Genomic DNA, 71146 nt, shown 5'->3' on the forward strand with positions numbered 1-71146 from the left:
TCATATGAGTGAAAAATTCTCAAGTGAGACTTTAGACAATATGAACTGGATATCAATGGCAAACTAGCAACTCAACTTTAAGACAATCGAAATTATTTCAACTCCATCGTCATCTTCCTATATTTATGTAGCAACATTCCATTTTCACCTGCATAATGGAGTTCATATCTCTCAAATGATTCGATACGCAAGAGCTTGCTTTGCGTATGATCAGTTTTTAAATCGAGGCAGGCTGCTGACAAACACATTTATGTTACATAGGGTTTCAATAGTCTTGTTTAAAGTCAGCATTTCGCAAATTCTTTGGTTATTATAATGATCTAGTTTGCCCATATAACCTATAACTGGGCAATTGCTGTTTGACGTGTTTCATACCGATTGATAGGCCGCACACTGATTTTGACTACGGATAATTTCTTTTACCTGATCAAGATATTGGGCTCCTCCTAGGCATCTGACCCCACCTCTGGTTTGTCCAGGTATCTGTGTTTGTCCAACTCTATATTTTGTATTCCTTGTGGAGTTAATGAGATTGATCAATTATCGTTATATTCCCCTTTCATACAATCAATCAATCCTATTGAAGTTGAAAGGTTTTGAATCGTATCCCGACAGCAACAAAAAATGTCAGTTCTTTCTCTCTTCCGTAGGAAATGTATTCTACTGAAGTCTGTTTATTGAGAAATATTCACTTCTAATTGCAATCATTTTGAAACAGACAATTCAATGCATGAAAGGTTAAGATAACGAACAGTGACCAATCTTATAACTCCTATAAGCAATACAAAATAGATAGTTGGGAAAACACGGACCTCTGGACACACCAGAGGTGGGATCTGGTGCATTTCTTCTCTTTTAACTTTCTCGGGTGGATGGTTGAATCCACATCATTCTGAAATGAGCACTGTATTGATACCCTGTCGTTGGATTGCGGTTTTAAAAGAAAAGAAGAAAACGATCTATGGATAAGTTGCCCATAACACAGCTTTCAAGAAAAATATATTCAAAGTACATTACCTTCCGACTTCTACATTGATGTCTTAATATTCAATATATGGTGTGAATTTGTATCTCCGTCAGCGTGGTTTCATCTGACAAAGCTGTCAAATGGACGAAATAGGGCTCACGGCGGGTGTGACCGGTCGACAGGGGAAGCTTACTCCTCTTAGGCACCTGATCCCACCTCTGGTGTGTCCAGGGGTCCATGTTTGCCCGACTTTCTATTTTGTATTGCTTTTAGGAGTTATGAGATTGATCATTGTTTGTTATCTTCACCTTTCATCATTAAAAGTAGATTGTTCAAGTTGATACCAGTGAGAAAGGCTTTGCCAATTAACCGGCAAATAATATTCGATTAAATCTAACAAACAGTCTTCTAAATAAACCATTTACATACACTATTCAAATAGGTGACGACAGTATTGAATATACTACAATTTGCTGTTGACATCGCAAAGGGCATGGAGTATTTATGTACCCATAGAGTAGTGCATCGGGATCTAGCGGCACGAAACTGCATGTAAGTCAGGCTGTTATTAGTTTGGAAATTTGTGTTCGAAAATTAAAATACATCATCATTTTTAATTTCATTTTCATTTATAAGGCTTGATGAAAATAAAACTGTGTTAGTGGCTGATTTCGGCTTGTCACGAGACATTTACGAGAAAGATTACTACGTCATCGGTAACAAGAAAAGCAGGTTACCAGTGAAATGGATGGCCCCGGAAAGTCTGGAAAAAGGAATATACAACGCTCAATCAGATGTGGTAAGCATTTAAACAAGAATGCTATTGATTTTACAGAAGTGTTGGTGTCCTTTGGGTTGTCCTTGGAGATATCAAACATTTGTCATATGTACTGTCGTCAAATAACCAGCTTTGGTACAGAAATGAAAAGTCATATACCCACATTAAAGAACGCCATGATTAAAATAGAATTATCATTATTGTTTGGACATCATGTGCTCCATCTCCAAACGTTCTGTCAAAAACCTGTGATTTATTGATCACTAGGGATTCACTCATTAGTAATCTCACTGGACGTAGTTTCCTTCCCGAAACTTGGGAACGTTTCCAATTGTAAATATTTATACGTTGTCTAGGTAATTAAATGAATCTTTCTGGAGATTTATGTCGGGGGGGGGGGGGGGGCACTAAGAGGTCACTGAATAATAGAATGCACATGTCTCACTTCAATAATTGTACCGATAGTAATCAACCCTATAAGCCGTTCTATTCCCAACATCATTTCATGAGGGCAAGAAATCTAGAAAAGCATTACAATCATACCAACAACCCAATGTTAAGTACCACTTTTAGTAGACAATGAGAAAATAACAAGAGGAAGACATTGGACACTACTGACTCGAAGTAATAAAAAAATCAGAGTGTTCCACATTTGCGTCGTACTTATATTTTATTAAACATACTAGATGTTAACGGCAAAATACAAACTCCACTTTATGACAAACGGGATAACTTCAACTTCTTTATCGTCAGCTTTCCAACATTTATGTAGCAATATTCCATATCACCCACATATAGTGTTAATGTCTCTCAACTGATTCGATACGCAATAGCTTGTTCTGTGTATAATTTGTTGTTAAATCGAAACAGCCCACTGCCAAACAAGTTCATGTAACAGGTATACAGTCTTGTTTAAATTCGGTATTTTACAAATTCTATGGTCGTTACACAATGTAGTTTGCCATTACACCCCCCCCCCCCAACCCCCCAACCCCAACCCCACCCCCACCCCCCATTTGGTCAAATGTTGTCTGAAGTGTTTCATGTCGATTGTTGGACTGTTTTTAAACAATAAATTGAACTTTGGATTACACAAAGTACCTGATCAAGAAATAGGGCTCACGGAGGGTGTGATCTATCGAACAGGAACTGCAGTATATAGGAGACGGTTACTTCCCCTAGGCACCTTATCCCACTTCTGCTATGTAAAGGGGTTCGTGTTTGTCCAATCCTTGATTTTGTCTTCCTTATAAGAGTTATGGGATTGATCACAGTTCGTTATCTTCACCTCTCATTTAAGGAATTTCTATCTATATAACGACTACATGAAGTACGTATCGGTCGCTGTAGTAAAGTTGTAATGGGGGGATCGCTTCGCAGCCAGGAGCCCAGGATGCGGTACTCAATCCAGGCGCTGCCTAGTGATTATTCCTTGAATAAGTATCCGACATTAGAATATCAAGGGTCTTTAAGGCATTACCTTTAAAATGAGGATCCCGAGAAAAGATAAAGAAACCTTCGTCGTAATCGCTATGTGTGGGCCAAAATTTGTAGCACTTCACCTATATTCTAATGAGGTCTTTATGAATGAAGAGTTATTCAATTCAACAACAAACAACAGAAACAATACATGTTTATAAAAGTATGATAGAATGAGAAAAATACACAAACGTTTATATGCCATTCTCTATAATCTTGCTTGTGAAATACTTTCTTTAACTCATAGATCAGTATTTTCCTTCAGTGTTACAATATCTATCTATTAAAGTGGTCTTTTGGTGTTGTGATGTGGGAGCTGATGACCAGAGGAAGCAAGCCGTATCCAGGAGTTGAAGGATGGGAGATGCTCAGATTTTTAAAATCGAATCACAGGTTAACTCAGCCTCATCATTGTCCAGATCTTTTGTAAGTATTATGCGTATGTACTTACATCAAGCAAAACTGAAGAAGACTGAAATTTACAACAGTTTGATGTTATTACATTATGTCCTATGATCTACTGTTGCTCATATAAAATGATAAATTAAGTAACTTTACACACAATACACGTGAATACACCTCTTTCATTTATAATTCATATTAAACAAGAATACATTACAGGAGGAAAATCACCTAGAAGAACTGTTTAGTATCGATATAAGATATGCAGCTAAAAGAAAGAAATGGAAAACACTGGTATAGGATTTTTGTTGTTGACAATTTAGATACGATCTTACGCATGCGCACTGAATTGTGTCTTCCATAGGTATTCTTTAATGGTACAATGCTGGAATCTCGATCCCGAACAGAGGACTACAATTTCTTATCTTGTTCTGATTCTATCCCAGCTGGCTACCAGATCTCCTGAACACGAGGGTTACATGGAAACCTCTTCATGTACATATGAGTCTCTGCAAAATAGTTATGTGAATGTTGAAATAGATGTCGAGTACAGCTCTTTACAGGAAGACGCCACATCTGAAGAGACCTAACTGCTCACTGTAAACAGATGACCTGGATAATCTTATTATATCTTTATTTTGATATTATTCTTATATTAAGTATCTAGGTGTAATCTTATGATTGTATTGAATATGTGCTTAAACTTCATGTAGGCGAGTGATGCAGGCCCGTGGAACATACTATCGTTTATTAGTCATAATTGTTTAAAAATGGAATGGTGCAATAACATATAAATTCATACATGCATTGGAATCAATAACATAAAGGTCATCATTTATTTAACCTTTTTTATGAGTAAACTTCACGATGATCCCACACAAACAATAGATGATACATCCCAGGACCCACTGGCGGATTTAGAGGGGGGCGTGCCCCCCCCCCCCCTTAAAATTTTCAAAGTTTAGGTTACAAATCACTGCGTAATATAAAAAGAGGAGAAATCAATTCATATTTATAATAATTGATTCTAAAAGGTGAATATCAAAATGCATAAAGTCCCTAACTCCGTATTTTACATCAGTAGGAGAAATATTAAGCATTATATCTTGCTCTAATATTGTACACACATAAATGGAATAATTGTATAGAGATTCCGAGTTGATTATATTTTTTTCATTAGAAATACTAGTATGCGTTTATTGAGAATTGTTTATATATACCTTGGTTTATTTTTATTTTTTTGCAGCCCCTTCCTCCCCAAAATCATGCATTAAATTTTATTGCCTATCATAATTTTAAAAAAAAATATATATATTTCTTATTTCAAAAACGAGAAACATTTTTTGAGGCAAAAGTCGTAACATGTGATGAAAAGGTGTAAGGGCGGATCCAGAATTGACCTCCCTTTTTGCGGACCAAAAAAAATTCAGTTATTCAATTCTAACGAGACTTTGCGTCAAATGATATGACAGGTGGATACTTGAATGTAATAGCATCATTCAAATTTATCAACACCAGTATATCATTTAATTCCACGATGAATAAGACGAAACTGATATATATTTACGATATTTTCGTCAGATACAAGTATCACTTAAAATTCTTAAAAAGTATATATAGCATAAAAGTTTTGTTAAAGAAGCAGACAATTCTAAAGTTAAAAAGAAGTGCCTGGAAATGCTCAGAATGCAGGGTGTTTCACTATTTACCGCAGAACCCAGACCCCTGACCTATTGGGAGTAACCTTCAAATCAGCTTTTGTTTTAAGATTTAAAATCAGGTTTGAGTAGAGGGATAAGAATGACTAAAACGTGAGAACACAAGTAGTAAAAACGAAAGCATTTTCATGTATAAACTGTCTCAAGATCTCCCTAAAATATTATGTACACAAGCAAAAAAGGTGTAAATGGGTGGGGTTGGAGATTGTGAAAAGTAGCTAAAAGATTGATCAAGTGCTACATCCTTTCTTTCACAAATTCCTAGATCCGCATATGAGGTGTGTGTAGGAGGGATTCAATTACAAGAAATACAAATAGATGGACTCAAATCCCAGCTCAATGACGAGCAAATAAGTTTGACTAGGAAGTCTACTGATGATAAATTTTGCCTCATTTTAGTAGTGTTGATAAAGGTGTGTTATATGGTTAAATTTTACTCTTAAAATCACTAAAATCCAGGAGCTTCCGGGGGCTTCGCACCCTGGACCACCACCAGGGCTTTCCCTGGACCCAATGGGGGCCTTAGGGCGCTCCCAGACCCCCTGCCTCTGAAAAAAATTTGACGCCCTCCCACCAAAATTACTAAATCCGCCCCTGGTACCTGTATCACCTGTGGCGATTTTGACAGTTTTGTTATTAAAAATGAATACGACACAACGCCATAATGGCCATAATTGGTCACGTCACCATTTAGTATATATTCGATTGAAAGTCATAATGAGAAGAAGATAGGGAGGAGAACGGATTATTATGTAAATTATTATACTTGTATTCTAATACGATACTGGACTTGTTACCTGCTGAGTTTTTGTTGGCATAAAACTCTAGAAGTGAAATAACTTGTAAAACACAACGCAGTGTTTAGACTTTGTTAGTCTTATAAATAAAACCAAGTAAAAGGGTTACATCGGTACTACATTTTTTTCAGGATTTAGTATCACTGCATGCTAATATGGAATGTCGGTGTTCACGTCAATTAATACTTGTATGGTGTCTTCCTTCTGTCCCTGTCTCGTATTCTACTTGAAAGTTACTCCTCCTAGGCGCCTGATTCCACCTCTGGTATATCCAGGGGTCCGTGTTTGCCCAACTCAGTGTTTTGTATTGCTCATAGGAGTTATGAGATTGATCGCTGTTCGTTATCTTCGCCTTTCATGTTCAAAATTTGATCTTGTAGAATCTTGTTTATTTCTGTCAATTTGTCTGATGATTTCTACTGTAAAATCGACTTGCGAGACATGAATACAAATATTTATATTTCTGTACTATTTGAAAACTCTCCATTTCATTTTAAATGTACATAACGTGTATATCCTAAACATAACGTTTTTGCTTATTTATATAGTTATTTTATATTATGTATTAATAAAACCTATGGATTTTTTTAGCCATTCTGTAATGTGTATTTATAAACTCTAACTAGAACAATGTCGAAATACACGTCATGTATTTGCAACTACATTTCAATACAGTGACAGAAGTAATGATATATGGTAGATACTTACATAGAATAGACGTAACGTAGGTACATGTAGTAATTGCTCCTTCTAAAGGTGAGACTCATGGGTCCTTTAGACATGACCTTGAAACGGAGGTCCCGTGTGTGACGGCAGGCGTTGGCACGTTACAGAGCCCGCACTGCTCTGGCCGTAAGCAATAAGCGTATGTCTGAATCTGTGATACTTCACCTACAACTGGTGACGTCTCAATATCGGTAAAAAAATTTCGACCGGATATAAAGCAAAAAAAAAAAAAAAAGGGGGGGGGGGCAGAATAGAAATAGATTTGAAATAAAAGACATGAAAGGTTTTCCTTTCTATATCTATATTTCTGTACTACTTGAAAAATGTCCATTTCATTTTAAATTTACATAATGTGTATATCCTAAACATGACGTAAACCTATATAGATATTTTAAAAAAAAGGGGGGGGGGCAGAATAGAAATGGATTTGAAATAAAAGACGTGAAAGGTTTTCCTTATTTGAAGTCCTTGTTCTAATATACGATAACTCCTTTAACTGATTTCATGACATATTTTTGTTGTTGTAAAACTTCAATCAATCGCATTGAAAGTCGAAAAAAAGTGAAAATCACGTGTCTATCAGATATGACCTTAAAAGGGGAAGTCTCATATTACCTGACTTGTCGTAAGAGGCGACTAAATGGGGCGGTCCTTCGGATGGGACCGCAAAAACTGAGGTTCCGTGTCACAGTAAGTGTGTCACGATAAAGATCCCTCCCTGCTCAAAGGCCGTATAAGCGCCGAGCATAGGCATAAATTTTGCAGCCCTTCACCGTCAGTGGTGACATCTCCATGAGTGAAAATTATAGAGTGGGACGTTAAAACAACATACTATCAATCTATAAAAGTGAACAATTCAAAACAGAGCACATGCAGTGTGATATTAATATTTCTTCTTTGTGAAACGGTCTTTGTTCATTTTTCATATTTTACCATATGTGAAAAATTATTGGGTTTACTCACAGACAGCGGGGGACGTCATCGTCACAGTTGCATACCTAACAACTGATATGTGTGTATTTTCGAGGTAATTAAAGACAATATTGTACTATGTACTTTACACAAATGACAGTATAATCATACCAAATGATTATCCCGCTTTCGATTTTGTGTTCTTTATAGGATTTGAGATTTAACAGTGAACGCTATCTTCGCCTATTTTTCCCCTTTGAAAACATCTGCAATATATTACGTGAACTCATCGATTTAATCTATCGAAAATGCAGGTTAAGATGTTTGGTGTATTGCTCGTTTTATCATCAATTGTTTTGTGAATGAAACGGCACGGAAACAATGATTTACAAAGCTGCTGGATTAAGACCACGTGTCTGTCATTGTGATCAAAGGTCCCCTTTACAATCAATAAACTTATATATAGACATAGGAATTAATTCTGACAATCTTTGGGTTTAGGGAATCAATACCTCCTTTCATTTACTGGAATCAAGAGTGGATTAACATAGGCAGATTGGTTATTTCAGTAAAAGGAAAACGAAATAAATGGCAATACCATTTTTCAGAATCCAACCTCAATCGACCTGATTTCTTTTTTTACCTCCATTGTATTGTATTCTGATTGCAGGTCATTCTAACAACGGTTTAGTCTATTTATGAGACGTATCACTGTTCGTAGTCTTGATTTTTTTTCATAGTTAACAGCATGTTATAGGTCCGAAAAATCTTAACAACGTTGTCAACAGTGTCAGTATCTGTAACTACGATTGTAACGGTAACCACGCTGTACACAATGTCATATAACGGTAATCACACTGTACACAGTGTCATACAACGGTAACCACACTGTACACAGTGTCATATAACGGTAACCACGCTGTACACAATGTCAAATAACGGTAACCACGCTGTACACAATGTCATATAACGGTAACCACACTGTACACAATGTCATATAACGGTAACCACGCTGTATACAATGTCAAATAACGGTAACCACGCTGTACACAATGTCAAATAACGGTAACCACACTGTACACAGTGTCATATAACGGTAACCACACTGTACACAGTGTCAAATAACGGTAATCACACTGTACACAGTGTCAAATAACGGTAATCACGCTGTACACAATGTCAAATAACGGTAATCACGCTGTACACAGTGTCAAATAACGGTAATCACACTGTACACAGTGTCAAATAACGGTAACCACACTGTACACAATGTCAAATAACAGTAACCCCGCTGTACACAATGTCAAATAACGGTAACCACACTGTACACAATGTCAAATAACGGTAACCCCGCTGTACACAATGTCATATAACAGTAACCACACTGTACACAATGTCAAATAACGGTAACCACACTGTACACAATGTCAAATAACGGTAACCCCGCTGTACACAATGTCATATAACAGTAACCCCGCTGTACACAATGTCAAATAACGGTAACACGCTGTACACAATGTCATATAACGGTAACCACACTGTACACAGTGTCATATAACAGTACCCACACTGTACACAATGTCAAATAACGGTAACCCCACTGTACACAGTGTCATATAACGGTAACCACACTGTACACAATGTCAAATAACGGTAACCACGCTGTACACAATGTCAAATAACGGTAACATGCTGTACACAATGTCAAATAACGGTAATCACACTGTACATAATGTCAAATAACGGTAACCACACTGTACACAATGTCATATAACGATAACCACACTGTACACAGTGTCAAATAACGGTAATCACGCTGTACACAATGTCAAATAACGGTAACCACACTGTACACAATGTCATATAACGATAACCACACTGTACACAGTGTCAAATAACGGTAATCACGCTGTACACAATGTCAAATAACGGTAACCACACTGTACACAGTGTCATATAACGGTAACCACACTGTACACAATGTCAAATAACGGTAATCACGCTGTACACAATGTCATATAACGATAACCACACTGTACACAGTGTCAAATAACGTTAATCACGCTGTACACAATGTCAAATAACGGTAACCACACTGTACACAGTGTCATATAACGGTAACCACACTGTACACAGTGTCAAATAACGGTAATCACGCTGTACACAGTGTCAAATAACGGTAATCACACTGTACACAGTGTCAAATAACGGTAACCACACTGTACACAATGTCAAATAACAGTAACCCCGCTGTACACAATGTCAAATAACGGTAACCACACTGTACACAATGTCAAATAACGGTAACCCCGCTGTACACAATGTCATATAACAGTAACCACACTGTACACAATGTCAAATAACGGTAACCACACTGTACACAATGTCAAATAACGGTAATCACGCTGTACACAATGTCATATAACAGTAACCCCGCTGTACACAATGTCAAATAACGGTAACACGCTGTACACAATGTCATATAACGGTAACCACACTGTACACAGTGTCATATAACAGTACCCACACGGTACACAATGTCAAATAACGGTAACCCCACTGTACACAGTGTCATATAACGGTAACCACACTGTACACAATGTCAAATAACGGTAATCACGCTGTACACAATGTCAAATAACGGTAACCCCGCTGTACACAATGTCATATAACGGTAACCACACTGTACACAATGTCATATAACGGTAACCACACTGTACACAGTGTCATATAACGGTAACCACACTGTACACAATGTCAAATAACGGTAATCACGCTGTACACAATGTCAAATAACGGTAATCACACTGTACACAATGTCAAATAACGGTAACCCCGCTGTACACAGTGTCATATAACGGTAACCACACTGTACACAATGTCAAATAACGGTAACCACACTGTACACAGTGTCATATAACGGTAACCACACTGTACACAATGTCAAATAACGGTAATCACGCTATACACAATGTCAAATAACAGTAACCACACTGTACACAATGTCAAATAACGGTAATCACACTGTACACAATGTCATATAACGGTAACCACACTGTACACAGTGTCATATAACAGTAACCCCGCTGTACACAGTGTCATATAACGGTAACCACACTGTACACAATGTCAAATAACGGTAACCACACTGTACACAGTGTCATATAACGGTAACCACACTGTACACAGTGTCATATAACAGTAACCCCGCTGTACACAGTGTCATATAACGGTAACCACACTGTACACAATGTCAAATAACGGTAATCACACTGTACACAATGTCAAATAACGGTAACCCCGCTGTACACAATGTCATATAACGGTAACCACACTGTACACAGTGTCAAATAACGGTAATCACACTGTACACAGTGTCAAGTAACGGTAACCACACTGTACACAATGTCAAATAACAGTAACCCCGCTGTACACAATGTCAAATAACGGTAACCACACTGTACACAATGTCAAATAACGGTAACCCCGCTGTACACAATGTCATATAACAGTAACCACACTGTACACAGTGTCAAATAACGGTAACCACACTGTACACAATGTCAAATAACAGAAACCCCGCTGTACACAGTGTCAAATAACAGTAACCACACTGTACACTGTCAAATAACGGTAACCACACTGTACACAATGTCAAATAACGGTAATCACACTGTACACAATGTCAAATAATGGTAACCACACTGTACACAGTGTCATATAACAGTAACCCCGCTGTATACAGTGTCAAATAACGGTAACCACGCTGTACACAGTGTCATATAACGGTAACCACACTGTACACAATGTCAAATAACGGTAACCACACTGTACACAATGTCAAATAACGGTAACCACACTGTACACAGTGTCATATAACGGTAACCACACTGTACACAATGTCAAATAACGGTAATCACACTGTACACAATGTCAAATAACGGTAACCCCGCTGTACACAATGTCATATAACGGTAACCACACTGTACACAGTGTCAAATAACGGTAATCACACTGTACACAGTGTCAAGTAACGGTAACCACACTGTACACAATGTCAAATAACAGTAACCCCGCTGTACACAATGTCAAATAACGGTAACCACACTGTACACAATGTCAAATAACGGTAACCCCGCTGTACACAATGTCATATAACAGTAACCACACTGTACACAGTGTCAAATAACGGTAACCACACTGTACACAATGTCAAATAACAGTAACCCCGCTGTACACAGTGTCAAATAACAGTAACCACACTGTACACTGTCAAATAACGGTAACCACACTGTACACAATGTCAAATAACGGTAATCACACTGTACACAATGTCAAATAATGGTAACCACACTGTACACAGTGTCATATAACAGTAACCCCGCTGTATACAGTGTCAAATAACGGTAACCACGCTGTACACAGTGTCATATAACGGTAACCACACTGTACACAATGTCAAATAACGGTAATCACACTGTACACAATGTCAAATAACGGTAACCCCGCTGTACACAATGTCATATAACGGTAACCACACTGTACACAGTGTCAAATAACGGTAATCACACTGTACACAGTGTCAAGTAACGGTAACCACACTGTACACAATGTCAAATAACAGTAACCCCGCTGTACACAATGTCAAATAACGGTAACCACACTGTACACAATGTCATATAACGATAACCACACTGTACACAGTGTCAAATAACGGTAATCACGCTGTACACAATGTCAAATAACGGTAACCACACTGTACACAGTGTCATATAACGGTAACCACACTGTACACAATGTCAAATAACGGTAATCACGCTGTACACAATGTCATATAACGATAACCACACTATACACAGTGTCAAATAACGTTAATCACGCTGTACACAATGTCAAATAACGGTAACCACACTGTACACAGTGTCATATAACGGTAACCACACTGTACACAGTGTCAAATAACGGTAATCACGCTGTACACAGTGTCAAATAACGGTAATCACACTGTACACAGTGTCAAATAACGGTAACCACACTGTACACAATGTCAAATAACAGTAACCCCGCTGTACACAATGTCAAATAACGGTAACCACACTGTACACAATGTCAAATAACAGTAACCCCGCTGTACACAATGTCAAATAACGGTAACCACACTGTACACAATGTCAAATAACGGTAACCCCGCTGTACACAATGTCATATAACAGTAACCACACTGTACACAGTGTCAAATAACGGTAACCACACTGTACACAATGTCAAATAACAGTAACCCCGCTGTACACAGTGTCAAATAACAGTAACCACACTGTACACTGTCAAATAACGGTAACCACACTGTACACAATGTCAAATAACGGTAATCACACTGTACACAATGTCAAATAACGGTAACCACACTGTACACAATGTCAAATAACGGTAACCCCGCTGTACACAATGTCATATAATAGTAACCACACTGTACACAATGTCAAATAACGGTAACCACACTGTACACAATGTCAAATAACGGTAACCACACTGTACACAATGTCAAATAACGGTAACCACACTGTACACAATGTCAAATAACGGTAACCACACTGTACACAATGTCAAATAACGGTAACCACACTGTACACAATGTCATATAATAGTAACCACACTGTACACAATGTCAAATAACGGTAATCACGCTGTACACAATGTCAAATAACAGTAACCACACTGTACACAGTGTCAAATAACAGTAACCCCGCTGTACATAATGTCATATAACGGTAACCACGCTGTGTCAAATAACGGTAACCACACTGTACACAGTGTCAAATAACAGTAACCCCGCTGTACATAATGTCAAATAACGGTAACTGCACTGTAGTATTGGTGGTCTAGGTAACGATAATTACCCTATGATCTGTAGTCACGTAATTCTAAGTACGTTGTGGTCTAGGTAACGATATTTACCTTATGGTCTGTAGTCACGTAATTCTAAGTACGTTCGGGTTTAGGTAAAGATATTTACCTTATGGTCTGTAGTCACGTAATCCTAAGTACGTTGTGGTCTAAGTAACGATATTTACCTTATGATCTGTAGTTACGTAATTCTATGTACGTTGTGGTCTAGGTAACGATATCTATCTTGTCATCTGTAGTCACGTAATTCTAAGTACATTGTGGTCTAGGTAACGATATTTACCATATGGTCTGTAGTCATGTAATCCTAAGTACGTTGTGGTCTAAGTAACGATATTTACCTTATGATCTGTAGTTACGTAATTCTAAGTACGTTGTGGTCTAGTTAACAATATTTATCTTGTCATCTGTAGTTACGTAATCCTAAGTACGTTGTGGTCTAAGTAACGATACTTACCTTATGATCTGTAGTTATGTAATTCTAAGTACGTTGTGGTCTAGGTAACGTATTTACCTTATGATCTGTAGTTACGTAATTCTAAGTACGTTGTGGCCTAAGTAGCGATATTTACCTTATGAACTGTAGTTACGTAATTCTAAGTTCGTTGTGGTATAGGTAACGATATTTACCTTATGATCTATAGTTATATAATCCTAAGAACGTTGTGGTCTAGGTAACGGTAATTACTTTATAATCTGTAGTCACGTAATTCTAAGTACGTTGTGGTCTAGGTAACGATGTTTACCTTATGGTCTATAGTTACGTATCCTAAGTACGTTGTGGTCTAGGTAACGAGAATTATCTTATGATCTGTAGTTCCGTAATTCTAAGTACGTTGTTGTCAATAATCGGTAATGCTACTCAAGTCGTATTATTTTGCCTCGAATTAGAATGGTGTTCTCTCATTGGATAAAATACATCACGTGATTGCCGTTTAAATGTCTAAAAGAGGGCGAGTAACAAAATTTAGATGGCAATATGGCTTCCGGGACGTCTTTTTAGTTTAAGCAATATCTATTCAATGCATTTATGACAACATGTAATGACAAAATAGAAATAACAGCAGAGATTGGAAAGCAAGCCATACATTGTCTTTTTTAATTGAACATCTTTCTTATACATATTCAAATATGAGAAATATTGGTCCTCGACAAAAGAAAACATCTACATGTATCTGCTTTGTTACTGGTTGTCTTATGAAATTTGGCGGATTTTAAAATCCACAAAAGGCGCGTTCTCGCCTTCTATGGACTTTTTAACAACCCGACTCTCTGTAGAAAATCCTAATAAGTAACGGTTTGTAGTCGGGGAACTATAACTGGGTTGTACAGTTGCTTGCAGTCAAGCTGTAGTCTATAGTCAGGTAGTTTTAACGACGCTCTAGTTACACAACTTCACTTACGTTGTGGATTGTAATTAGGTCACTACATCGGAGTCTGTGAATAGGTATCCAAGCCTAGTTTACAGTGCAGTAATGGTTACATTGTTGTAACATTTAGTCAGCTACTTCCCATTATGAGGCAGTTCTTAGTCAGGTAAGTTTAACTACTTTGTGATCTATAGTGAGGTAACTTTTGTTGTGATCTGTAGTGAAGTAACTTTTGTTGTTATCTGTAGTGAAGTAACTTTTGTAGTTATCTGTAGTTCTGTCTGTACATGTAACGATGATACGTCCTCGTGAATCAAATTGGGTTTTTTATACTTAAAAAAAAGAGAAAATTCATTTAATCGCCAAAAACGAAAAACAATACATTATTTCTCGGGGTTTTTTTTGTTTTTTTTTTTAGCTTGTTCTTCTCTGTGATCCTTTTTTTTTTTTTTTTTTTTTTTTTTTTTACAGTTTCCTTTATACATATAGATTTCATTTGCAACATCGTGTCCTTTTTTTCAGTTTGAAGGTTGTCGTTTATATATACCATTTGTTTATCTGTAAATCTTTTCATATTTTTTTTATTTTTTTTTTTTTTTTTTACATCTTCCCATGAAAAATACATGTACATGTAGGACCATTAGGGAAATTCGTTCAAATTTACTCCAACGAAGGGAGAAGACTATCTAAAAAAAATCCGAAGATCAAATTTTGTTTAGAGAGTAATGTGACAAATCACCATAGATACAGTGTATAAAAGCCCACGCCAAGGCCGGGCAGCACACAGGATATGATTGATTAATTAGATATTGTTTAACGTCCCTCTCGATAATCTTTCACTGATATGGAGACGTCCACATGGTGTGAAAGTAGAACAATATATGTTAGATATAATTTGTTAGAGGTTTTCGTTTTAAGATATATGATTATCACTAATGAAGAGTACATTTAGAATTTAGTTTGGTTTTTTTTTCATTAGGGGGTGATTGTTGTTGTTAATTTTATCCTGAATACCCGGGATGATATAGGGTTGCCATACGTTTATTCGTCTTCTCCCTTAGATTTACTGTGCTAGACAAGCCAACACAAGTTGTATAAATAGCATCCATGAGCAGTGAAGATTCAAGTCTATTTAGAGCAGCCATGGTTCACTGCATTATTTAGAAATCTTCTTCTCAGGTACGACAAGTCTACTATTTGTCAAATCATTATGCAAGTGTAATTCAAGCATCGTCAGGTAGACTAGGCTCTGAGCAAAACGACAATGAAGGTTTCACGTTTTACCAAGGAATTCTGAATATTTTTTCCAAGAACCATTTGTCTACAAATTGTCACCATAACATGCAAGAATCCTCGCCTATCGTATTTTCAAACTCGCTGATACATTTAAAAGTTAATAGGAGAGCGTAGCCATCATTCACGTGAACTCTTTTTCTATAGGAAGATACAGAGAACTCTTCTTAATTCGAAAGGGTTCAGAATGTCAATTAAAATTAATATTTTAGCATAATAAGGTACATCGCCACGCTCTGTACTGTGTACAGCCATCATTCACGTGAACTCTTTTTCTATAGGAAGATAAAGGGAACTCTGCTTAATTCCAAAGGGTTCAGAATGTCAATTAAAATTAATCTTTTAGCATAATAAGGTACATCACCACGCTCTGTACTGTGTACAGCCATCATTCACGTGAACTCTTTTTCTATAGGAAGATAAAGGGAACTCTGCTTAATTCCAAAGGGTTCAGAATGTCAATTAAAATTAATCTTTTAGCATAATAAGGTACATCGCCACGCTCTGTACTGTGTACAGCCATCATTCACGTGAACTCTTTTTCTATAGGAAGATAAAGGGAACTCTGCTTAATTCCAAAGGGTTCAGAATGTCAATTAAAATTAATCTTTTAGCATAATAAGGTACATCGCCACGCTCTGTACTGTGTACAGCCATCATTCACGTGAACTCTTTTTCTATAGGAAGATAAAGGGAACTCTGCTTAATTCCAAAGGGTTCAGAATGTCAATTAAAATTAATCTTTTAGCATAATAAGGTACATCGCCACGCTCTGTACTGTGTACAGCCATCATTCACGTGAACTCTTTTTCTATAGGAAGATAAAGGGAACTCTGCTTAATTCCAAAGGGTTCAGAATGTCAATTAAAATTAATCTTTTAGCATAATAAGGTACATCGCCATGCTCTGTACTGTGTACAGCCATCATTCACGTGAACTCTTTTTCTATAGGAAGATAAAGGGAACTCTTCTTAATTCCAAAGGGTTCAGAATGTCAATTAAAATTAATCTTTTAGCATAATAAGGTACATCGCCACGCTCTGTACTGTGTACAGCCATAATTCACGTGAACTCTTTTTCTATAGGAAGATAAAGGGAACTCTACTTAATTCCAAAGGGTTCAGAATGTCAATTAAAATTAATCTTTTAGCATAATAAGGTACATCGCCACGCTCTGTACTGTGTACAGCCACAATTCACGTGAACCCTTTTAGGAAAGTAAAGGGAAAACATGTTTTTATCATGTACACTTTTCTTGATTCCAAAGGGTTCGGAGTGTCAATTAAAATGAATCTTTTGCCATAATAAGGTACATCATCATACTGTGTGCTGCTTATGTGGAAATTTTTGTCCAGCGTTATTTTCACCTATACTGATAGGATAATGTGATCGCCTAGTTCTATATATCCTAAAAGGTCTGGGTTAGAATAGGTCCTCAGTACACCTTACTTGTAAGAGGCGACTAAATGGGGCGGTCCTGACGATTAGACCGTGAAACGCGAGGTCCCGTGTGACAGCAGGTGGGATCTATCGCCATAAACGCCAAACATATGCCTAAATGTTGCAGCCCTTCACAGGCAATGGTGACAACTCCATTCGAGTGAAAACTACTCGAACAATTTACAACAAACCAACCTAAAAGCTATTTGGGGGTATTTTGCGTTGTTTGATATTTTCTACTTTACAGTAATAATAGAGATATATCTGCCCGGTTTTAAATTCAATCATTTGTAGGAGGGGTGATGTGGTCACATATAAAAACAAGTCGGACAAAATACCGGAACATGTTTATGTAGATATAAACCATCGGACCCTGGCTTGGCTTCCATGTCCATAAACGGCGTGTTCTTATTTCAAATTATTTTTATAATTCTTTTTTGTTAATTTTATTATTTGAATAATTGTCATTCTTTACATATACAATGTATTTTAGCAATTGGAATAACTTTTCACCTTCAGAATTGTTTTAATATATGCATGTAATACAGTGAGGAATCTCCGGTACGGTATAAATTTCAGTACTCTGAGTAGAGTTATTCGCCATTCATTTGGTATATATCATTTACTGTAACCGATTTCAAAAATGCATATCATATTTCAACATCTTACGAGTACATTGCATGTAATTCTAAATTATATTGCAAGGAGATATTTTATAAACCTACATGTATAGCGGTGACAAATAACTAAACAGAATAACATTGCATCGTGAGAAGATAAAGAATTGCATATTGTCTCATCGTAGCGTTAACTCGTGGTTTCTCGGTAAATCTGATCTAGCTCTAAGATTAAAACATGCATCGAAATCTTGCTTTTATTTGAGTAGGCTGATAAACAGCACATAATGAGCGTAGACATTTGGTTAAAAGCAGACTTTTTACGCCGCCGTAATCGGAAATTCGGGGGCATATGGTTTTTGGACTGTCTCTCTGTCCGTCCGTAAAAACTTTAACCTTGGCCATAACGTTTGAAAAATTAGTGCTAGGGCTTTCATATTTCACATTTGTACATGTAGTCTTTGTGATCATGGTACCAAAATCATTGGGCCCATGGTTCGACCTAATTTTGAAACGTTTAACCAAGTTTACAACTTTTGAATAGTTAGTGATATTTTCATATCTCGCATGTGTATTCCTTGTGACAAGACCTTCCTAGAATTGCTTCACGGTCAAACAGGGTGGGGGGGGGGGGGGGGGCATCAATATTACACAAATACATTTGATATTTATTCTTTTAAGGGATATTTTAGACATATGTAAAGTTCTTATTCCTTTATTGTAGAGAGATGTATGGTATTAACCGCAATAGGCCTGTAATCTACAGGCGTATAATTTTACATTTTGATGAAGTCGTTCACGAGTTGACATTAATTTACTTTTATCCGGTAGATTTAGTGGTAGTCAATTCTACGTGCCCTTGCTGAATTTTCTAAGCCTTTTATCGAAAAAAAAAAAAAGCGAGAACAAGGAACAGCGATCAATCTCGTAAATCACGTGTTACCTAAGATAGGGTTAGTACTTCTTATTTACAAACGTGTATCCCATTCGGCTCTTAAATTGCATAATGGTTAATAATCGCTTGAAAACAGTAGTTTGGTAAAAAAAAAAAAAAAAAAAAAAAAAAAAAGAAGAAGAATTTTTAAGCAAATACCAATTTACAAACGTACATGTATATTCGAAAAGCTCAACGGTATTAATCTGGTCAATCAAGTAGAAAAATAAAAATGTAAAAAAAAAACCAAAAAAAAAAAAACCCGATGATAAACTTCACAAATCAGTTTGATTTAATGCAGGATTATTTTGGGAGATGTCTTCTAATTTTTCTCCAATATATCTGCGAACTCTCCTTCGATCTTTGAAATTTTTGCATATTGATAAACTTTGAAGATAAAAAGATTGAAGAATTAATAAAAATATATCACTGACACGTTCTCCTATAGAATCCGACAACTATAGTGAAAACGGGATTTTACGTCTTCAATTTTCACCTGGGGTTGATTACAATTTGTCTAAGCCACTAAATCGGGAAAAATACTGTCAACTTATTGAAGGGATGTCCATCTATATATTCTGTGTGAATTTTAGACAGAAATTAATTCTAGAGAAATCTTAAATAGACTGAGGTAATGTCAAGTAGATTTCATTGATTTGCAGGGAAGATTATTTTCCCATGTCTTTATCTTCCTTGAAGGCTAAAACCTCTCACATGATTTGGACATATTTCATTGAGTGTTCCCTTCACAGCGATTTTACCAATTATGAACAATTGTCAATAATTCACCGACAACAATTTTTGTCCTGTCTATCATTAAGGGCAGGTTTGCCTGATTTATCTAACGCTGTACATAACTCTGTCTCTTGGGATTATTGTAGCGATAAGACCTTTTGTATTCAACATCATATACATGTACTTGATTTGACAATATTTAAATTTGAAAAGATTCCATAAGGTAAGAAAGATATGTCTTGTAATGAAAGAATGAATTCATTACAAGTTTTAGATTTCGTTTTTAATTCTTAAGTATCACACATAAATCAGATATTTTAAAGATTATAAGTGTTAAGATAAATTTAATTAGATTTGATAAAGAAACTATAGATGATGGGGTCCTACTTGTCCATCAAATTCGACGTTCGTGCGGTAGCTTCAAATTTGGCGTATTTTCCGTACGAATTCAGAGGCAACATAAATGTTATTCTTAATTTGATCAAGATGACGTAAAACCGGAAGTACAGAATCATAAAATTGACGATTTCTTGTCATATTTTGTATTTTGACATGAAATGATTATTTTCCACGTAGTTGTTCATCTAAAAAAAAAACAAAAAAAAAAAAAACAAAAAAAAAAACAACAAAAAAAAAAAAAAAAAAAAACACCCGCAAAAACGCCGAGTGCAGGCTTCTTGTAACTCTGGATTTTTGGTCCGAAGCTCTTGAAAGGAAAATTAGCATATATATGTAACTACAGTTTACAACATATATGTATTGATAAAACTTGTTGTGGTATCTTTATAATATATGCATTGTAAGTATGCCCGTATATAACGCAAATAGACACTATTCTTTAAATGGAATGCATGTAAATAGTCTTTGAAAGCTTAAAGGGGCATTATCTGTAATTTTGTCACCAAAAATTGAATTCAATGAAAATTGCTCTACATGATATAATTCAATAATATCTCCAGTATTCAATTATTTCAAACACTTTCTAACCTTAAAACAGGCACATGAATAAGTGATTGTGGTGATTAAATACTTATGGTCTGACAAGACAATAATTCTTCATTATATATTTCTTTACACAAAAAGCGGCTATCTTAAGTAGTTTTATTGAGAATAAATGGTTGCCATCACTTTTACAGCTACATGTAATACCGTTTTAAATTTTGTAGAGCCCAGATTGGCTGTAATCTTATTTTCAATTATTCAGAGTAAAGACATTCATAAACATTTACATATAGATGGTTGGTTGTATATTGTTTAACTTCCCACTCCAGCATTTTTCACTCACATGGAGACGTCACCATCGCCGGGGAAGGGCTGTAAAATTTAGGTCTTTGCTCGGTGCTTACGGCCTTTGAGTAGGGAGGGATCTTAATCGTGGCACACCTGTTGTGAGGGCATTCATTCAATATATCTGTATTTGAATATGAAAATAACAGATAATATTCATTGTCAAAAAAGTAGGGACAAGCCCCCTTCCCCTCCTAATTCTACGCGCCTTATTTTGAATTTAAATTTTCTTTAGATGAAAATATGGGCCGACCTTGCCCACAGCTTCAACTTAGTTTTATTTCTGCTGTTAAAAAATCACAGAAAAGCTCCACAGAAAACCCAGCGTTTATCGTCTGAACGACTTCGGTCACATATCTACGGAAGCCTATTTAGGACATATCAAAAATATTTTTGAATTTGAAATAATGAATTCCAGAATTCGTTATTACAGATTTTATTTTGTTATTTCAGACTTTTAAATTCGTTCCAACGGATTAAATTTGTTATAACAAATTTGTTGAATTTGTTATAACAAATTTCAAAATTTGTTTTCACAAATTAAATTTGAAAACACGAATTTTAGAAATGGTGATATCGAATTGTCAAATTGGATATAACAATTTAGAAAATCGTTGATATCAAATTATCAATTATTCGTGATAGCGAATTGCAGAATTAGTAAAAATAGATTAAATTCATTATATCGAATTTTGATGCATTAAAACAAAATAATTTCAATTTGTTAAAACGAGTAGTTAATAAAATGTAGTAGCATGAAAATATCGCAAGATCAGGCACCTGATTACACCTCTGGTATAGTCAGGGGTTCGTGTTTGCCCAACTTTGAATTTTGTATTCCTTATAGGAGTTACGAGATTGATCATTGTTCGTTATATTCACCTTTTCATCAGTACAAGGTTTTAAGATTTGTTGTAACGAATTATGCAATTTGATATAACGAATTTCGGGATTCGTTATTTCAAATTGAATTCGTTATTTCAAATTTTGAAATCCGTTATTACGAAGTTTACAAATTCGTTATAACGAATTTAATCCGTTAAAACGAATTTTATTGTTTGAAATAACCAATTAAAATCGAAATAACGAATTCCGTAAATTTGACAATTTCATATATTAACCATTTCTAAAACTCGTGTTTTTAAATCTAATTCGTTAAAACGAATTTTGAAATTTGTTAAAACAAATTCACCAAATTCTGAAATTCGTTATTTCAAATCAGAAATCTATATTTGGTATGTCCTAAATGGGCTTCCGTAAATTTGACAATTTCATATATTAACCATTTCTAAAACTCGTGTTTTTAAACAAATTAAATCTGCAATAACGAATATTCAGGAATTTTTTGTTTCAAATTCAAAAATAATCGTGCTTCCGTATTTCTTGAAATATGTTTAAGAAATAAATCTTAGATTTGAAAATACCTATAGATGACAATATGAGCTGTGACGCTGCGACGCAAGCGCACATCCGGACACACGTAAGCGTTAGCGCTTACATATATATATATATATATATATAATGACAAGTATGCCGGCGTCAAGTGTTACAGTGTTGCATCTCATACTCTCGCGTATTTTCAAAATTTAAAATGTAATCATTTTTTATATCTATATTCTACGTTTTGTCCTAATTCCCAGCCGTTCAAATAGACATACAATATTTATCGATATTATCCAACATATTGTTCACATTTGCTTCGCATTCTTGAAGAAAAAATGACTATCATTACAAATGTTAGAGATATCCAAGGCAACAACATTGGAAATGTAAATATGTGTGCATAACGTGCCCGCTCTATCTTTCTCCAAAGGAAAATAGTATAAATACGAGCATTTTGTCGAGTATTATTTTGAAACTTCAGTAAATACCTTTTATTTATGGTCATCTATATTCATATTGGGATAACTTTTTGTACCACTGGTTCATCATACTGCATACATTGCCATTTGATGTACAAGTGAAAAATATTCATTTTAGATACATGTATACTGTACAATTCTTATTCTAGTCTGGTTGACCCCCCCCCCCCCTTTTTTTTCCCCTATGTACATCTTGTTGCAATGCCATTATGGTGCAGGGGGTCAGATTGGATTATAATTTACCTAAGATGTGTAATACTCTTTATTTAAGTCCCCCTTTTTCTGACCCCTATTTTTGTACTTGTTAATCATATTTTACTACTTTTCGTCATTTACTTCAATAAATGACATTTTTTCACTTCTACATGGTGTTGTTTGCCTGCTTTTAACAAAAAAAAAAAAAAAAAAACAAGTTCAGTCGCTTGGCAGGAGAACTAAGGAACATAAAAAATATTCATTTCACAGTGGAACAGGAGTAGCAGGAGAACAACAATTGATTATTTGTGTACATGTAACAACCCCCCCCCCCCCCCCCCCCCCGTTCTAGGTTCCAAGATGAGAAACTAGACTACTATGATAAAACAAATGTGGCAGGGTGTTTGTAAAATCTCCTACAAATTGTATCATGAAACTTCACACAGATTTGTCTATTAAAATTACAAGGGCCTATTAACCTTCTTAATTTACTTCTAATAAAACCAACAAATGAAAGAGTATTGTGGTCTCTAGTTACTTCTTTCACCAATATTTATTGTTTTTTTTATCTAAATATCACATTATGAATTTTCGTATTTTTTTCTGATTCGATAAATGAAAATATTGATTACTTAAAAAACATGAAGTATCCTAAGTGGCCTCGACAGATTTTTCTTGCCCAGACTGATTTTTCTACCGCCGTAAAATGGCTGATATATTGCCAAATTCGCGTAAAACCATAAACAATCCATCAACCGATTTTTCTTCTACAAAATTAAACTACAAAGGTAATGAAAAGCAATTTCAATAATGAATTCTTCCTCATTACAATGGAATGCCTGAACAGTTGTTATGAATACGCTAGACAAGACATACCAACATGCATTAGATACTGGGTCTCGCTAGACGCCTTGGTGAGATGCTTCGTTTGATATTTTTATCTTGGAGTGCATGAAGTGGTTTTTTATTTATCTATCCTATTGTTCTTAACCTGATTTTATCAAAATATTTTCATGTGATCAATACTTTTAAAATCCTTAGAGTGGCGTGCATTTCGGAATTACTCTGCTCTGTGGTTCAAAACAACTCTAATACCGGAACACAATGTGCTGCTAAACTTATGAAATCACAAAAACATGAGCAATATATGACAAATCTATTTTATAATTTATACAATCAGGGGTAATTTATATTCATTCATACCTGAATAACAAATAACAAGACAGAAGTTTTGCCTAGAACATCAGTCCATAATAAATAACAATTTAGGAATATCACCTTCTTTACTGTATCCTATTGAAAATTACAATCAGAAAATCAACGTGTTTTAATTAAAATGACTTACAAATATGTATGTATTTTGTTTTTGTCTTATAGATCAAAACAGAAAATAATACATCTGTTTTGCCCATGACTTCATTACGAAACTTCACGCTTAATCGAAGCCATCATTGGCATTTAGTTGACAGTCACCCGATATCAAATCCGACATCCAAAATGAGTACGGGTATATCCAGGTCAAAGGAGACAGGATACTATCAACGGCACGTTAAAACAAAGTCTTTTACAACTTGGACGACAGGAAGAACTTCAACAACCAGCCTCTCGCCCACACTGCTTTTGACCATGATTTTCATTGCAATCGCAAATTTATCTTCCGTGCACACGTCCACTACTTCAGGGGCAAGTAACTCTACTGTGCCGACGCCTACTACTTCAGGGGGAACTAACCCTTTTGTGCAGGCATCCACTACTTCAGGGGGAAGTAATTCTACTGTGCCGATGCTCACTACTTCAGGGGGAACTAATCCTTCTGTGCAGACATCCACTACTCCAGGGGGAACTAACTCTACTGTGCCGACGCCCACTACTTCAGGGGGAAGTAAATTTACTCTGCCGACGCCCACTACTTCAGGGGGAAGTAACTCTACTGTGCAGACGTCCACTACTTCAGGGGGAACTAACCCTTCTGTGCAGACATCCACTACTTCATGGGGAAGTAACTCTACTGTGCCGACGCCCACTACTTCAGGGGGAAGTAACTCTACTGTGCCGACGCTCACTACTTCAGGGGGAACTAATCCTTCTGTGCAGACATCCACTACTTCAGGGGGAACTAATCCTTCTGTGCAGACATCCACTACTCCAAGGGGAACTAACTCTACTGTGCCGACGCCCACTACTTCAGGGGGAAGTAAATTTACTCTGCCGACGCCCACTACTTCAGGGGGAAGTAACTCTACTGTGCAGACGTCCACTACTTCAGGGGGAACTAACCCTTCTGTGCAGACATCCACTACTTCATGGGGAACTAACTCTACTGTGCCGACGCCCACTACTCCAGGGGGAAGTAACTCTACTGTGCAGACGCCCACTACTCCAGGGGGAACTAACTCTTCTGTGCAAACGTCCACTACTTCAAGGGGAACTAACTCTGCAGCAAATACTACTATTGCTTCAATATCGAGTTCTCCAAGTCTCGTATCGTCTACTTCACCAGCATATGGAAATACAAGTTATGGTAGCCATCAAACGAATGGCTCCACTATCATGATATCTACCTGCAAAAGGCCAAATATAAATGGAGGAATAGCATTGTCTTCTGATGCCGGGAGAACTGTCGTCATTTCCTGTTTTTCGGGATTTAGTCTTCAAGGAACCAATACCCTACATTGTGTGGATGGATCATGGAACGCCCCGATCCCAACCTGCTCGAAAGAAAGTTTTTCGAAATCGGATGTCCATAACCAAATCAAATTCAACAACAATGAAAGTAAAGCTTTACAGTTCATTATAATTTAGTATTACTTATCCGATAGTAGGTATACTAATATTAGTTTTAATTTCGTGGTGCTAAAAGTTCACGGTTTTTCATATTGGTCTAATTGCGGTGGTTTTATTTTCGCGGAATTCAAATTTTATTGATTGCTGGTAGCTATTCAAAACGTATTGTGTCACACTTGCAAAATGATTGCGGTTGTTTTAATTTCGCGGAAAAATTCCCGATCGCGAACATAGCGAAATTAAAGCTATCGCAATCATTTCCCCATTTACAGTATTTCAATTTTGCTTACAATGCTCATGAAAGACATTTTCCAGTATAAATACCATAGCTGCCGTACCTACGGATCTGTAGCTCTCTGGGAAAATATTGGGACAGACGAGAGGCCTATTTATACCCACCCCTTATACCTTTGATAACCTGTAATTTACGGCGCAGGAAATTTTGCGCATGGTTGAGACCTTATATTGCTGAATACTTGTACATGTATTGCCGTCTTAACCATTTAATTTAAAAAAGTCCTTACACATTTTCTCACGAAACTTGTGATCAAAAACTTCCAAACATTCATTAAAGCTCCATGCGATCCGAAAACTCACAGTTTCAAATGATTTCGTTTGGTGTAAGCTAGCAGCGATACCTATGGGTAGAGAATGAAAGTAACACAAGTTTTACCCCCGCCCAACGTCTCTAACGCACATGTATGTATTTACACATAATACAGTATATGTTTGTACTTACAATAGGGAGTGTGGTATATATGAAACAACGATAATTTATGGTTTTATTAAGTCAAGAAGTTAAATATTTTGTGCTTGATTTATTATTATTAACTGACAGAGAGTGAGTGGCCACAGCACTCCAATCCTGAATGGGCGAGAGCTTCTGGCAATTTATTTCTAATTTAACTACTGGTATCTATTATTGAGATTAATAATGAGATGACATTTTGATTCCATTCAAACATACGTTGTCTGTTAGCCTTTAGCTATTTCATATATTACGAAAAAATCTGTTAATTCCTCTCACTAGGGTCACAAACTTCACCTTAGGTTTCACTGGGTTCTGTTTCAATCGGTTTTATTTCCACTGCATCTTTTCGGGTTCAACATTAATTCCCAGGATACCGGTACATGTACGTGTACAAACTTTCACTTTACATAAATCGATCCCAAATGAGGCAAACTTTTTATACACATCGGACTCGTTCGCTCTAAAATTTGATGTGATACATATATATTAAAGTAAGCGTAGAACAAAAATCAAATTCAAATTCTGTTATCTTAAAAATATCTAGTTCGATTGAAAATTATTTTTTGTTTTTCAATGTTGTTTACGGGAATGGGGTGAGGGGAAGGATGTGTGTGTAACAACCTCTAATTAATTGTGTACGACAACCTCTAATTCACTGGATAGGGTAAAAAAAAAAATCGTTTGTTAATGGAGCCAGGATAAGGGAATAGAAAGGTTATATAACAGTCTTTTTCAGTATATTGTATTTTATTTCCTTTTATTGTGAAACAACACACTGCCACAATATGTGGCGGTGGGGTGTTGCAGAAAATTACAAAGCCGAGAAAAGGGAAGGTACATGTACCCACAGGCGCTTGTTTAATATTTTTCATAAGTTTAACATGTAAACACATAATTATTTTAAAATGCATATGCATAAGTGTGAAGTATATGAAACAGTGGATTCTTTGGAGTTCTCTCTGTAATGTCTGCTTCCCTTGTTCATAATGAGTTTTCAATTTTACATAATTTTGACCATCTCATAACATTACATACAATATTTCCGTTTTCCGATCCGTTCCGCGTTTTAGTAACACCCAAATTATTTGTCCAAATGTCTGATGGGTCGCGATAGCTCAATAGTAGAGCGTTCGCTTCGTGAACAGGAGTCGCGAGTTCGAATCCATCATGCCATGACCGCGTTAAATAGTGATTGTTCCATCACCAAATAGGGAAATCACGTGTCTTTTGGATGTCATGACAGGTGTTGGCACGATAAAGAACCATCGCTGTTACGGCCCTGGGCGCTACATATAGGTCTAAAATTGTGGTACTTCATCTACAGCTGGTGACGTCTCAATATGAGTGCAAAATTAGCAAACGAACTTAAGGTATTCAATGTATAATGAACATATCTCATATCTAATAAATGGATGGTGGAATATTCGTAATCATGGTATAATTTTGAAGGGTTCATCAAATAAAAATAATCCACCATAGGAATTTTCAAAATTTTGTTTATTGCTTGATTTATTTCACCTAGAATTTAACATTGAAGCATATGGGGGAAAAGCATGTTTTATTACAATATTTTAAAAAAAAATTATATTTTCATACTAATCTCTTGGTAGAAAGTTACATACACTTTCTTTTTATGAAAATATGAAATAAAATTAATCATTGACCACACACAGTTTTAGAAAATTAGATTTTTCTTATTTTTTACAAAGGGCAGACAACTCTTCCAAAAAGTCTTAAGTGCAAAAAGGCCAGCTTCCAATCATTTACCAGTCATGTGAATTTCATCTGCTTCACTTTCATCATTATTTAACAATAAACTTTTATGTTGATCTAAATCCTTCAAAATTGTTCATTATCCTTTCATTATACATGGACTACCTTAAAACAAAGAAATAAACAATTACCCAAATGTCTTCAATTTATCGTGCGTTTGTTATTGTCGAATAAACCATAAACAACAGTCACATGAAAAGATCGTCTGAGCTTTCAACTTGAGCGAGATAAAAAGGTCTATTCATACTAGTTTTTTCATCCCGTCTGAAACTTTTAACCAATTATGTCAGATATGAAGTCAGACCGAAATCATGTTGAATCAATGTTTCATCTCAGCTACCCCATGAACAAAAATAAAGGTATTCGAAGTCATTCAGAGACATATTGAGTTCACACAAGTTTATGAAATGGGGTAACCTTCCTTCTGACCACTGCACAGTTGTCCACTCTAAAAAGACAGAGTAGATGACCAGATCTTCAAAGGGGAATTCGTGATCTTAGCAAGAGAGGTGTAAATTTTCAAAATAGTCACTAGTATTGTTGATTTTAGAAATCTTGTTTAATGACATAGCAATGAGACAACAACGGATGACGTCAGCATTCCGCTGAATATTTTATCATATTGTATTGCATAAATTATAGACAACTTTTGAAATAAAGATTTTTGGAGACAATCCATAGTTAGTCAAAACTCAGTAACAGAAAAACTTGATGATATTTCGAATTTTCAGCCCCGTCATGGTTCCTCTGGACACTGTGTGCTGTTTTCGGACTCATTGGGTTGTTGATCCTTTGCTGTGCTCTGTATTTCTGTTTGCGCATGTGTGGGTATGTATGAGATTTATAATGATATCTTCAACATCTAGGACCCACAATAAAATTTACCATTATATTTGGTACTATATGTATCAGATGCAGCATGTTGACGTTTTTCTACATCAATTTTGAAAATTAGACCCGATGGTCTATCAACTAGAGTACTAACGTATTTCATTTCATATTCACGTTCATTACATTACCAAACACAGGCGTTAACTGTAAACTAAACTCTCTCCATATGTATGTAATGCTATTCCATCACTACATATATATGGTACATATGTCTCCTAATGTAAAACTTATACGGTACCAATTTTGATGCACCAGATGCGCATTTCGACAAATAATGTCTCTTCAGTGATGCTCAACCGAAATGTTTGAAATCCTAACTGATTCGATAAACGAGAACATGTTCTGCGTGTGATCAATGTTTTTTTAATTGAGACAGGCTACTGTCAAAGTGATCTCAACATTTTCGTTTAAAATCAGCATTTACAAATTCAACCTGCCATCAGGTTGAGTGTCTTTAGATGTGTTTCATACCAATTTTCAGGCCGTTCTATGCATACTGATTTTAATTCAGGAGTACTCCGTTTTACCGATTACGATATAGGGCTCACGGCTGGTGTGACCGGCCACTATATTTACAAATTAATGTACTCCTCCTAGGCACCTGATCCCATCTCTGCTGTGTCCAGAGGGGCGTGTTTGCTGTACCCTCTCCATATATTTTTTTTCATTCACCTAGGTTGTTTTAAAAATTGTAGTCACCATGCTATTTCTTATTCAAATCTACAAATCAACGAAATATATTTTCTCTCATATCTACGTATGTAAGATACAGATATTCTATGAAAGAAAGGTATGTAAGATATTTCTTTCTCTCATATCTACGTATGTAAGATACAGATATTCTATGAAAGAAAGGTATGTAAGATATTTCTATCTTTCATATCACGTGACGTTTATCTTACATATCCCGTGACGTCATAATCAATACACAACTATAGCTTGCAACTTACCTCGCCTCGATTGACAAACACTAGCGTCTGCAAAGCTCTTGTACAAAAAAATGACAGATTGTAATGTCCCTGATAATGTCCAGGTGTATGTGACCAGACACAAAATTACACATTCCTTGAACAATTACTGCACACTCAACAACAGTCACAAATTCCTCATACACCTAGATGTCATCCGGTGCATTATGCCAGTTCACAGAAACCCAGCCCACACGGTCTATTAGTTCTAGGCCTACCTCCACATTCACTCTGTCAACGTCTACTGTCCGTGTCTCAGGTGAAATAAGTGCCTTCAATGTCCATGAGACTCGAGTCCTTGCACGCGTGGAAAACGAAAGTCTAGCCATGCCCATATTCACCAACAAAAACTACTTGGAATCTTTCTTCACACACTCGTCATTAAATAACTGCTCAAGAGCAATATCAATGCTCCTCTAAGAAAAAAAAAACGTGCAGTTGTGGATTAATATTCTGATTAGTTCTGTCTCATATTCTGATTAGGTCTGTCAAAATGTTTCGCGCTGATGGACTGTCGAGTTACGTCACGCATCACCCTGATTATTGATTTATTCGAAGAGGAATAACTCTAATACAATTCACTTATACACTCGTCGGCCGATTTTTGTCTGCAACGTAGTTGCCAAAATGAAGGTCGTAGAATTCGATTCTGGTGTTATTTTTAATGTACAGCGAAAAATTAATTAATTGGAAAATTCTCAAAATGGCGTCGCTAGGCACAAGGAAAACGGAAAACTCTAGAAATATGAGAGAAAAATACTCTCTTATGAGTTGCCATGAAATATAAAGGTGATTCCACCCTCGGGGTTGCAAAAAAGCGGTAAAACCCTCGGCAAAGCCTCGGGTTTCACAGCTTTTTTTGCAACCCTCGGGTGGAATCACCTTATATTTCATGGCTACTCATAAGAGAGTCTTATAATCATGCACATGCGTCTAGCTTAATGGTGAACATGAATAAAATTGCCAGGGCCCAATTGCTCAAAAGTTAGTTAAGTATAACTGACATTTAACGTCTAGTTAATTAACTCTATACGAATGTAAAATTAATGACAATTTTTAAACTGTTAATTTAAAAGTTAACTAACCTTCGTGCAACTGCGTCCTGTACAATAATCTCGTGGGGATCCGGGTTAGAATAGGTCCTCAGTACCCCTTGCTTGTCGTAGAAGGCGACTAAATGGGGCGGTCCTTTGGATGAAACCGCAAAAACTGAGGTCCCGTGTCACAGCAGGTGTGGCACGATAAAGATCCCTCCCTGCTCAAAGGCCATAAGCGGCGAGCATAGACCGAAATTTTGCAGCCCTTCACTGGCAGTGGTGACGTCTCCATATGAGTGAAATATTCTCGAGAGGGACGTTAAACAATATAAAATCAATCAATCCTGTACAATAAACAAATAGTACAATCAATACACAATTAATTATATGAAAACATATTGATGAATAACAATAGACAATTGAAAAAATAGCTCAAATGGTATTCTCGGTAGTATTTATACACCTCTGGTGTACCCAGGGGTCCGTGTTTGCCCAACTCTCTATTTTGCATTACATATGTATATATATAGAGAGAGAAATTATGAGATTTATTACTGTTCTTTATCTTCACCTTTCATTGGACACTGTTATCTTCACTTTTTTATGTAAAAACAAATGCATGTATATCTAAATTTCTGAGATGAAATGTATAATGCTCTTGAGGTATCAGACTCAAAATATCAAGCCGTAATATGTGTTTCCATAGGTGCACACCAAAACCAATTTTGGGCCAAGTTCATCCATCGGAATCCCCAAGTAGACACGTCTTTTGTGCGTGTTGTCAGCAAAGAGTTGTTTATGAGTCAGGACAGGTAATGTAATGTAAATTTTCAACTTGCGTGTATATATCTCTACTGATTCGATACTTTATGACAAACGAGATGATTTCAGGTTTTCCATCGTCAACTTCCCATATTTATTTAGTAATATTTCATTATCACCTGTATATGGTGTGTATATATCTCAACTGATTCGATACAAGCTTGTTCTGAGTATGATAAGTTTTTATACGCCCGTCTTTAGACGGGATGTATTATGGTACAGCGATGCCTGTCCGTTTGGGGTTTTCCGTTTCTAATTACTAATTTCTAATTTAAACTAAGACACCTTTCTTAAATATTGAATGTTATTCTGATAAACATGTTAAAATACACATATATGTCGTAAATAGTACAAACTACACATTGCTTGCTCAAAACTAAAAATAAACATCGACAAAGCCAAAGTTTATGATATTTTCATCCCCTAATTTTGCAGACACCACATCATATTGACCCTGGAGATAGTGGCAGGCACCAATCCTCACATCGGACCGGAAGTCCCGACACAAATAGAAAGCTGGTAATTAAATTTAAAAAGAAACAAAGAGCGAAGGATGTGTTGACATGGTTACCACATAGATCTCCTGTCCGGAACATCAACACCAGTACAAAGTGAATGTCGGACACTGTTAATGATAAAAACATTGTTTTAGTATATCTTTTTTTTAAATTTCTTTTATCTTTTTGCCAGTGTTTCAATTATAGTTTATCCACGTATGTTTCAAATTACATTTATATGTCATCTGCGAAATATAATACAACATTATATTGTCACAATAAGTTTATTCATGTGACATAATCCAGACATTAGCCCGTGCATGTACCGATATAAGGTGATTACTATGAATTTGGAAGTAAAAACCTCAGAAAATGAACTGAGTAAAAATAGAAATTAGTACATGCATTACAATAAATGACATGTTTTCTTGTCATTTTTATCTAAAACTGAAAGTAGTATACTGGGTGTCTCCATATAAATGAAATAATTTTGAAATTTTATGAAGACCTACATGTATATTGTATCTTCAAATTATTGAACATATTCCTAAACGAATAAAAGATGGGTTACATTCGATGAGAAATAAGTCAAATTTCGTATTGACATAGACCCATCTTCAATAGAATTTGACCCTCTCTTTAATTGATTTAAAGGTAATCTGAATTGTAATAGATTGGAAATATTGTCAAATATTTGAGAATATTGAGTTTAGAAATATTTTGTTTTGTAATATTTTAACTTATTTTTCATTAATTAGACCATTCTTCAAATAATTGAACATAAATATACAGCTGTACTAGAAAGCAATTAAAGACAAATTTTGTTCAATAAAAGATCGTTTCAATTAATGTATAATCTCAAGATGGTTCAATCAAATAGTATAAATTGAATTAGGTACATGTATGTCCAATTCAATTACAGATATGTTCAAAGAGTGGAAAATTAAAGATGGATTTATTTCATTCATAAATAGATCCAACATTCAAATCTTTTGTTATAAAATATAAATACATAATTATCTTTAAATTAACTCGATCTGCCAAGTGATAGTGACACACAGGCTCTCAATGGTATTGTATTGCATCTTGTTTAATTTCTCTCTCGAGAAGTTTTCACTCACACGTCACCAATACCGGTGAAGGGCCTCGAATTTAGGCCTACGCTCGGCGCTTACGGCCATTGAGCAGTGGGGTTTCTTTAGCGTGCCACACCTACTGTGACACGGGACATCTGTTTTTAAGGTCATCTCCGATGACCCGTGACATTCACACCTGATGCCGAGCGTTTGGCGGTGGAACTGTCACTACCTGTTTTAACGACTTAGATTTGTCGCGGCCGGGATTCGAACCCCGACCTTCCGCATGCGGGACGAACGCTCTACCTTTAGATCACCGCGGCGGTCACAGGCTCTCGATGTTTTAAACATGAATGATAATATTAATAATAAATCAAAAACATTAATTAATAAATGTACAGTGACAATATAACCGAAATACAGAGGAGAAAAATGTTTTGCATTCATAATTCATTGTATCAGTGTAACACTGCACTGTGATGCAGGTTTGGAATGAAGGGGGGGGGGACTTTTTTTTTAATACTAACATGCATGTTTTTCCTTAAAATAACACAAATTACAGCCAATACTCAAACACAAAATCTCTAAGTCCTTAATATTAAACTTCCCATTTAGGACTATTAAACTATTTTTTTTTTTTTTTTTTTTTTTATATATATTCATTTATTTCCCAGAGCCTACTCTATAACAATTTTAAAATAACTAACTAATATAATAGGGCAGCTGCCAGGGATGGGACCCTGACCAAGCTCCCTCAATATATAACAAATTTTTTTACTAAAGTACATATTAACTAATTTAGATGTACATTCATTGAATACATAAATTTCATTGCATGTCAGAGTAATATTGTCATAGTTGACATTTAAATATATAGGTTATACAGTATTCATATTGTATGATGATCAATGTAACAATGAGTTAGTAGATTACAACAGTGGATAATGTTAGATATAATAAAGCTAGGGATTTTCTTAAAACATAATACCACTCATGCTGCCTCAGGGTCCACACACACACGAACTAGAGTTCAGAGATGACCCTAGGGCAGCCTAGCCGGGAGACCATTTTCTCCCAGTAGAGGTGTATTTATATCATACGTAAAACTACATTTACATAATTAAATACATGCTGTACGTGAACATATCGATTACAAATAAATACAGACATATGAATAGTAAGAAATATATGTATATTAATTAAAAGTATGTTACAATACTGATAATGTCTCACACATTGATTTAATTTTATTAAAGTTTATCCGAAATTCCTAATATAATGTCTATATAATTCGAGTTATGAGTGTTACATTTTTTAAGTACTTTATGCCATGTTAGCAATTCATATTTTATATGTTCTTGTGTTTCATTTTTGCTATTGAGTCTACATAACATTTTGAATTTGTATATACGATAAGCAATGAAAGAAATTAAAATATTAAGAATTGATATTTTGTCATTTGTTTCCTGATAGAAGCCAATAACAATATGTTTCCAGCTAATTTCAAATTTTAATGAGGAACTTATCAAATTCCAAAAATCTTTGACATTTGAACAATCAAATATTAAATGTTTACAATTTTCTTTTTCATTTGGACATGAGTTGCATTTACTTAAGAATAAATTATTGCTGAGCAAGTTGTTAAGAAGTTTATAGTTGAACTCTGCAACCTTTTTATCAAAAATATTTGCAATTTTATGTCTATATATTTTTACCCATGATGATTTACACTGAATATGAAATTCTCTTTCATAGAATGACTGATAAATAGGTGTACGTGATTTTTTATTGCATAAAATTTTGTAAAATATTTTTGAAATACCTTTGCTTAAGTCTAATAGTTTGTTACCGTACTGAAAGCGAGGGATTATTGGAGAGTTTGTGATAAATGGAACAATTGAAAGATCATATTTGTTTATAAATTCTCTAAAGACTGAATATAAAATCTTATATTGGCAAATCCAATTACTTTTGTATTTTAAATTATCAAGAAACCATTTAGCAGGTTTTAGACCACTTGAGTCACATATATCTTTGAAGGGGGGAAACTTGATATTCTTCCATCGTGAATCTATGACTCAATAAACATGCAGTATGCTGAATGTACTAACATATTCCACAATAATTTTATTCCAATATCATCAATGGAAGATGTTTGTTCCAAATGACTTTGACAAATTTTGACCAATTTATAATATTAAATGTCAACAGCCATGAAAGTAAAAGATTGTTTAATATTCAACAATCCAGCACATCTACATGTACATAAACACCCGGAATCCGTCAGTTTACCTGAGTCAGTTCCCTCTAGATTTTATTTGTTTGTCCAAGCGTTACTGTACCATTATCAACGTGCAGTAAATCAAGGCCAAAGTAAACAAAATACAATTCCAAACACAAAATTCATTGTTCGGGCATTGTATTACCACTGTCTGACCCACACTGCCTGATAGGAATATCGCCAATTCGCCTTTTAATGTCCACTCGCAGTTAATAATCCGCGGTGAACTTTAAATTTTCTATTCAACCTTTCAAAAGGCACTGAACTTCAGTGCTTTTTCAGTCTGAAGGATGGGGCTTGTTGTTATTGTTGTGGATATTTAAAATATTGTGACGTGGACAGGACACCTATCCATGATTTAAAGGAAAATGGAAAGTACAAATTACACTATTTCTCAGAAGGTTCAGTCGTCATAAATCCTGAACATTTATAGCTGTTTTTCAAAAACATACGACAATATTGGTCTACTTGTACCGGCCTGCTGATGGCGTCCGTGGCTGTGATTGCTGGGGTGCTGGTCGGACTTATACTGGCTTTGATTGCATTAACAATACTTCTGTATTGTTTGTGTCTTAGAAGGTTAGTAATAGTAACATTCTGTAACAGCTTAAGGTTTTATACGTCGACATGGATATTGTTTTCCACAGACGAGGAGAGACATTCTTTCTACATGTTTATGTACAGAACAGCATTAGTAATATTTAAGCTGGTGGAATGAAGATGAATTATACTGATAGAAATTTAAAATCGTGATTTGTCCATATGTATATTGCATTGCACACTGAAAGCAATAAGAAACAGCAACAACTTGACATCTTTTCACGATTATGATTTGCAATATACAGGTATCACCCAGGGGAAGTCTATGATTTTTTCATTACTATTTTGCAGAAAAGATGAAAAGGACGATGGAAGCAGAGTACAGCATCAATCCGAAAGTGAATATTTTGTAAGTTTTCTGTAAAAGTTGACATCGCACGCATTGTCACCAGTCTCCTTTTGAATTCGTGTTTTGTGATGGTTGATTGAATATATATATATATATATATATATATATATATATATATATATATATATATATATATTATAACGCACACAAAAAACCTAACAATCACTTATAATCCAAAGTTGGAACGAGGCCAAGTAAATAAAATTATAAAATGCACTAATAATAACCAAAGAACAAACAATATGAAATTCCATAAAATTATATGTTTTGACAATTATCGCAAGTTATTTTGCAGAAACATTTAGGGGAAATGCTCTGTCGTTGAATTCAACTTTTGTAAAAATGTTATATGTATCTGTAATTGATAATGACAGGGAAAGCAGACAAATTTCCTATATCGATTGCAACAGGAAAACTTTTGAATGCATTTGTGGTACGCGTCTACTTAAATATAGAATTCATTTTGCTTTCTTTTTTTCTCTCTTGATTTTCAACATGAACTATTTTAATTCTCTTATTTTTGATAATGCATTCATTTATAGGAGGCTGTCGACTTCGCGAAGATCAGGAAAAACAACATGCAAGGAGATGAACATATCCGAAATCTGAATCCTTCGTCAGAAACTCAAACATCTGTAACACCTAAAGACACGACAGCAAGTCATGTTGAATATTATAACTTTATACAAAGGAACACAGACAGCTCAGTGACAGTTGATGACACTAAAACAAACAGTGGTGTAAGTATAAAAGAAGAGAAATGTTCCCAATACCAAAGTGATTGTGGGTATGTAAACAACACTCTTGTAAATAATACCGAAGATGTCAAGAGTGATACATGCGATAAGCGAACAACACAAATACAAAAAACAATTGGACATGTCGACGACTGTAAGCATGTGATAGATAGTGGAACAGAACGAAAGAACCAGGAACAACATCGCACGAATTCGCCGGAAGCTGATACTTACTTTATTTTGGAGAATACTACTTCCGCTTCCGCCATGAACGAAAAAGACATTTCCCAGACAGACACGTGTGTGAACGGTGTCAGCATTGTGCAAACACTCTATAGAGATGGTAAAGTACCCATGTCAGACAACGTAGACAATGTTTATCTCAACCAGAGAAAACATACATTTGATGATCAAAAACTGGGAGAGAAGGGGAGTGATGATACGTATTTTGTTTTAGAGAAATCTTAAGTGACAAGCCGAAATGAATTTGTTGAACTATATAGTCCTGAAATAAGTGCATGTGGATACTTTAGAAATAGGCAGGCTCGGAATGAGAATTTTTATTGTTTATTTTGAATTTTAAAAAATGTGTCCTTTTATTTTGAAAGGAAATAGGATTTATTTTGGTAACCAATAGCTTGAAACGTTTCACCACTGACTTCAGTCAATATTGATTTGTCTGTCCGACAGTTCTGATGATGCCTTATAATATCGCCTTACTTACCGGTTACCAAGTATCTCTCTACATTCCCAGCTTTCCAAACCATCACGTGTTTAATTCCGTATTCACAATTAATAAAATACATGTATTTATGGCCTTTTGGCTAAAATGTTACCTTCAAAATGATGTCCAGGTCAAATATTATCAGGAAGAAAGTTATGCGCCCAGTTCTTTTCCTTGTGATTTTTTTCCCTCTCAATTAGAATCAATTTTCTTTTGCAATAGATGTAATCTTACTCCTAAAAATATGAGTATGAACACATATCTAAGAGCTCGTCAACTTCGAATATTTGTGTAGCAATATTCCATTATCACCTGCATATGGTGTTTATATTTCTCAACTGATTCGATACACAAGAGCTTGTTCTGCGTATGGTCAGTTTTTAAATCGAGGCAAGATACTGACAAACAAGTTAATGGTACAGGGGTTTCAACAGTCTCAATTGAAGTCAGCATTTCGCAAATTCTATGGTCATTATAACGATCTAGTTCGTTGATACATCCTATCGTTGAGTCAAATGCTGTCTGACGTGTTTCATACTTATTGTTAGGCCGTTCTTGGCAAACTGATTTTGACTACGGATAACCCCGTTTACCTGATCAGGATATAGGGCTCACGGCGGGTGTGACCGGTCGACAGGGGATGCTTACTCCCCCTAGGCACCTGATCCCACCTCTGATGGGTCCGTGCTTGCCCAACTACCTATTTTGTATTCCTTATAGGAGTTATGCGATTGATCACTGTTCGTTATCTTCGCCTTTCAGCTAAGGAAGTAACGTAGTAGTTCCATGATACGGTATTTTCGTTATGTATTTGAATTGAGGTCGGTGTGAAATATAAAATGGCCATCAATTGTTCATTTCAGTTCTAGATATTTTCGGATTAGACAGTACAAAACACTTTCTAATAATGTATTTGAATATTTCAAAACGCGAATTTCTGTTTATTCGGAAAAGGTGTTATTGCATATAACTGCACAATGTTTAGGGGCGAGATCAAAAGTTCAATGTCTGGCAAAAAACTAAATTCACATAGTTTTCATCAAGAACCCCCCACTCCCCCTTAAAACTGGATATGATGGGTGTTGAAACTAATCGATTAACAAGTACATCGTTAAAATATACGAGTATAAAACACTTGTTTATTCAAAATAAAAGTGTATATTAAAACTATTAAAGGTTAGTTAAAATGTAATATTATTATGTGGTTTTTAAAAGCCATTTATCTTTTTTATTTTTCCACTAGAGTGTAATCGGTGTCGGGTTTAGCCTCCCCTAACTATTTGAATTTAGATTTTTTACCCGATATCCATCTTTTGATCTCGCCCCTTATGTGTGTGTGTTACGTGACATATGATATTGACTGTGTGTTACGTTACATATGATTATTGACTTACGTGACATGTGATTATTGACTGTGTGTTACGTTACATAGAATATATTGACTGTGTGTTACTTGACATAGGATTAATGACTGTGTGTTACGTGACATAAGATTATTGACTGTGTATTAGGTGACATAGGATTATTGACTGTGTGTTACGTGACATAGGATTATTGACTGTGTGTTAAGTGACATAGGATTGTTGACTGTGTGTTACGTGACATAGGATTATTGACTGTGTATTAGGTGACATAGGATTATTGGGTGTGTGTTACGTGACATAGGATTATTGACTGTGTGTTACGTTACATAGAATATATTGACTGTGTGTTACGTGACATAGGATTATTGACTGTGTGTTACGTGACAAGGATTATTTACTGTGTGTTACGTGACATAGAAGATATTGACTGTGTGTTACGTGACATAGGATTATTGACTGTGTATTAGGTGACATAGGATTATTGACTGTGTGTTACGTGACATAGGATTATTGACTGTGTTACGTGACATAGGATTATTGACTGTGTGCTACGTGACATAGGATTATTGACTGTGTGTTACGTGATATGAAAGGCCTATGCCAAAGGAGCAAAATGTTACAGCACGGACAAAATTTGTATGAGAAGCGGAAGAAGAATTCACACAAAAACAGCATGTCTCCCTTCTGGGAAGGAGAGACATAATAAGAGTAAAACATCAAAAGTTTATGAAATGCTGATAGAATCCTCCCGCTTTTTATTAATCATCTAAACACAAAACCGTTTTATACTGATACTCTAGGGGTTTTTATTCTAGTTTTCTTAACCGAGGATACTAGCAGAATTTTACGTGTACGTTAGTTTATAACCTTTCATTTGGTGTATACAAATGATCTACATGTAAAAACAAGCGGCATAGCGTTATGCTTTTGCAGTGTTATTAAGGTTTATGATAGAGGAAAATAAAACAAACATGCTGTACCAATTATTTTTCGTTGAACAAAAATGTCAATGAATAAAATCAAATTACCTTCATAATATCGAGCAATTCTCAGTGTTTTCATATTATATGCCATGGTATATGTCCATATTTTGTCGATTTCTACATGTTTTTTTTTACCTGTTTCATCGTGAATGGATGTATATTTATGACGTAAACAGTTTGCTTTGATATTGATCAGACACAAATTACATGACAATCAAAGAACACTTCGTATTACATTCTTTCTTAGTAGCTGCTTGTTTTATTTTATGTATGAACAAAACTTACAAGAAAATAAAATCTGAATCAAATTCATATACATTTGTGATATACTTTATACTTTTACATATTTCAATTTTGTTGTCACATGGTTTTTTGGATTTTATACTAGCGAAGACTTCTATTCCCGCCTTGGGTATATTATAAGATATAACCTGACCTAGATCAGTTTACGCTTTATAATCGGCAAAGTGAGTACAAATTATTAATTGAAAGTTACACTAAATGTGCATTTTATTGCAATGTACATGGGAATTCATTTTGCCGTGTACGGATTTTTGTCAAGCAATGCAACGAGGAAAACCAGTTCAATGGATTCAATATTCTTGTTTAGCGAGAGACTATTTTTCTCACATTATCACCAGTGTGAGATCGACTTTACCTATGTGAGACAGCCATGTGATCATATATCTTCTATGATTTACGTTACATGGTGAAGATTTACGTTACATGGTGAAGTAAAATATTTTGCACTGTTTTCTTCAAATTTCAATGTAGTATAGGTTTCTGTTGGACAACATTGGGTTTTTTAGTTTACAGTTATAGTGTAATCCATTTTCAGGTATGCTCTTTCTGCCCATCTACTTAGATTTTGCATTGAAGTTCAAATGAGGATTTTGATAATTTAGAATTTTCTCGAAGCTCCTAAATTTATGCACTAAACTGTAGGTAAAATGTGAGAAAAATAATCCTTCATTATTTACTCGTGAGTGATAGGAAAATACCACTTCTGGAACTAGATTCGCTGTCTAGGACTCGGCAAAGCCTCGTCCTAGACTGCGAATCTTGTCTCCTCGGTGGAATTTCTCTATCCCACACTCGTACTGACGAAGCATTCTATTAATCTTTCATTCTTGTGAAAAAAGCCTTTTTCTTTTTCTATTTCTTCCCTAGATCCCAGGTTTCTTTTCTGTTTTTCTGTCTCTGTCATTCTCTTCCTTTCTTTCCTCTTCATGCTTTCTTTGATTTTACGTGCGTCGCTCTCCATTACAGCCTCAATGGAGGACAATTCGGTCTCATACTTTTCCAATACTTGTTTCAACTTTTCCTTCTCCTCCCCTGTGCTATCTCCTAGAGCCTTTTTTAATTCTTTGATCTTTTGTTCAAGCATCTGCCAATGCACCTTATCTCGCTGATGCTTCTTTTTCAGCTCGTCAATCTGCGATTGTGTTGCATTAAACCTTTCCTTTTCATTTGCAGAGTTTTCGGCCATTTTGTTTTCAATTGCTTTGACGTCTTTTTCTCGTTCTTTTGTGTCCTCTTTTGTTAGTAAAATCTTTTCTACAAAACACATTGATCAAACATGAATATCCTATACGAAAGGCTTGAAACATTTGCTACAATTTTTCTTACGGTCATATGTTGGTGCGGGCGAGTGTCACATGGCTCTTTGTTCATGAAGTTGGCAACGTGAAATGCATTCTGATGTCATTTGAGATTACCACGTGTTTATATTGTGCAAATAGTTTGTAACGATACATAACTAAATATACGAGGAACAAGTAAATTTTGTTCCGCCAAATAATATAAACCATGGGCCAGTAATGGGATATTTAATTGTGTTTAAAACTGAAGCATGGTATTGAAGAATTTCGAATTTTGAAAAGGCAGTTAGAGTTTAAAATATTTTTGTTACGCAATCCTTTATGTTTTTAGGCTTTTATACAGGAGAAAGTTCACTTGTAGTGAAAAGGTTACCTGTAGGTGTCCAATAAATTGACAATTGTTGTCCATTATTTTTAAGAATGGACAGATACTGTCCGTTCTTAAAAATAATGGACAGTAATTGTCAACTTATTGGACAGTGCCAGGTAAACTCAATAACTTATTGGACGTCTACAGGTAGGCTGAAAATAAGAGAAAGACAATATGTTTGTGAAAGAGATACAAATTTAATTTTAAATTCCTTACAAGTAAGAATTAACACAGATATCGGAAAAATCACTGAAACACTTAAAACGATATTTCCCCTTAGAAGAATTCTCTGCTTCAACTTTAAGATTCACAATTTTTAAAATTCAATTGGCCATTATAATATCGCATCAAAACTTTTTGAAAGACATATTTCCATACTGTATTTGAATTTCGCTGGATTCAGAGGCATATTCCAAAACTTCTTCACAACGCTTTTTCATATTTTCTTAATTAGCATGTCCTAATTCTGAATTATTATTTTCGCTTTCATGAATATTTCATTTCACGAGATGGGCGTATTGAGTTCTTTACGCTGGCGTTATTATTTCCTCATCCAAATACTTGAAAACACAATGCTTTTCAAATCAAAATTGGAGATGTAGCAAAAGATGGTCTTTCCACAGTAAATGTAGAATGCAAATAAAAAACATTGAAAGCTGCATGGATACCAAGGTGACTAAATTCAAAGGGAATCTTGTTTGAAATTTTCAATAATTATTGGTAAAAACTTTATGTTGATATAGTTATCTGTTAAAATGTTAAACCAAAGATGAAATGTCAGGATGACAAACAGTGATCAATTTCATACTCCAATATAAGTAATACAAAATAGAGAGCTTGGCAAACACGGACCCATAAGTCTTTGATGAACAGGTCTGTTGAGATTCCCATGGACACTAATTGCGCTTCTTTGTTAGCTAGCCTGTTTTCATATTCTTATAAAGCAGAGTTTATTCAAAAGCTTCTAAATGAGAAGAAAAAATTGTTGTGGCCTTCAGTTCGACATTTAGATATATCGACGACGTTTTGTCTATTAACAATGATAAATTTCATTCATATGTATATATCATCGATGTAGTATCTGTTAACAATGATCATTTTAATTCATATGTTGATTCGAGATATCCCTTTGAACTTGAGATAAAAGACACCACATAGTCCTCTATATCTGCTTCGTACTTAGATATTTTATTGAAAATGAATATTAACGACTAACTATATAGCTAATAACTCGATGTTATGACAAACGGGATGATTTCAGCTTCTCCATCGACAACTTCCCATATTTATGTAGTAATATGCCATTATCACCTGCATATGGTGCTGATATCTCTCAACTGATTCTATTCGCAAGAGATTGTTTTGTGTATGATATTTTTTTTAATCAAGGCATGCAACTGACAAACAAGTTGATGGTCGAGGGGTTTTAACAGTCTCGTTTAAAGTCAGCGTTTCGCAAATTCTTTGGTGGTTAAAATAATCTGGTTTGTCAATACAACCAAGCATGCCGTTTGACGTGTTTCATACCGATTTTTATTCCCTTTTTTGGCACACTGACCTTAATTTACGGATAACCCCGTTTACTTGGTCAAGACATAGTGCTCACAGCGGATGTGACCGGTCGATAGGGGATGCCTACTCCCCCTAGGCACCTGATCCCACATCTGATATGCCCAATGGTCCGTATTTGTCCAACACTTTATTTTTTGTATTTCTTATAAAAGTTATGGGATTGATCACTCTTCGGTATCTTCACCTTTCATATTGATTGTTATGTAATTTATGAAAAACACATGCATTTCTTGAATAATAGGGTTACTGCATTAATGCCTTTCATATGTGGGGATCACCTACTTTGAAACATGGATTTTGTTAACACTCATTATTAGGAAAATTTTAATGACCTGGTTTTAAGCTGCAATTCACAATGTACATTTCTCTAATGATGCACAAATTTACTAATTTTGTTGATTCTAGGACTCAAATCTACATTATCCTAAAACGGGTGATCATCATTAGAGGTCACAGTAACTTTGTTTTAGAGTGCGACATACATTCAACTAAAGATGCATTAAGCGACCACGTTTCGTGATTCTAGATAAAAATAGTGTCCAGTTACGATTCGGGCAGGATTTTGCAATAGTTGGCCATATCCTCTTAATCAATGGTCACAGTGACATAAAATCAAACTGGGAACCACCCTCTACCCAAGATGTATCAGGTGACACAGATTGATGATGATATGTAAGGTATTAAGCCAGACAGACAGACGGGCATAATCGCTAAATCATGATATATACGTCCCGTTTTGTACGTGTATCTAATAAGGAATGGAACACTTCGAAATTCATATTTCGAAATATCATGCTATATTTTGCTGACGATAGAAATTGTAATGTCCTATTTCAACATGTTTTAGATTGGTAAATGAATATAAATTAGATTTATGTTTCAACATAAGCTGCATGCAATGTAAACACGGCAAAACCAGTTATTTTTACCATTCAGGATCTCTGTAAATTCCTCTCTCCATTGTTCGGCCATTGCTAGATAAAGTGACCGATTTCCTGCTTCACGCACACGGACACGTAGCCAATTGCAATAACTATACATTATTACATGATATGCAATCTACCGGGCATATTACATGCACGTTTGAAAGAAAAGGGTGGTATGAACGATTCGTTAAATGAATTTACAAATAATGTAAAATACAATGTGAAATGCTAAAATATCATTAAAATGGGGTAGGTGTGAAATGTGCGAAGCGATTTCTCAGTCAGGATTTGCTGATAAATCGTCCCCAACAAATGGCCAGATTGAAACTTTCTCTTGCTATAGGGAAGCTGTTCCATCGAATTTCCAAAATGAAAATTAATAGTTCTGGTTAATCATTATTGGAAACAAATTAACTTCTAACGATATTCAGTTGGGTCCTTTTTGCTTTTCTCAAATCATCAACATCAAACTGATATATAAATTTGGAAAACTACACTCAATGACCCTAATATATTGAGGAATTTTTTTTTCAGAACCCCCCCCCACCAAACCAAACCATACAGAATATTCCGGACGGTGTGGATTCATGTGACAAAGACACATGAACTTAAATGTTCTGTATCTAAATATATTTATAAGAATATAAATTATAGAATATGAAGACATTTTGCAAAACAAAATAATTATACATAAAATTTCATACTGTAAAAAATTAACTTACCTTTCAACTATGCCTATCAAACTGTGCTCTTGTAGTTTAGGAAGTGTACATGTATATAGCAAGTCGTAAATACGTCATACTGAAACTTCTTCGATTTTGGAAATATTGAATACCTGGAGAAAACACAATTCATTTATTTCTGTCCCAATGAATTACAAAAGAATCGCGCTGTTTATTGAATGCTGATAGCAACCAGTATTTCTATTATCAACAGTTTTAGTTTCGCTTTCGCAAATCAAGGATCTTTTATTCTCTAGACCAAAGCATACATCAATTAAATTCAAAATGAATACACCATACAAATTATTATCTGAAGTTACAGAGTCGTTGCAGAAGCAGGTGATTTGAAGATCAAAGTCAATTTATATAAGTATACCATGCAATTTCAACTCTTTTGTGTTCGAATCTATGTTGTGCAACCAAAATCAATAATATTTTGATAATTCATATCAAATCATAATTACAATTCCCATTGCATATTTTTTTCTAACAAACAGTGATCAATTTCATAACTCCTATACGCAATACAAAATAGAGAGTTTGGCAAACACGGACCACTGGACATACCAGAGCTGGAATCAGTTACCTAAGGAGTAATCATCCCCTGTCGACCGGTCACACCCACCGTGAGTCCTATATCTTGATCAGGTAAACGTAGTTATTCGTAATTAAAATCAGTGTACCAAGAACGGCCTAACAATCGGTAGGAAACAAGTCAGACAGCATTTGACTCAATGAAAGGTTGTATTGGCAAACTAGGTCGTTATAACGACCATAGAATTTGCGAAATGCTGACTTTAAACGAAACTGTTAAAACCCTTGCAACATCAACTTGATTGTCAGTAGCCTGCCTCGATTTAAAACTGATGATACGCAGAACAAGCTCTTGGGTATCGAATCAGTTGAGAGTTATAATCATCATAAGCAGTTGATAATGAAATATTGCTATATAAATACAGGAAGTTGACAATGGAGAAGCTGAAATCACCGCATTTGTAACAAAGATGAGTTGATCGTTGTCCGTTAATATTTATTCTCAATACAATATTTAAGCATGAAGAGGTTGACAACTCTGTGGTGTCTTTTATTTCGAGTTCAAAGGGATATATCGAATCTACAAATAAATGAAAATTATTATTGTTAATAGATAAATGTCGCATTGAAGGCCACAGCAAGAAATGTCCTTATTCTCACGTAGAAGGTTTTGAATAAATTTTGATTCACAAAAATATAAAAACAGGTCAGTTAGCAAAGGAGCAGAATTGGTACCTATGGGAATTCCAACAGATTCTTGGAAGACCTGATCACCAAAGACTACGAAGATGTTCCTGACCCCAGTTAGGTGACGATGGTGTTCCCGGTCCATCAGCAAATTAAAACGCAAGCCATTGGTAGAGCTTTGATTAATTTGCCAAACATTAATTCTTGAACGACCAAATTTTCGATTTTATAATCATAAATGAACAAAATTATGGCGAGACGTGTATAACTCAGTTGAAAAAATGAACTGAAGAAAAGATATGAAAAATTGTCTGGAAGGAAAACAGAATTAGTTGAAAGGTAATGCAATATTCTTCTATAGATGCATGTTTGCTTTAATTTCAACATATATGTAATTTACATAACAAAAATATTGATTAAACTACATGTATCTTTGCTTATAGCATTTTAAAAATGTAATCAGACTGAGATGTCCTTAATGTATAAATAACACCCACATCCTTTATACCTTGTTTGTGAGCTCATGGATATTCTTTGAGATTAGAAGCTTATTACAGAAAAAGTTATTTTGGAAAAGAGGAGCTACTAGAGCCGGTTTTTTTAAAGAATGTCCCAGAGATCAATACATATGCCGACATGCACAGTGGGGTTAAGGTGTCCCGAGTTAAAACAAAAATCTGAAAATTTCGTTCGTGCAATTCACACTCTCTGACGTCACAATATAAAAGTACGTCACGACGTACAGGTCTACAGTTGTATCGGGGGAAATGTCACCTACTTCTATACTGAATGCATTTGAGGAAGAGTGAGAATGAGTAACCTTGTTGGGTATAGGTCAACGTTTAGTATTTTCATACGAGAAACATAGAGTCAAACATTTTCGCTAGACAAAAGTGTATCATACGCGAGAGTTGTCACTTGTGAATAGCGCATTAGAAATACTCAGCTAGCGGAGAAGGCGAGAGGATACCTTCTAATATATCTTTCTCTAACCCTAAAAATGGGAATCTCATTTTATCATATTTTCACACTCGCCGTTACTTACGCTGGTGGTGGATGAACATAGTGAAACTATCATTAAACAACAATTATCCATGTATGATATGAACCCTTTTTCGTGTCATAGAAGTTAATTACACGGGAAAATGAAAGGTATTGCTAAATGAAATGCAAATTAGGTTAATCATGCAATATCTTACTTTTGTATTCCTTATAGAAATTATGAGGTTCATCACTGTTTGTTATCTTCACCTTTTCATATACATGTATTTGTCAAATTAAAAGAATTTCTAAATCATGTTGATGGAATATTGTGTAAGGCTACATTTGATGTGGCAAACCAATCTCTCACCAGAGGGCGTATTACGCTGCGCTACAACACCTCTGTCAACGTCTGAATGTCAAGATTCTTGGCAAAACTTATTTTTACCTATTTCATTATAAAGTATGATTTTACAAGTTTTAGTGTTAAGCTTAAAACCTTACAGTAAGTTCACAAAAACAACGAATTCCATGATTATTCTAGTATTATTGGATGAATGAATATTTATATAAAATCTTTTAATTCGCTCAGGTGTCTCATATTTACCAGCTTCTGCGTTTATAAAATTCAGACAAGTGTTTGATTTGCTTAGATATGATCATTACAGTTTGATATACTAAGTTAGTTTTAGTACGTTTTGATATGATTTTTAGACGTTGACAGAGGTATTAGTGGAGCATAGCGGGAACGATAACTCTGGGTAGAGATTGGTGGCAAACATACACAGGGTCGTGTACAGTTTATATAAATTCATTTCATAGAAAACGCTGTAACAATCGAATACTTTTATCCTTGAAAAAGTAATGACAAAGAATTTCTAAAGAATATAACTGTTTTCCCAGTTGCGTTATTACAAAAGAATAATGTTGTTTATTGAATGTCAATAGCAATCGATATCGTGTCAGCAAACAGTTTATATCAGTTTCAGTTTCGCTTTCACAATAGAAGGCCGTGTTCAAGTTCATTTATTCACTAGACAAAGGATACAGATACAAAATAAATACACAATACAATTTCTTGTCTGAATTTACAAAGTCGTTGCAGAAGTAGAAGAGTTGAATCTGAAAGTCATTAGACAATAACGAGCGTTTATATGATGAGCCACCACAAAACTAGGCTTACGGAGTTTTTTTTAAAGAGTTTAACATTTTTGATAGAATTGATATCAACAAATAAAAGTATGAAATATTTCAGTGAAACTCCTTATAATACAGCTCAGTTATGGCATTGCAAAGATGACACCTTCCTTTTTGAAAATTGCATTACGTTATGCAACGTTACGTGTATAATATTCTAATAATGATTTCTTTCTTTTATGAATTCAAGAACGGAAAATATAAGACCGGTACATATTCAATTTTAAAAATACATTCCTTATATACATGACAACAAATAACAGACATGGATATGGATATGTAGGTCCTAGTGTATGTGTTATCCAGTGTAAAGCATTTCTATTAAATTTGCAATCTTGAAACGACAACTTGAAGCCAATTTCCATTTTCTGCCTACATAAACACAAATTGATAAACTTAGCTTCCTTAAATACATCAACCCCTCCAATTAAACAATACACGTACACAGAAAAAATGAAATATCCAGTTGAACTCATTGACATTTCACCTTCTGTAATATTGTAAACCAAAATAAATAATGAAATACTGTGAAATCATTAGAATTCGTGGTGGCTCAATTTTCGTGGAATTCGTGGGTACCCCTCACCCACGAATTCACATTCTCAACAAATAAAGACAACTATACATCTCAGAGTTATCTTTCTTTCAAATATATAAATCCACTAAATTACGTCCCCACGAACCCGTAAAAATTCAGCAATCCACGAAAATTGGCCCCCACGAATTTAAATGATTCTACAGTACATAGATAATAATAATAAAAATAAAATAGTAATAATAAATGAACAAGCTATACTTGCCTGATCAGTAATAATGTAATATCCTTTGTTCAGATTCTATACTCAGGAAACATTTGCTTTGTACATTTGCTCAGCTCCTTACATCCAAGTAAACTCACTGAAATGACATCAACGTCCACACATGTACACAAATACACACAAATCATCCAACACGCAAATATACAGCAATCCGCCCTGTCGTCAGCTTACCGCGTCCTTAAAATCCCCGCCAACCAACTCTCTCACACGTCCCCGTTTCGGATCCTACAAAAATGCTACTTTATCAAAGTACAATGACCACCATCATGCATTAAAACACAAATAATCAACATTGAAACCATTCAAATCCCATTATTTCATTGCTTTGAATCATCTAGTATTTTAACCCTGCCTTCGTATATATTTTGTTCACTAAACGTCATACCAGGTCAAAGGATCAAAGTATAGATCTAGAAGGATAAAAGCGAAATGGCGTACGACAATGGTTAATCAACAACTTTTATTACATTTGTTTGAGCATGTAGTTCAATAAAAATTAGACTTGTAAAAAAAATACACACTGAAGAAACTACGACGAGTTGCAGAAAACATGGATAATAAGGTTTCATTTTATCTATGTAATTTGAGGTTGTGAAGTATATCATATATGTTGTTTCTGCTAGCAACTTTCATTTGCGATAATCTATACCGATTACAGTCACTTGTCCTTTACAATTATCCCAATGCGAAGTGATATCCCGTCTGTTTCATTGACAATGCACTTTCTCTTTAGAAAGAGTAAAGAAGTTCCATTTATCAACAGCCCCCCCCCCCTCCCCTCTCTCTTTTTCTTTCTACTACGGTAGGCAGTCGAAACGGTATGTAGTGAAAATGTAAGTTTAAACGACGAATTCAGTCATGTTTTGAAAGATGACCCCATTGATTTGGCACAGTATATTGAGGTTTGGCTTTAAGTACATATTTTATTTTAATTGCTCTATGCCTAGTTGTCAAATTACTGAGTCAACTTCTTCATCCCCTTTTGGAACTGAGGATGCAACGACGTAGCCAAATCACACTGTGCTTTTTTTGGTAGTTATACTAATTATGGGATCCAGCGATTTAAAAGGGGGTGGTGTTCCAGAAATCCAGAAATGAATCGATGAAAATAAATACACTTGTATCATTCAGTGCTAGTTAATCTCTTATTTAACTTGTACATCAAAAACAATTGCGAACAAATATTAGCAGTAAAATGTTTAAAAAATACAAAGATGTCCCAGAGAGGGGGGATTCAATCCCGGAATCCCCCTCTGGATCCGCCTATTGGACGGATAGTATATTTAAAAGCAAACTCTTACGTGCAGGTATTACTCTCATATAAGAACATCTAGTTTTGATAATATTCCAGTCATCAACGATTCCTGTAACAACCCAGAAAAGCAACTATTATCTTTTGTTGAAAACTTTGTAAACGATGATGAGGCTTTGTATTTTTATACCGAGCTAGACACTTATGTTATATTTGTTTTACCTTACAATCTCTTGGGCCTGCAGCATATTGCCTTAATTACGTATTTTTTTCAAGTTCAGGGGATATCGATTCCAAATCAGTATTTTATTATTCTCATGAAATTACGGCGATACACTCCAAATTTGAACTCACGAAATCTTTAAACATTTCTGAAAATTCTGTGAAAAATGTTGTTTGCACGTGGATTATATTTATGTATAAGCAATGGAAAGAGGTGTCAATATGGCCTCCACAGTCATTAGTGTACTATTTCTCACCTGCTGATTTTCAAAGGAAATTCCCGACAACACGTGCAATTTGGGATACCACAGTATTTCCAATCGAGAAACCAAACTCTCAAACAGCGCAAAAGGCAAAATTTTCAACATACAAGAACAAGGAAATCATTGATTGAATGCACATCAAAGGGACTTTAAAATTTTATCAGTCCAGCATATTGTGGATCTGTCACCGATCGACGGATTGTTGAGAGAATAGAACGGGAAAATATATGTGATCCTGGTGACATTTTAATGACTAATAAAGGGTTCAATGTACAGGACATATTTGCTCCAAAGGATGTTTCCATAAGTACACCAACATTTTTTGAAAATCGAATGTTTAGAAAATCTGTAATCAGAGATAGAAAGGTTTCAAGCAAACAGGTTCACATAGACAGAATTTGACATGCGATTTTAGGCAAACCCTAGAAAATATTGACCCAACTCATCACAAGCACAGAGCCTGCTCTTTCATCAGAAATAACATATATATTTTATACGCTATGTAATTTTACGTCAGTGATTGTCTCAAAATGCATAAATTCAATTAATACATGTTAAGAAAAGAGTATCACTGTGTTGTTTTTTGTCTGATTCGTGAAGAAATGCATAAATTCATAGTACCTTACTAACAACAAAGACTATATGTCACATAACAAACATTTAAATTTGATTATAAGGAAATAGTTTTCAACATAGTATTAACATATTACTTTTCATGTAAAGGATAATTTGATACATGTAAATGTCAAAAACAAATCATAATATCATAAAATTCTGAATTGATTATGCACTTGGATTGATAGTTTAATACAGAGATGTCATAATGATAAATAGTACTGCAGTTAAACTGACTAGTCTCTATAAGTTTTATACAGGTTCTTTATTTCTAAAATTGCAGTTTTGAAGAAATTATCATGAAAGTCAAAACCATTTGATCAATAAAGAACTCATTTCTTTTCATCTTGATATATGTAATATAACTGATTTTTTTCTGCCAAACATACAACTAATTTGTACATTTTAGGGCCTGTACACAAAAAGTTGTCCTTGAATTTAGAAGTAATAGTGATGATTTTACTTTACTGCAAAATTTTGGGGAGTTTGTGTATTGTGTTCTTTTGCAAAGGCCGTTTTTACTATCGTAGCTGCCCTCACGTTGCTAACATCACTCGTACAGGGTTTTAACCTATTCCACAGTACATTTAATAAAAGTTCTCCACATTCTTGCCTTATCTGGATCTCTGAAGATTTTAATGCACGATGTAAACATGAAAATAAACCAGAAATACATGAAATTTATTTTACAGTTTTACATGTATCATCACAATTCTTATGATATTTAGGGTTTGCCCATGTTCGGGGTATTCCTTATAGTTACAGGGTCTTAGCTTAATGGAATTAATACGAGTTCAGTCTGACCTAATGAATTATCAAATAATTCATCTATCGATAACTACTGAACCAATCTCAATTCCAATGCGAAAAGTTTAACCCGTTAACTGTGGTGTATAGCGTCCTCGGCACCTAAAATCAGCAATACTTCGTCAGAAGTTGGGCAAACACGGACCCCTGGATACACCAGAGGTGGGATCAGGTGTCTAGGTGGAGTAAGCATCCCCTGTCGACCGGTCACACCCGCCGTGAGCCCTATATCCTGATCAGGTAAACGGAGCTATCCGTAGTCTAAATCAGTATGCCAAGAACGGCGTAACAATCGGTATGATGCATGTCAGACAGCAGTTGACCCAATGATAGGCGGTATTGACGAACTATATCGATATAACGATCATAGAATTTGCAAAATGCTGACTTCAATCGAGACTGTTGAAACTCCTGTACCATCAACTTGTTTGTCAATAGCTTGCCTTGATTTAAAAACTGACTATATACAGAACACGCTCTTGTGTATCGAATCAGTTGAGAGATATAATAGTAAAAGTGTAGAATGGTCTAAAAGCTCATCTTTCTGTGAGCACCCCAGCTAAATCAGCAACAACAAACTACAGTGCAATTGCCTCACGTGGATGGTCCAAACACAACGTGATCAGTGAACACCAAAACAACAGCAATTATGAGCTGAATACATGAACCGTGTAAATACAAGAGGAGCCAGCAACAATTTCGCTTAAATGGGCATCCCTAAACAAAACATGATCACATTGTAACCATTTAACACTAAAACAAATTAATATACAAACATGGAGCCAGCAACAAGTTTGCTTAAATGGACATCCGTTAACAAATTGTGATCACGTCATGAATCAGTGAACACTAAAATACCGATTCAATATATATACAAAAAAGGAATCAATTTCATATTTACAAATAATAAAGTGAAGCTTAAACATCAATAAGTAAACAATTAATAAAACAATCCATTATCTTATCAAGTTAATCTTATAAATTACGAAATCACGCAACTTCTTCTTACCTAAAAACAACAGGACTTTGTCAGAACTTAGCAAAGGAATTCTGACGACTTTTTGCCTTGCTCGCGTTTTTATATTACCTACTATTATTCTAACATAACACCTATTATAATAAGGGGATTCAGCACTCTCATATTCCTGGTTCTATGTGAGAATCTACTTATTCCTGAATTGACCACGGGGTATAGTGCATTCGTACTCACTGACCACGTACATGTACACAAATTAATTCTGACATTTGTGCACTATATATCTAGTAACCTGCAATTACCAGTAATTACTGTCAGCTTGTCGATTTTACTAAATAATGCATATCGTTTTTTTATCAACAAAATCTAAAGATAATCAAATTAAATTATTTTCATTTAGAAAATGCATAATTCCATTTACACTGAAATATTCATTATGATACGTGTAACACAATACTATGTGCTTTTAAATACCTACAAATTTCCTTTATATATAAAATTATTACCATTAGAATAAATCATTTTCATCATTGAATTTTTCAACTCTTTAAATGCTGTCTCTAGCACGGTTGTCCTTGATCGACGTTTTTGCTGTTTTTGAATTTAAAACACCCCTAAAACCTGACCGTGTATAACAAAACAAGTATAGGCTGGATTGTCGGGCAACATCATTTTTTGAAGATTTTGTTTATGTTCTTGAGTTAAACAAAACTGTTATGATCTAAAAAAAAAAAAAAAAAAAAAAAAAAAAAAAACAACAACAAAAAACCAATCTATAACAGTAAAACATTGCTTGAAACAATAGACTTGCATTTGCAATGATATATTTCAATATGTTTTGAATATTAAACTAAACAAAGAGAATCAGAAATAATTGTTTCACCATAAGCTGGATGCGATAAAAACATTATAATGAAAGATGAAGAACACGAACAGTGATCAATCTCATAACTCCCATAAGCAATACAAAATAGAGAGTTGGGCAAACACGGACCCCTGGATATACAAGAGGTGGGGTCAGGTGCCTAGGAGGAGTAGGCATCCCCTGTACACAGACAAGTATAAACCAATAAAACACAAGAAACAATTGCAAGTTAAGAAGTCGACAACTTGTTTCAATTGTGGAAAAGCATGACCACACAAAGATCGTCCGTGCCCAGCGAAGGACAAGGAATGTCACAAATGCAAGAAAACTGGACATTTTGCAAAGCTCTGTAAATCAGAAAAACATAAAACTCGTCCACAAAAAGAGAAAACGGGTAAAACAAAGGTTAAAAATGTGGATGACCTCACCAGTGATGATCAATATACTTTCAGTGTATCCGAATCGCTTGCGCAAAATTTGCCAATCACAACTGTAAAAATAAGCAACTTTCAAACAAAAGTTCTGGTTGATTCCGGTGCTAGCATCAATATTCTAGACAACGAAACATTTGAGAAAATGGACAAAAATAAGAAAATCAAACTGGAAAAAGCTACAAGCAACATACGGCTCAACGTCTAAACTTCCGGTCAAAGGAAGATTTCTAGCCGAGATCGAATCAAAGGACAAGATCACTAACGCTTATGTTTACGTTGTGGAAGGATGCAGTGGATCATTAAGCTGCGCCACTGCTCAGGAACTTGGGTTAATGAAACTGCTTAAATGTTGTTTCACATGAAGAGATCTTGGAGGAATTCAATGATAGATTCCAAGGTATTGATAAACTGAAGAACTACAAAGTCAAACTTCACATTGACGAAACCGTCCAACTAGTTGTGCAACCTCACAGGCGTTTCATATCCGCAACAAGGTGGAGCAAAAACTACAACATCTGGAGGATTTAGATATTATAGAGAAAGTAGAAGGGCCGACACCATGGATTTCTCCCATAGTAGCAGCACCCAAACCAAAAGACCCTGACAATGTACGAATTTGTGTTGATATGCGACAAGCTAATAAAGCTATACACAGAGAGCGTCACGTAATGCCAACTGTCGATGACATGATCAACGACCTAAATGGTGCAAAAGTTTTCTCAAAGCTCGACTTGAATTCAGGTTATCATCAACTTGAATTAGCGTCCGAATCCCGCTATATCACTACGTTCTCCACACATGTTGGATTGCGAAGGTATAAGCGATTAAACTTCGGAATATCGTCTGCTGCAGAAGTATTCCAAGTAATAATTCAACAAGTTATAGAAGGGATCGATGGAGTGCGCAATCTCAGTGACGATATCATTGTTTTTGGGAACACACAGGAGGATCAAGATAGAGCTTTAAGAAGTGTCCTGACCAGATTGAGGGATAAGAACATAAAATTGAACAACAGAAAGGGTGAATTCAACAAAGAAAGCTTAGAATTCTATGGATTTGTATTTTCGGGAAATGGAATATCAGCAAACCCAGCCAAGGTTGAAGCAATCAAAAATGCAGAGAATCCGACAAATGCATCGGAGATGCGAAGTTTTCTTAGTATGGTAAATTACTGTTCCAAGTTTATACCAGATTTTGCTACTGTATGTAAGCCGCTACGCGACCTGACAAGAAAGAATCAAAAATGGATTTGGACAAACGAACATTCAAATGCCATGAAGACACTAAAGGATGTCATTACAGATAAAACTGTCATGTCGTACTTTGATCCGACGAAGAAAATTGTAGAAGTAATTGTAGATGCAAGTCCCGTAGGACTCGGTGCAATCTTGTCACAATACGATGACAATAACAACAGGAAGATTATTGCGTATGCCAGCAAAACACTATCACCAGTAGAGCAAAGATATTTACAAACGGAAAGAGAAGCTTTAGCTATCGTCTTGAGCTGTGAGCATTTCAATCTCTACTTGTTTGGTCAAGAATTCAGGTTAGTCACCGATCACAAGCCACTTGAGCTAATATTTGGAAACCCGAATTCCAAACCTCCAGCGAGAATTGAAAGATGGGCTTTACGTTTACAGCCATATAATTTGAAAGTAGTATACAAACCAGGAAAATTTAATCCGAGTGATTACATGTCACGTCATCCGATTCATCAAACAGAAATCAGAAGTTCAAGAGCATCAAAGGTTGCAGAGGAATATATCAACTTCACAATAAGTAGCGAGATACCAAAGTCAATGAAATTGAATGAGTGTAACACTCACACCGACAAAGATCCGATGCTACGAGACTTACGATCATCGCTGGAATCTGGAGATTGGACAAAATTTACAAAAAGTAAGAATTCCGATTGGAAATCTTTTTATAAACTTAGAGATGATTTACACTCGCCGATACAGGTATCATCTTGAGGAATACATGAATTCTTACACCAAAGTCGCTCATAAAACGAGTGGTTGAACTAGCTCATGAGGGTCACCAAGGGGTGGTGAAAACAAAATCATTGTTGCGTGAAAAGGTCTGGTTTCCCGGAATTGATAAAATCGTAGAATCAACAATCAAATCTTTCATCCCGTGTTAAACAACGGTAGAGACAAAACGCATATAACCATTACAGATGTCACCGCCACCAAGTGGACCGTGGACTGAAGTTTCGACGGACTTCTGTGGACCATTTCCATCAGGAGACTATTTGATGGTAGTCATTGATGAATATTCGAGATCTCCAGTCGTGGAAATCTTGAAATCAATTTCAGCAAAGTCCATGATGACAAGGCTTGACAAAATATTTGCTGAATTTGGAATTCCGTGTACTTTGAAATCAGATAACGGACCATCGTTTAATGGATCAGAATTTAAACAATTTGCTGAATATCTGGGTTTCAAACACAGGAAAATCACACCGCTATGGCCTAAGGCAAATGCAGAGTCTGACAGATTCATGAGAACCATAGAGAAAACCATTAGAGCTTCAAACGTGGAAAATAAAAATTGGAAACAAGAAATATACACGTTTTTAAGGAATTATCGAGATACACTAAACTGCACGACGAAACTATCACCATTCGAGATTCTATTTGGACGCACGTTGAAAACAAAGTTAGATGTTGAAATCCTTACCGAAAGAAAAGGAGAAGAAATTGAAACGAAAACTGACATTCGTAAAAATGATGAAAAAGCTAAGATGCAAATGAAGCAGTATGTTGACAGCAAATCCGGAGCCAAAGAAAACAATATCGAGATAGGAGATTATGTACTCGTAAAACAAAATAAAACGAACAAAATGTCAACACCCTACAATCCAAATCCGATGGAAATCATAAACAAAAAAGGGACATTGATTACAGCACGAAATGAAGACCGTGAAATTACAAGAAATGCAAGTCACTTCAAGGAAGTAAATACTGAAGCAATAAACGATCGTAAAATTGACAATGCAGAAGATAAGAGTGATGATATTCAAACCAAACTCGATCCGAAACCGCCATGTACGAGTTACGAAGGTCAAGAAAAGCGCCGAAACATCTGGAAGATTGTGTATGTGATTAGTGAAAATATACAAGCTGTGCTTTGAGGCATAATAATCCTCTAGCTTGTAATTTAGTTGTAGATATTGTCTATTTGTTTATTATACACTTTCAATAGCAAGACAGTTAATATTTAAATATGATTTCAGTTTTTAATTTGCTAAATTCATAAAGAAAAGGAGGGATGTAATGTTTTAACTTTTAAGTGTATTTCAATTCATCAGTCTGGATAATTGACTCTGACCAGAGAAACATTAACTCCGCACAGACTCCGATAAAATGGACATTGTTTATAATAGTTAAGGTCATGTATGCCAATTATTCTTCAGTGCTGTTAACCCAGAGCCTGGGTATTGTTTAAGTATCATTAATAGATTTGTAGTGCAAGCAATCACACGTGTTCTTTTTCCTTGTGTGAAACAAGAAACATTATAGACCGGTCACACCCACCATTATCCATATTCAAAATCAGTGTGCAAAGAACTGCTTAACAATCGGTATGAAACAAGTCAGACATCATTTGGCCGAATGATAGGTTGTATTGGCAAACTAAATTGTTATAACGATCATAGAATTTGCGAAAAGGTGGCTTTAAACGAGACTGTTGAAACCCCTGTACCATCAACGTGTTTGTCAGTAGCCTGTCTTGATTTAAAACCTGATCATACGCAGAACAAATCCTTGCGTATCGAATCAGTTGAGGGATGTTGACGATGGAGGAGCTGAAATCACCCCGTTTGTCATAAAGTTGAGTTGTAAGTTGTTAGTTTGCCGTTAATATCTATTTTCAATAAAATATCTAAGTATGAAGCAGAAGTGGACGACTATGTGGTGTATTTTATATCGAGTTCACAGGAATACATCGAATCGACATAGGAATGAAAATTATTATTGTTAATAGATGCAAGGTGAAGATAACGAACAATGATCAATCTCATAACTCCTACAAGCAATACAAAATAGATAGTTGGGCAAACACGAACCCCTGGACACACCAGAGGTGGGATCAGGTGCCTAGGAGGAGTAAGCATCCCCTGTTGACCGGTCGCACCCGCCGTGAGCCCCATATCCTGATCAGGTAAACGGAGTTATCCGCAGTCAAAATCAGTGTGCCAAGAACGGCTTAACAATCGGTATGAAACACGTCAGACAGCATTTGACCCAATGCGAGGTTGTATTGACGAACTAGATCGTTATAACGACCATAGAATTTTCGAAATGCTGACTTCAATCGAGACTGTTGAAATCCCTGTACCATCAACTTGTTTGTCAGTAGCTTACCTCGATTTTAAAAACTGACTATACCCAGAACAAGCTCTTGCATATCGAATCAGTTGAGATATATAAACACCATATGCAGGTGATAATGGAATATTGCTACATAAATGTGGGAAGTTGACGATGGAGAAGGTGAAATCATCCCGTTTGTCATACAGTTGAGTTGTTAGTTTGCCGTTAATGTCTACTTTCAATAAAATATCTAAGTATGAAGCAGAAGTGGACGACTCTGTGGTGTCCTTTATTTCGAGCTCACAGGGATATATCAAATCGACATATGAATGAAAGCTATCATTGTTAATAGACAAAACGTCATCGATATATCTAAAAGTCGAATTGAAGGTCACAGAGAGATATTTTTTCTTCTCACGTAAAGGTTTTTGAATAAATTCTGTTTCATATGAATATAAAACGGCGTAAGTATATCTAAATGTCGAATTGATGGCCAAAGCAAGTAATGTTTTCTTCTCATGGAAGTTTTTGAATAAATTCTGCTTCATAAGAATATAAAACTGGTCAGCTAATAAAGGAGCATAATGGTGCCCATGGGAACTCCAACAGAATGTTGGAAGAGTCAACCACAAAATACTACGAATATATTGTCAACAAGGATCTCCAGCATATTTATATTTCAACTTCAGAGTATTTGTGCGTGGAACCAGAGTGGTGTTTAACAAAGTACTTTTTTCGATGACTGATCACTAGATATGAATATTTCTGTTTTCCATTTTTGTTGAAGAAGCAACTGTCTATGATGTTAACAAGTTTAGTCGTTAATTCATCGTGAGGAATGGTCGTGTAAACTGTTGAAAAGTCATACGTTTTGATGTTGTTGAGATGGAAAGGATTTGCGATTCAAAATTTACTAAAAGTTCTTTTGAAAAATTTAGAATTCTTTAGCGTGCCACACTTGCTGTGAAAAGGGGCATCTGTTTTAAGGTAATCTCCGATGACCCGTGACATTCACACCTGATGGTGAGCGTTTGGCGATGGAACTGTCACCTGTTTTAACGACATAGGTCTGTCGCGGCCGGGATTCGAACCACGACCTTCCGCATGCGGGGTGAACGCTCTACCTCTAGATCACCGGGGCGGTCACAGGCTATCGATGTTTTAAACATGAATGATAGATATTAATAATAAATCAAAAACATTAATTAATAAACACATAGTCAATAATCCTATGTCACTTAACATAAGTCAATAATCCTGTCACGTAACACACGCACATAAGGGACGACATCTAAAGATTGATGTCGGATAAAAATCTAAATTAAAATAGACAGGGTGAGTGTAAATCCGACGCTGATTACACTTTAATGGAATAAAAAAAAAAAGACAAGTGACTTTTAAAAACCTTATAATAATATTACAGTTTAATAAACATTTAATAGTTTTAATGCACACTTTTTTGTGAATAAAAAGTAGGAAAGGTATATAGAGTTATTCATAATCCTTTGTTTTTACTTGTTAATCGATAAGTTTCAACACTCATCATATTTAGATTTAGTTTTAAGAGGGATAGGGGGGTCTGGGTGAAAACTATGTTTTAGTTTTTTGTCAGACATTGAACCTTTGATATAGCCCCTAAACATTGTCTCGTTAAACGCAAGAACACTTTTATTCAAATAAACTGCAATTTCGCTTTTGAAATATTCAAATACATGTATTAGAAATGCTTTATACCTCGACATGGATATTGTTTTCCCCAGACGAGGAGAACTATTCTTTCTACATGTTTATGTACAGAACAGTATTAGTAGTATTTAAGCTGGTGGAATGAAGATGAATTATACCGATAGAAATTTAAAGTCGTTATTTGGTCACATATATATTGCTTTGCACACTGAAAGCAAAAACAAACAGCAACAACTGGACATCTTTTCTCGATTATGATTTGCAATATACATGTACCACCAAGGGGAAGTCTATGATTTTTTCATTACTATTTTGCAGAAAAGATGAAAAGGACGATGGAAGCAGAGTACAGCATCAATCCGAAAGTGAATATTTTGTAAGTTTTCTGTAAAAGTTGACATCGCACGCATTGTCATCAGTCTCCTTTTGAATTCGTGTTTTGTGCTGGTTGATTGAATATATATATATATATATATATATATATATATATATATATATATATATATCCAAATTGTGTTTTTAAAAAAAATCACAGTGTCCGGTATAAAATATTAAAAGAAATAGAATAAACAGTACACAAAGTTAAAAATTTAACGCAAGCGCTTTCATTTTATAATCCTCAGGATTATAAAATGAAAGCGCTTGCGTTAAATTTTTAACTTTGTGTACTGTTTATTCTATTTCTTTTAATATATATATATATATATATATATATATATATATATATATATATATATATAACGCACACAAAAACCTAACAATCACTTAAAATCCAAAGTTGTAGATACGAGGCCAGGTGAATAAGATTATAAAAAGCACTAATGATAACCAACGAACAAACAATATGAACTTCCATAGAATTATATGTTTTGACAATAATCACAAGTTATTTTGCAGAAACATTTCGAGGAAATATTCGGTCGTTGAATTCAACTTTTGTACGAATGTTATATGTATCTGTAATGGATATTGATAGGGAAGGCAGACCAATTTCCTATATCGATTGCATCATGAAAACTTTTGAATGCATTTGTGGTACGCGTCTGCTTAAATATAGATATCGTTTTGCTTTCTTTCTTACTCTCTTGATTTTCACCATGAAATATTTTAATTCTCTTATTTTTGATAATACATTCATAGGAGGCTGTCGACTTCGCGAAGATCAGGAAAAACAACATGCAAGGAGATGAACATATCCAAAATCTGAATCCTTCGTCAGAAACTCAAACATCTGTAACACCTAAAGACACGACAACAAGTCATGTTGAATATTATAACTTTATACAAAGGAACACAGACAGCTCAGTGACAGTTGATGACACTAAAACAAACAGTGGTGTAAGTATAAAAGAAGAGAAATGTTCCCAATACCAAAGTGATTGTGGGTATGTAAACAACACTCTTGTAAATAATACCAAAGATGTCAAGAGTGATACATGCGATAAGCGAACAACACAAATACAAAAAAAACAATTGGACAGGTCGACCACTGTAAGCATGTGATAGATAGTGGAACAGAACGAAAGAACCAGGAGCAACATCGCACGAATTCGCCGGAAGCCGATACTTACTTTATTTTGGAGAATACTACTCCCGCTTCCGGTATGAACGGAAAAAAACCATATCCCAGACAGACACGTGTGTGAACGGTGTCAGAATTGTGCAAACACTCTATAGAGATGGTAAAGTACCCATGTCAGACAACGTAGAAAATGTTTACCTCAACGAGGGAGAAAATACATTTGATGACCAAAGACCGGGAGAGAAGGGGAGCGATGATACGTATTTTGGTTTAGAGAAATCTTAAGTGGCAAGCCTAAATCAATCTCAGAACAATATAGTCAAGGCCTCAAGACCATAAACTGAGAATAGACTTAAGTCAAAATTTTGATTCCTTATATTTAAAGATTTATTTAGCACAGATGTTTAACAACTGCTGGTTTATATATATATATATATATATATATATATATATATATATATAAAATAGATACAAACATATACTGAAAATGTTGTTTGTTCATGAAAATTATTTAAAAAATAGTTGTATTCGAAATGTTGAATACATTTTCTGGTAAGTCTGGTGTGTCCAGAGGTTCATGTTTGCCCAACTATCTATTTTGTATTGCTTATAGGAGTTATGAGATTGATCACTGTTCGTTATCTTCACCTTCCATATGAAGATGGGCAAATAACCTAAGGAAATAACGTAGTAGTTCCATCACTTTTAACAAAGATACAGTATTTTTGAAATATATTTAGATTGAGGTCGGTGTGAAATATGTACACCATATGCAGGTGATCATGGAATATTGCTACATAAATATGTGAAATTGACGATGGAGAAACTGAAATCCCGTTTCTCATACAGTTGAGTTGTTAGTTTGCCGTTAATATCTATTTTCAATAAGATATTTAAGAAATGAAGAACACTTTTGAGCTGTTCATGGTCAATATGAACGGGATTTGGATTTGAGGCAAATTCTATGAAAGAGAATTTGCCTCAAATCCAAATTCGCTCATATTAGTCCAGTCATTCTACGCCAGATTGTGCTGAACCTAGAACTAATTGCAACAGAAATGTTTTTATGTTCTTTGGATAGCTTACAGTATCCTTAATGCTATATTAAAAATCGCCATCAATTGAAATTTGCATTATATTGATTTTTGGGGTAAAAATCACGGATTTTGAAGAAAAATCGCAAAAAACTGAAAATCATAGATACAAAACTTTAGTCTGAAAAATAGGCCATTTTAGTTATTTGAAATGATTTGAAAACTAAATACTGCATCATAAGGAACAAAAATTTAATTTCTAGTACCATACCTACGTATTTTATGGGACAAAAACGTCATTTTTGGTGAAAATGAGACAAAAATGTGATTTCCAACAGCAAAGAGTGATAATTAACTCTCATAAACATGACAAAGCAAGTTCTATTTTGTAAGCCTCTTAGATAACGTTTAACAAAGTTATCATAATGTTTTGATTCACAGCTATCTTTTACATTTCATCTTTATTTCTATATCTTGCTGTTTTTAATATTATGAATCCTCGGAATCGGAATCTTCATTTGGGCTAAAACCGTTCACGCCTCGAGTTGTGCGTCGACACTCGGTACATGCTATTGAGCATTCTAGTCCATGTTTTCTGCAGTTGCAACGTTTGGTATCACAACTGATTTTGCATCTACAATAAATAGTTTTTAAGAGTTCGTCAGGTGCAGGAAGTATGGTTGATCTTACAGGTAAGCACATATTCCCTTCAATGGTCCACCCCAGTGGCGGATCCAGAAATTTTATAACAGGGGGGGGGGGGGCAGTAGAAGGCTGGGGTTGCCTTGAAGCTTTGCACTGATGGGGGTGCTAACGAAATTGTGCCAATAAGAAAGTGGGTTCTTTTTCATTTAGATAATGAACATATAACGTCTAATATTTTGTTGCATTTGACGTTGGTGGAAGAGTGTGCACTTCAATCGATGTTGTACATGTAATTCCTAGGGCTATTTATCCTTGAAATGTTACTTTAAATTGAATATACACTAAAAAAATTCCCTCTCCGCCGCACTGATCTATAGGTTAGAGCGTTCGAATCCCGGGCGTGACAGAACTAAGTCGTTAAAATAGGTAGTGACAGTTCCATTGCCAAACGCTCGGCATCAGGTGTGAATATCACGAGTCCTCGGAGATGACCTTAAAAACGGATGTCCCGTGTCACAGTAGGTGTGGCACGCTAAACAACCCTCACTGCAAAGGTCTAAAGTTGAAGCCCTTCACCGGTCTTGGTGACGTCTCCATTTGGGTGAAAAATTCTCCCGAGAGACGTTAAACAAGAAACAATCAATCAAAATTTTCTCATATATATATCTCTCTCTGAAAAAGTTATTGTTATGCGGATTGCTACTCTAAAGTTCACGTTTTTTGAAAGAAATGTTTATCATTTTTGATGTTAAAAATAAAAAATATAACTCATTTAATGTTGACAACCAAAATTTGGACCGTCTGAATGCAACGATAAGAGCAGTATCTTAGCTTTGATTCTGTGTTATGTAAACTAAGACTCGAGTCTTTTTATATAAACAAACAAACCAGTGAAACGTTAATTTTTGTAATTTAAAGCATCTTCATTTTGTACAATCACAAATTTTAACTTTTAAATGATACGTTTTACTTAAAGTATACTTGAAATGTGATATATCTAATAAACTTGGATCAATATCCCTTTATTTTGAAAACTTCGTAAACAATAACACACCTAAATCTTTGTTTTCAAAACAAATAATAAACTCTCTATAATGAGCTTCTGTCTTGATGAATAACCTTAATTTTTTTGTGAAACCTTCTAAACATATTAGACTATAGATTTTGATCATTTAAAGTGAAAAACAAAATTTGAGGGGAAATCGTGAATCAGTCCCTTTTAAAGCATTTCATATCATTATAAAGTATGATCTCTCGTCATCAAAAGAGTGATACAATCTCTAAATTATCTTATATGATATTTTTGTTATGACATTACATATCATATGAGATACTTTAACGAGCCAGATAAAATTTTGGTGCAGTGATCCACCTTAAGGTATTACCCGTAAAGCTAAATTCTCAACAAAGAGAAGCACCACAACATACTTGTATATGATAATTTTTATTTATACATGTGTATAGTACACATACCTTTTGTTACAGAATATAAATTGTAATTTGCATAATGTCCTAAAATTCTTGTCGGATACCCACGGCTGATCTCGTCTTTTACTCATCTGATGAGTAGAAGACGAGATCAGCCGTGGGTATCCGACAATGTGAATGCAGGGGCGTAGCTAGAACGAAATGATGTGCGTACCAAAGGAGGCAGGAAGTCTGGAGGGTCATCTTAACCCCCTTGCCTCTCGTGGGCCCTGGACGAAACCATAGTAGGAGCACAGTTCCAGAAGCTATTGGGGTTTAACATTTTCTGTTGTCAAAATATGTATATAAAGTGAACAACGCCCGAGTTTGAAATCGCTTAACAGAATTTCTAAGTTTTACTTTCTTGTTAAACAAGCATTCGGTAGATTTTCTCTCTCAAAATTGCAACAAATAATTCATTGAATATCAAACAAAATAATATATAAATGTTTTGACATTCATTAAGGAATATTTTCTGGAATAAAATGGAAAAAAACGTAAATAACGAAATTTCTCGGTACCTTTTTGTTAAACACGCGTTCCATAGATTTATTTTTCGTCTGCATCCCCCTTCTGTCGGATTCGAATTATTTTGGTACGGAATACTTTTGATTATGATCGTTGAAGTTAAAACTAGAATATCCTATATGATATGTACATTTTGTACATTTGTATATAAAACTTACCAAAAAATTCATTTTCGACTGTTTTTAAACCATGATTCCCATTGTCTTGCTATCTCCGGAAATTTTTTTATAAAATTCGGAACTGGTTATGGCGGCCCAATGACGTTATTTTCATTTAATAAAATTAGCAACATTTAAAAATTGTTGTAATTTTACTTAGACAAAATATTTATGTGGCGATTTTTGACGGGGTGTTCAAGGGATATAGTTCAAAGTTTTTATGCATTTATTTTTTCTGTTGCAATTTGTTCTGGGTCAATTAGTATTATGACTGGACTATATTGACCATGAACAGCTCTAAAATGTTATTCATTTCTTATATTTATATTCATTTACTAAATCACCGTTTGTTTACATTGCTTCTATTTTGTTGCATAAAACGAACTCCTAGCCACTGTCACAGCCGTACTGTGACGTACGTCAACACATATATTTTGATGTGGTTGATTTCATTAAAGTTTTGCTATTTCAAAACTGCAAGGTCTTTAGATTTTTTTAGAGTCCACATTTGATTTACAACAAGTCTGGCATATGTCCATCGTCCAGATTAATCTTCGACATAATTCATAACAGAGATGGAGTTCTGTCGCCAATTGAAAAACAGGTTCTCTGTATTTAGGACCTTTTAAAATAAGTAATTTGATGTCCTCGTTTTCAACTACATCAATATCACCAGTAATGGCATGTCCAGCTGGACTATAGTTGAAAGAAGACGAAGAACACGTGCAAATGTACATGTGTGTGGATTAATTATATTAAGATGGTACCGTAGGCACTGCAAAGTTTGTTAATAACAAAATTTCTCAAATAGATATATCTTTATCATGCACAAAGTTTTATATAATAAAGATTGTTGCAAAAATCTGACATCACATGAGGATCGATCTACCTTAATATAGTTACACCCTCATGTGACGTCATAAGATTTTGCAAAGTCAGTGATTTTATAAGATTTATGCATGACAGGAACATAAATTTTGTTGGAGTCTTTTTAATAGTTATTGTAAAAAATATTTCGGAAGTCAAAGTTATATATGAATAATCAATTATATGTTTCATTAATATTAAATCCTAGGGCAATTACTCCATTATGCTATATATTTCCTTTATTTTTCACAAACATTTTGTATATTTTTTTTTTTAAAGAAAACGATTAATGAAATTGTTATGAATACCATTATATTGTTTTAACAAGTTTTTGTGAAATTTTGATATAATGCTGTGTAAGGAGAATTGTAATTTTCTGACATTGATAACAGGCATATATGTGCTAATTAATATAAAAAATATTAATACCGCAACATACTATTTTATCATTTTTATTTGTTACTAAGATATATTATTTGAAGAATCAACGATCAAATACATAGGATTGAAACTATGATTCTAGAGGGGTGGAATTACCTTAAATGATGTAAAACATCAACAAGATGTGTTTGTGAAACACAAATTCCCCCGATAATGGCCAATTCCGAAGATGGCCAAGATCACAAGGACAAATATCTTGGTACCAATAGAAAGATCTTGTCACAAGAAATGCTCATGTACAATATGAAAGCTCTAATATTTACCATTTAGAACTTATGACCAATGTAAAAAAAAGTAGGTCAAAGTCAAAATGTTTAGTACCAACGGAAAGGTTTTGTCACAAGGAATACTCATGTGAAATATGAAAGCTCTACCACTTACTGTTCAAAAGTTATTAGCAAGGTTAAAGCTTTCAAAAAATAGGTCAAACTCCAAGGTCACAGGGTAAAAAATGTTGGTACTCACGGAAAGGTCTTGTCAGACGCAATACTCATGTGAAATATCAAAGCTCTATCACTTATTATTCAAAAGTTATTAGCAAGGTCAGAGTTTTCAAAAAGTAAGTCAAACTCCAAAATGAAGGTCACAGGGTAAAAAAATGTTGGTACCTATGGAAAGGTCTTGTCACAAGGAATACTCATGTGAAATATCAAAGCTCTATCACTTATTGTTCAAAAATTATTAGCAAGGTTAAAGTTTCAGACAGAATGACAGACTTACAGAATGACAGACAGGACAAAAACAATATGCCCCCGACCTTCAATCTCGGGGGCATAAAAAGAGCAAACTGTTGTCCATAAGGAGACTCACTATTCCAAATTAAATAGCATCGTATTAGTAATTAGGCAATTGATATATTGTACTTCCACTAACGTCATTCCCGGTTCAAGAATACAAATGAGATATTCTATTTTCATTTGCACCCAGTGTTAGTTAACATCCTCTGACTTCGAATACTGCTAACTTGAATACTGACATATCCTTTATCTGTGGTTAAAAAATCTAATTTTTTTCTTATCTGTCATTAAAAAATCTCACTATTCTCCTACCATGATTGTTCGAAAAATAAAATTCTAATTGAAGTAAAAATACTAGTAACATGAAAGAAAAGTACAAGAAAGAAAAAACAACAATTCATTAGTCGTCTCGTCGTATCATCATTTTCGTTGCCTTTAATGCTTCAAATCTGTTGTGGAAAGAAAGCCAAACGATGGCCCCACTCCTTATCTCCGGAGATAATAGGTATGGCCCATTCAGATTGCTGTTGTGGCAGTCGCTATACCACCATCCACCTTTGTATTCCTTAGCACAGTTTTCAGACGTATGCATATCATTCTTCCTGTCTTTTGTAGAGAAGTACATTCCATTGTGACCATTGATCAAGCTGTCCCCTATTAAAAAATCAAAGTCCTGTAAGTACTGTTGCAAGATGATGTCATGCTGTCCCCTTTTGTCTGGTTGATTGTTTATTTTACGTCCCATCGAGACTTTTTCACTCATATTGAGATGCCACCAGCTGTTTACAAGTGAAGTACAACAACTTTAGAACTATGCTTAGCGCTCCAGTCTGTAGCAGCTAGAGTTCTTTAGCGTGCGACACGGCACATCCTTTTAAAGGTCATATCTGAAAGACCCGTGATTCTCACTTCTAAATGCTGAGCATTTGTCGAAGAAGAAATCACTAACTATTTTAACGCCTTCGGTTTGACTCCGCCATAGCACGAGCTGAGCTCGAACTCACGACCTCCTGGTTACGAAGCGAACACTCTACCACTGAGCTACCGCGATCGGTCAAGCTGTACCCTAGATATAAAATGTGAACATTATTTCTCATTACTTATGGCTATACCAGTCCCGATAGCTCAGTGGATAAAGCGTTCGCCGAATGACTATCTTGATCAGATTTATATATAAACGGTGGGTTGGTTGTATTTTGCCTGTTTGTTCTACGTCCCGTCGGGAATTCTACCTATGCTTTCGGGAAAGGGCTGTAGCAGTGAAGGTTTTTAGCGTGACAACGCCTACCGCAACACGGGAACTCCGTTTTTAAAGTCATATCCAAAAGACCCGTGCGTCTCCCTTCTACTTCTAAAAGTCCGAGCGTTTGGCGAAGGAGCGACCGTCTTAGGTTTGAAGCGGCTATGGCATGAGCGATATTCAAATTAACGACCTCCCATTTACGAGGCAAACGCTCTACTATTAAGCTAACGCGACCTGTAAGTTAAACGGAGCAATCCAAAGTTAAATTTGATATCTAAAGAACGGTCTAATAATCAGTATAAAACAAGTTAAATTGCATAAGGCCAATTGACAGATTGTATTTGCAAACTAGTTCATTATAACAACCATAGAATATACAAAATATTGACTGTGAACGAGACTGTAGAAGCCCCTGTAACATTTCTTACTTGTCAGTAACTTGCCTCGATTCAAACAATTGATCCTTCGCAGAACATGCTCCCGCGTACCGAAATTTGAGAGACATAAACACCATTCATATCTACAACGTGTATATTGTCAATTAGGAACTCCAGCATCTTTTTAGAATACCAATCTCAGTGTAGTTGTGTACAATCAGAGT

At 35.2% G+C, this 71146-nt stretch overlaps 2 protein-coding genes and 1 long non-coding RNA gene across 3 annotated transcripts in view; 2 read left to right on the forward strand and 1 right to left on the reverse strand.

Annotated features, from left to right (window-relative positions):
• The window catches only part of LOC125656481 (plexin-B-like), a 56784-nt gene extending 50056 nt beyond the window's left edge, over positions 1-6728 (forward strand). The window contains exons 25-28 of the mRNA XM_048887082.2: positions 1410-1519; positions 1604-1766; positions 3514-3650; positions 3991-6728. Of these exons, the coding sequence (XP_048743039.2) occupies positions 1410-1519; positions 1604-1766; positions 3514-3650; positions 3991-4216 (636 nt within the window). The 3' untranslated portion in view covers positions 4217-6728. The remainder of the gene's footprint in view (positions 1-1409; positions 1520-1603; positions 1767-3513; positions 3651-3990) is intronic.
• A 29999-nt stretch (positions 6729-36727) lies between these two features.
• On the forward strand, positions 36728-38633 carry LOC125653752 (uncharacterized). The gene is made up of 3 exons (XM_048883349.2): positions 36728-36875; positions 37188-37245; positions 37788-38633. The coding sequence occupies exons 1-3, from the start codon at positions 36781-36783 to the stop codon at positions 38448-38450; spliced, it is 816 nt and encodes a 271-aa protein (XP_048739306.2). The 5' UTR covers positions 36728-36780; the 3' UTR covers positions 38451-38633.
• A 2651-nt stretch (positions 38634-41284) lies between these two features.
• Positions 41285-46353, reverse strand: LOC125653753 (uncharacterized). The gene is made up of 2 exons (XR_008797031.1): positions 46245-46353; positions 41285-42610 (listed from the first exon to the last, which is right to left on the reverse strand). It is a non-coding gene; the product is annotated as an uncharacterized LOC125653753 (long non-coding RNA).
• Positions 46354-71146: the final 24793 nt, after the last annotated feature.

Source organism: Ostrea edulis, chromosome 7, assembly GCF_947568905.1.
Source record: "Ostrea edulis chromosome 7, xbOstEdul1.1, whole genome shotgun sequence".
Taxonomy (NCBI): domain Eukaryota; kingdom Metazoa; phylum Mollusca; class Bivalvia; order Ostreida; family Ostreidae; genus Ostrea; species Ostrea edulis.

Coding starts and splice junctions, on each gene's coding strand:
- LOC125653752 (XM_048883349.2), top strand. CDS start 36,781: ATGGCGTCCGTGGCTGTGATTGCTGGGGTGCTGGTCGGACTTATACTG. Junction 36,876..37,187: donor TATTGTTTGTGTCTTAGAAG/GTTAGTAATAGT, acceptor ACTATTTTGCAG/AAAAGATGAAAAGGACGATG. Junction 37,246..37,787: donor AATCCGAAAGTGAATATTTT/GTAAGTTTTCTG, acceptor ATTCATTTATAG/GAGGCTGTCGACTTCGCGAA.